Source organism: Somniosus microcephalus, unplaced genomic scaffold (genome assembly GCF_052327205.1).
Source record: "Somniosus microcephalus isolate GS21.2 unplaced genomic scaffold, FLI_Smic_1.0 unresolved_chr1, whole genome shotgun sequence".
Classification (NCBI taxonomy): Eukaryota; Metazoa; Chordata; class Chondrichthyes; order Squaliformes; family Somniosidae; genus Somniosus; species Somniosus microcephalus.
This window is the reverse complement of record NW_028225179.1, coordinates 143839464-143911552: the sequence shown is the minus strand read 5'-3', so window position 1 is coordinate 143911552 and position 72089 is coordinate 143839464. Positions and strand designations below refer to the sequence as shown.

Here is a 72089-nt window from a genome sequence, read left to right as displayed (position 1 = left end):
TCTCCTCAATATATATAGGATAATGGGAATCCTGTAACAAAAATAAACATTTTCATTTAGTAACTTTTATCATGCTACATAGAAACATAGAAACATAGAAGATAGGAGCAGGAGTAGGCCATTCGGCCCTTCGAGCCTGCTCCGCCATTCAATGCGATCATGGCTGATCATCCAAATTCAGTACCCTGTCCTTGCCTTCTCCCCATATCCCTTGATCCCTTTAGCCTTAAGAAATATATCCAACTCTTTCTTGAATATACTTAATGAACTGGCCTCCACCACCCTCTGTGGCAGAGAATTCCACAGGTTCACCACTCTCTGGGTGAAGAAATTCCTCCTCATTTCAGTCCTAAATGGCCTACCCCTTATCCTTAGACTATGACCCCTGGTTCTGGACTCCCCGGCCATCAGAAACATCCTTCCTGCATCTAGTCTGTCCAGGCCTGACAGAATTTTATAGGTTTCGATGAGATCCCCTCTCAATCTTCTAAACTCCAGTGAGTATAAGCCCAATCGACACAATCTCTCCTCATACGTCATTCCTGCCATCCCAGGTATCAGCCTGGTGAATCTTCGCTGCACTCCTTCCATGGCAAGAACATCCTTCCTCAGGTAAGGCGACCAAAACTGCACACAATACTCAAGGTGCGATCTCACCAAGGCCCTGTACAACTGCAGCAAGACATCCTTGTTCTTGTATTCAAACCCTCTTGCTACAAAGGCCAACATACCATTTGCCTTCTTAACCGCCTGCTGCACCTGCATGCTTACCTTCAGCGACTGGTGCATAAGAACACCCAGGTCTCTTTGCACTTCCACTTCTCCCAATCTATTGCCATTCAAATAATAATCTGCCTTCCTGTTTTTGCCACCAAAGTGGATAACCTCACATTTATCCACATTATAGTGCATTTGCTATGTTTCTGCCCAATCACCCAACCTGTCCAAATCGTATTGGAGTTTCACGACATCCTCCTCACAGCATACCCTCCCACCCAGCTTTGTGTCGTCTGCAAATTTGGAGATATTACATCCAATTCCCTCGTCCAGATCATTAATATATACTGTGAACAGCTGGGGTCCTAGGACCGATCCTTGCGGTACCCCACTAGTCACTGCCTGCCACTCAGAAAACGACCCGTTTATTCCAACTCTTTGCTTTCTGTCCGCCAACCAGTTCTCTATCCAAGTCAATACCTTGCCCCCAATCCCATGTGCCTTAATTTTGCATGCTAATCTCTTATGCGGGACCTTATCGAAAGCCTTCTGAAAGTCCAAATACACCACATCCACTGGTTCTCCCTTATCTATTTTACCAGTTACATCCTCAAAAAATTCCAGTAGATTAGTCAAGCATGATTTACCTTTTGTTGACCATGTTGACTTTGTCCGATCCAGTCACTGCTTTCCAAGTGCTCTGCTATTACATCTTTTATAATGGACTCTAGCATTTTCCCCACTACCGATGTCAAGCTTACCGGTCTATAATTCCCTGCCTTTTCTCTACCACCTTTTTTGAATAGTGGGGTAACATTAGCTACCCGCCAATCCATGAGTACCGTTCCAGAGTCTATCGAATTCTGGAAAATGACCAGCAATGCATCTACTATTTCTAGGGCCACTTCCTTAAGTACCCTGGGATGTAGATTATCAGGCCCTGGGGATTTATCAGCCTTCAGTCCCATCAATTTTCCTGACACCATTTCCCTACAAATACTGATTTCTTTCAGTTCCACCCTTTCATCAGACCCTATGTTCCCCGGCATCTCTGGAAGGTTATTTATGTCCTCCTTTGTGAAGACAGAACCAAAATATGTATTTAGTTGGTCTGCCATTTCTTTGTTCCCCATTATAAATTCCCCCGATTCTGACTGCAAGGGACCTACGCTTGACTTCACCAATCTTTTTCTCTTCACATATCTATAAAAGCTTTTACAGTCAGTTTTTATGTTCCCTGCAAGCTTATTCTCATATTCTATTTTCCCTTTCTTAATTAATCCCTTTGTCCTCCTTTGTTGAATCCTAAACTGCTCCCAATCCTCAGGATTATTGCTTTTTCTGGCCAATTTATATACCCTCTCCTTGGACCTTATGCTATCCCTAATTTCCCTTGTTAGCCATGGTTGGGTCACCTTTTTTGTTTTATTTTTATGCCAAACTGGGATGAACAAATTCTGTAGTTCATCCATTCGGTCTTTGAATGTTTGCCATTGCCTATCCACCGTCAACCCTTTGAGTGCCATTCCCCAATCAATTCTACCCAACTCGCTCCTCAGACCATCGTAGTTTCCTTTATTTAAATTGAGGACCCTAGTCTCCGAGTCAACTACTTCATTCTCCATCTTAACGAAGAATTCGATCATATTATGATCGCTCTGACCCAAGGGGCCTTGTACAACAAGATTGCCAATTAATCCTTCCTCATTACATAATACGCAGGCTAAGATGGCCTGATCTCTGGTTGGTTCCTTGACATATTGGTCCAGGAAACCATCCCGTAAACACTCCAGGAATTGCTCCTCCACAGTATTGTTACTAATTTGGTTGGCCCAATCTATATGCAGATTAAAGTCACCCATGATGACTGCTGTGCCCTTATTGCACGCTTCCTTAATTTCCCTTTTAATGCCATCCCCAACCTCCGCCTTACTGTTTGGAGGTCTATAAACCACTCACACTAACGTTTTTTTCCCCTTAGTATTTCTCAATTCTACCCATACAGATTCCACCTCATCAGAGCTAATATCCTTCATTACAATTGTGTTAATCCCTTCTTTAACCAGTAACGCTACCCCACCTCCCTTTCCTTTTTGCCTATCTTTCCTGAATATCGAATACCCCTGGATGTTGAGTTCCCAGTCCTGGCCTTCCTTGAGCCACGTTTCCGTAATCCCAACCAAATCGTATTTGTTTACTTCTATTTGCGCAGCCAATTCATCCACCTTATTACAAATGCTCCTCGCATAAAGACACAAAGCCTTCAGGCTTGTTTTTTTAACGCTCTTAGACCTATTAGAATTATTATTTACTGTGGCCATGTTTGATTTAAACCATTGATTTCTCTGACTGCCACTTTTGTTTTTCTCCTTCCTATCTTTTGCTTTTATCCCTGTTTCCCTCTCCTCTGTCTCCCTGCTCAGGTTCCCAACCCCCTGCCATTTTAGTTTAAACCCTCCCCCACAGCACTAGCAAACACTCCCCCTAGGACATCGGTTCCAGCCCTGCCCAAGTGCAAACCGTCCGGTTTGAACTGGTCCCACCTCCCCTAGAACCGGTTCCAATGTCCCAGGAACTTGAATCCCTCCCCCTGGCACCATTCCTCTAGCCACGTATTCATCTGAAGTATCCTTCTATTTCTACTCTGACTAGCACGTGGCACTGGTAGCAATCCTGAGATTACTACCTGAGGTCCTGTTTTTTAATTTATCTCCTAACTCCCTATATTCCGCTTTTAGGACCTCATCCCGCTTTTTACCTATATCGTTGGTGCCTATATGCACCACGACAACTGGCTGTTCACCCTCCCCTTCCAAGATGTTCTGCAGCCGCTCGGAGACATCCTTGACCCTTGCACCAGGGAGGCAACGCACCATCCTGGAGTCTCGTTTGCGGCCGCAGAAACACCTATCTATTCCCCTTACAATTGAATCCCCTATTACTATAGCTCTACCCCTCTTTTTCCTCCCATTCTGTGCAGCAGAGCCACCCCTGGTGCCAGGAAGTTGGCTGCTGCTGCCTTCCTCTGATAAGCCATCCCCCCCAACAGTACTCAAAGTGGTGTATCTGTTGGAGAGGGGGATGGCCACAGGGGACCCCTGCACTACCTGCCTGCGCCTAGTACTTTGCCTGTTGGTCACCCGTTCCCTTTCTTCCTGCCCCACCTCTACCTGCGGTGTGTCCAACTCCGTAAATGTGCTATTCACGATGTCCTGAGCATCGTGAACACTCCAGTATGTATCCAATTGCACCTCCAGCGCCGCAATGCGGTCTGTCAGTAGCTGCAGCTGGATGCACTTCCTGCACACGTTAAATGTCTTTTTATACAAAGGGATTTTACTGTAGTGCTAGGGGTGGAAACAGTACACTCAGCTGACACATTCGCGCCCGGATGGCTCTGGAGATGGAGCACGCGGTGTCCGCCGGCACGCTCGAGGCCTTCCATGACCGGTGGGCACCGCAGGGACTGGAGTGCATCTTCTCCCCCGGTAACCACATTTTAATTTAAGTTAAGTTTTCTTTAATGGTTTTTCAGTTACAGTTTATTTGTTTTTGTGTGCATCACAAGAGTACACTCACCTGACCATGGACCCAGGTGGTGTAATGATTGCAAAGTACATTTATATATTGAACAAGTGGGGAAAGCTTTTCTAATAGCCCGAGAGGGCAACAATATAGTTTAATTCACTACCAAAATCACCCAGTAGGGTGCTGTCAAATGGGGTCAAAGATAACGTCGTGGAGGAGGGGGTAAATACATATTTGCTTTAAACAGAAGTTAGCAGGTTGTTGCTCCTGTTGCCAATATTTACAAAACCAAAGTACTGCGGATGCTGGAAATCTGTAATAAAAACAGAAAATGCTGGAAATACTCAGCAGGTCAGGCAGCATCTGTGGAGAGAGAAACAGAGTCAACATGTCTCAGATGCTGCCTGACCTGCTGAGCATTGCCAATATTACTTTGTTTCCTTTAGGATGGTGCCTGTGTGAGGTTGCATGATGCAGTGACGGCGTGTGTTCCTTTATTTTTTTCGCACGGGTTCTAGAGGTTCTCTATTAAAGCTTTGGGGACCCGAGGATTTGTTTTTGCACAGACTTTAAAGGCCAAGTCCACTTTCACCGCCACCCTCCCGCCGACTGATTCAAAGTTGCTCCCGTCCCCGCACCGGACACAAATCCACTGCCACCGCTTCGTCTTCTGCGGGGTTTTTTTGTTGTTGAATCTCGATATTTTTCGGACAGGAAATACCCGAAACTGCACCTTCGCTCGACAAAGCGGAAAAGTCCGCGCATTTAAGCGACGGTAATACACCGAGAGACATCCAGCTGATTCTTGCAGTCAAGCGCAGGCGCCAGAAAATTCGCGCGCTCTCTGTGCGTCGGAATGTTGCTACTGCCCGGTCGGTATGGCAACCGTGTAGCGCGCTCGCCCATTGGCTGCCAGGCTGTCGCAGCGTTCCAAAGCTGGCGAGGCTCGGGCGGTGATTGGCTGCAATTGACGGGCGTTCCGCGGGAGAACTCCGGAATTCCGCCGGCGGGCTATAAATGAGTCGCAAGTCGGCGACGACCGGCGTCAGAAGCAGCGGCATCATCGGCGACTGGGGTAGTTGTCACACACGGCCACGCAAAAATAAAATAAACATATATAAATCATGTCGGCAGCCATCGGCATCGACCTGGGCACCACCTACTCCTGCGTGGGGGTCTTCCAGCACGGCAAGGTGGAGATCATCGCCAATGACCAGGGCAACCGCACCACCCCCAGCTACGTGGCCTTCAACGACACCGAGAGGCTCATTGGGGACGCGGCCAAGAACCAGGTGGCGCTGAACCCGCCCAACACCGTCTTTGATGCCAAGAGGCTCATCGGGAGGAAGTTCGACGACCCAGTGGTCCAGGCTGACATGAAGCACTGGCCCTTCCAGGTGGTGAGCGATGCGGGAAAGCCCAAGGTCAAGGTTGAGTACAAGGGTGAGGATAAAACCTTCTACCCCGAGGAAATCTCTTCCATGGTGCTGACCAAGATGAAGGAAACGGCCGAGGCTTACCTGGGCCACACCGTCACCAACGCTGTTATCACTGTGCCCGCTTACTTCAATGATTCCCAGCGTCAGGCAACCAAAGACGCTGGTGTGATCGCTGGTCTCAATGTCCTGCGTGTCATCAATGAGCCGACGGCAGCTGCCATTGCCTACGGTCTAGACAAGAAGGGCAGAGGTGAGCACAATGTTCTCATCTTTGACTTGGGTGGTGGTACCTTCGATGTCTCTATTCTCACCATTGACGATGGTATCTTTGAAGTGAAGTCGACGGCAGGTGACACCCACTTGGGAGGAGAGGACTTTGATAATCGCATGGTCAGTCACTTCATTGAGGAGTTCAGGCGTAAATACAAGAAGGACATCAATGAGAACAAGAGGGCGGTCAGGAGGCTGAGGACAGCCTGCGAGAGAGCAAAGAGAACCCTGTCTTCCAGCACCCAAGCCAGTGTTGAGATTGAGTCTCTCTTTGAAAGCTTACACTTCTACACTTCCATCACCAGGGCTCGGTTTGAGGAGCTGAATTCTGACTTGTTCAGAGGCACTCTGGAGCCAGTGGAGAAAGCTCTGAGAGACGCCAAGTTGGATAAAGCCCAGGTTCGTGATATAGTCCTGGTCGGGGGCTCCACCCGGATCCCCAAGATTCAGAAACTGCTGCAAGATTTCTTCAATGGTAGGGAGCTGAACAAGAGCATCAACCCTGATGAGGCCGTGGCCTATGGGGCAGCTGTACAAGCGGCTATTCTGATGGGGGACAAGTCTGAGAATGTTCAGGATCTGCTGCTACTGGATGTTGCTCCTCTATCGCTGGGTCTTGAAACAGCAGGAGGGGTGATGACCACTCTCATCAAGCGGAACACCACCATTCCCACCAAGCAGACACAGATTTTTACCACTTATTCTGACAACCAGCCTGGGGTCTTGATCCAGGTGTATGAAGGTGAGAGAGCCATGACCAAGGACAACAATCGTCTGGGCAAATTCGATCTCAGTGCGATTCCCGCTGCGCCACGCGGTGTGCCACAGATTGAGGTCACCTTTGACATTGATGCCAATGGCATCTTGAACGTGTCTGCTGTGGACAAGAGCACTGGCAAAGAGAGCAAGATCACCATCACCAACGACAAGGGCAGGCTGAGTAAGGAAGAAATCGAGAGAATGGTGCAGGAAGCGGAAAGGTACAAAGCCCAAGATGATCAGCAGCGTGATAAGATCACAGCCAAGAATTCCCTGGAGTCCTACGCCTTCAACATGAAGAGCTCGGTGGAGGAAGAAAGTACGAAAGGCCAGGTCAGCGAGGAGGACAAGAACAAGGCCATTGACCAATGTAACCAGGCCATATCATGGCTGGAGGCGAACCCGGCGGCAGAGAAGGAAGAGTTTGAGGACCAACTGAAGGAGCTGGAGAATGTCTGCAACCCCATTATCGCCAACCTCTACCAGGGATGTGTGCCAGCTAGTTTTGGAGCCCAGGCTGGTAAAGGAGATTCCTTCAGTGGCCCAACAATTGAGGAGGTTGATTGAATGCCTTCCCGAACTTGCGTTTCTCCCTTCCTCCCCACTCCCTTAGTGTAAGTAACTTTTATGCATGTTGACATGACAAAATATTTTAGTTGCAGATTGGACAGATGAAATATCTCAATATTAGGGAGCTTGGCTTCGAAGTGTACCAATTGGATTGGTGATGATGGTTTTGTTTGAGTGAGCTTTGCATGTTTTTTTGTATCATGTTGAAGAGCTAACTTACTTTTCTGGTTACATCCAATTGCCTCAATATATATTCAAGGGGCCAATAAAAGTCTTGTATTAAAATCAATGTGTTTGGTGTTTAGTTTTTAATAATAAGGCGTAAAGCCTCTTTCTTGCATCTTCCCCATTTCCCATTTCTTTCCTCAACCGACCAGCGTCACACTCTGTTTACACACAAGCCCCAACACTGAGGTTGATTTGACTCAGTTAGATTGTTTTTAGTGGTGCCCTCTTAAAGGGGGCATTTGTGGAACTGATTCTTTGTGATACTAAACCTGGTGCCACCTTTTTAAATTACAAAAAGCCATGCACTAAAATTATCCTTATTTTAAATGATGCGCTATTTTATTAATACTATTAAACTTGTATTATGGTTCTTGACCTTATAGCACCTCTAATTTATTTCAAAACATCTTTATGCTGGAAATAAACATTGTGAAGTTTAAATTGAAACTTACAAATGAGAAATGTAATCTTGCTAAAGTGTCACCCATACCTTAAAACAAAGTTTAATTAAATATTTAGTTTTTATCCAAAACTGCATGAAAGATTGCAATTGGCATGTTTCACAAGCAGGACTTTCATATTTTGTATCATCTCCAAACAATGGCAAAAAAACCTTCCTTATAAAAAGGAAACAATCTCATTAATAGATACAAAAATGGGCTTGTCTGAAATATTTTGCTTATTAAATTTATGGACCTTTTTCAATATTTATCATTCTATGAAGGCATCCTTCTGCATTTTTGAACTCAGTTTCAAAGACATTTTTAGATTAAATATTTCATTATCCATTTGAGGAAAGCCGAATCTTCGCCCCAAACACTAACATACCTTCCCTGCCCATGACACCGACAGACCGAACCCATATCACCAGCATCTCTGGCATTAAGAAATTGAAGGCTATAGTTAATGCCAGAGGTTTTAAAGTCAATGTTAACGGCAGAGAGGTGCAGAATACCAAGGAGAAAGGTGAGGTAATGTTCCTTGAACTTGCATAGAGCTTCATTGGAACAATGTAGAAGGCCTCATTTGAAAGACGGCATTTCCCAACAGTGCTGCTCTGTCCTGCCTCAGTACTGGACAGAAGACTCTGGAGTGGGACATGAACCCATGACCGGACTTGGGCAAGTGCACTCCCACTGAGGCAAGGCTGACACCTAAAAAAGGAAAAAGGAGGACATTTTTGAAGTTCTGATGTGGAAAAGGGAGTCATCAGAACAGATGCTGCGGAGACAGAGAAACTGGGAGAAAAGAATGGAGACCTTGCAGGAAGTGGAATTGGAAGAAACACAATGCAGGTAAGTTGCAGAATTAGTGGGCTTGCAATGCAATGCAAAATTAATTCCCTGCAAATGCGAACCCTTGGGTAAAGTATTTCTGTTTTATCATTTTATATTAATTTCAGACAGATCAATGCACTGGGGTTTTAAATTGGAGGTCTGTTTTAAGTGTTCCATTTGTCCTTTTAACCGAAGAACCTATACTACCCTTTGTGTGAAGAACTGCTTCCTGATTTCACTCCTGAATGGCCTGGCTCTGATTTTAAGGTTATGTCCCCTTGTTCTAGATTCTCCCACCGGAGAAAATAGTTTTTTTCTGCATCTGCACTATTGAATAATTTTAAAGACCTCAATTAGATCACCCCTCAACCTTCTAAACTCAAGGGAATACAAACCAAGTTTATGCACCCTGTTCTCATAATTTAACCCTTTACGTTCCAGTAGCGTTCTGGTGAATCTGCATTGTACCCCCTCATGGCCAATATATATTTCCTTCGCTGCGGTGCCCAGAACTGAACACAATACGTCAGATGGGGTCTGACCAAGGCTTTGTACAACAGAAGCATAACTTCATCGGCTTTGCATTCCAGCCCCCGTGAGACAAAGGCCAAAATTCCATCAGCATTTTTGATTGATTTTTGACCATGTCCACTAGCTTTTAGTGATTTGTATACATGGACACCCACATCTCTTGGCTCCTCCACAGTTCCTACTTTCTCATCATTTAGAAAATACTCTTATTTGTCTTTCTTTGATCCAAAGTGGATGACCACACACTTCCTCACGTTCAACTCCACCTGCCACAGTTTTGCCCACTCACTTAATCTGTTTATGTCCCTTTGTAACGTTCCGCTCCCATCTACCTCCCAATATTTATTGAAAATTACTTTATTTTTTAACAGTATGTATAATCTTATATTTTTTTTAACATGGATATTTAAGAAGCTTGGGAGGAATATTGGAAAATGTCACCTTTAATATTCAAGAGATACACCTCAAAAACGAGTCCCTCTCTGGGTGTCTGATGTGTGGGGTTGCTAAATCATACCTTTTCCTGAGGATTTTGTTTGTTGTTTGCTGTAGCATTAGGATAACAAAAAGGGGAGTACATAGAAGAGAAAGTCTTAAAAAAAAAACCTCCATGGAGGGCAGAAGGTTCACATGGCTGAACTTTCTTCCTTTTCCTAGCTCCTCTTTCGAAGGCAAGCTACTCACAATGGGGTACTTTACCGTGCTACCAGCCACACCTTCTGAATTATAAGGTCAAAGTGCACAAAGGAAAATCTTATAGAGGGTGTCAAGTCGCTGGTAATGAAACTTTGAGTTACTAATGGAACAAATTCCTAAAGTTTGAGGCTGTAACATGAATTATGTTACAAAGAGAAGCTGGATTTCCCCCTGGAATAATAATCTCACAATGATCCTTCTATGGACCAAGAAAAGCTGCTTCTAAATTGTTATGAAATTCGAAATCGAAATTACCCAGAGAGTGGTTAGAATGTGGAACTCGCTACCACATCTAGCAGTTGAGACGAATATCATAGATGGTTTAAGGGGAAGATAGATAAGCACATGAGGGAGAAAGGAAAAGAAGGATATGCTGATACGGTGAGATGAAGAAGGGTGGGAGATGGCTCGTGTGGAGCATAAACATGGGCATAGACCTGTTGGGCCAAATGGCCTGTTTCTGTGCTGTAAATACTATGCAATTCTATGCATACTGGAGAACTCCATTTCAATTACAAGAGCAGGCTTTTCTTGACATAAATTTGAACAGATTCAATGCTTTGTCTCAATGCAGGAAAAAGCACCGTGTATTTGCTTCCCAGTGCGAATTTGTTTTAGGGAATGTAGGTAATGCTGGGCAATATACATGTATTGTCCATGCTAGTTCCTTTCAGAAGTTGGGTGCTTCTTATTTTGCAGCAATTGTGTTTACAATTGAGTGACTTGCTGTACCACTTCAAAAGCTATTAAGAGCCAGGTGTGGGACTGGAGTCACGTTCAGGCCCAGACTGGGTAAGGGTGGCAGGTTCCTTTGAAGGAAGTGAACCAGTTGGAACTTTGTCCCATTCAGGCAGCTTTCACGGTCATTTTTTTTGCAGTGTCAACTGCAAATGATACGATTTATTGACTTGAATTGGAGAATATTTTATTTATTAGGCTATGAGAACTGAAGTACTCTTTTGGGGACACAAATGTGTGTAAAAAAATGCAGTGGTTCTCATGGCAACAAATCCCATGGCCAGACAAACGTCAACGTATCGCAATAATCACTAAAACATGATCAGTCATCGCCAACTAACAGTTTTATTTTTAAAACAGTAGACGATTTCCAGGAGGCCCTAACTGTGGAAATCCGCCGGTTGAAACTGATATCAAATTTGAATTTCGTTTGGCGCCACTTCCAGCGCGTGGCAGAAAGGTTCCGGAGGTGCCGACGTCACAATCGGGGGTCCGTTCAGCAACCACTCATTGGTCAAAGCGCTACCAAAGCGACGGGGATTTGGACGGCCATTGGGCGGCGAGGACGTCAATCAGGCGGGCCTCCTCTGGAACCTGCCCCGGGCTATAAATAGGGATTGAGGCGAGAAGGAGTGACAGAAGAAGACGGGACGATCAGGGGGAGTCGCGGTGGTGCGGTCCACATTCTGCAGCCCTAGTAGAACGATTTATACGCGGTGAAAAGGATGGCAGCCAAGGGAACAGCCGTCGGCATCGACCTGGGCACCACCTACTCCTGCGTGGGGGTCTTCCAGCACGGCAAGGTGGAGATCATCGCCAATGACCAGGGCAACCGCACCACCCCCAGCTACGTGGCCTTCAACGACACCGAGAGGCTCATTGGGGACCCGGCCAAGAACCAGGTGGCGCTGAACCCGCCCAACACCGTCTTTGATGCCAAGAGGCTCATCGGGAGGTAGTTCGATGACCCAGTGGTCCAGGCTGACATGAAGCACTGGCCCTTCCAGGTGGTGAGCGATGCGGGAAAGCCCAAGGTCAAGGTTGAGTACAAGGGTAAGGATAAAACCTTCTACCCCGAGCAAATCTCTTCTATGGTGCTGACCAAGATGAAGGAAACGGCCGAGGCTTACCTGGGCTACACCGTCACCAACGCTGTTATCACTGTGCCCGCTTACTTCAATGACTCCCAGCGTCAGGCAACCAAAGACGCTGGTGTGATCGCTGGTCTCAATGTCCTGCGTGTCATCAATGAGCCGACGGCAGCTGCCATTGCCTATGGTCTAGACAAGAAAGGCCGAGGGGAACGCAATGTTCTCATCTTTGACTTGGGTGGTGGTACCTTCGATGTCTCTATTCTCACCATTGACGATGGTATCTTTGAAGTGAAATCGACGGCAGGTGACACCCACTTGGGAGGAGAGGACTTTGATAATCGCATGGCCAGTCACTTCATTGAGGAGTTCAGGCGTAAATACAGGAAGGACATCAGTGAGAACAAGAGGGCGGTCAGGAGGCTGAGGACAGCCTGCGAGAGAGCAAAGAGAACCCTGTCTTCCAGCACCCAAGCCAGTGTTGAGAATGACTCTCTGTTTGATGGCATAGACTTCTACACCTCCATCACCAGGGCTCGGTTTGAGGAGCTGAATTCTGACCTGTTCAGAGGCACTCTGGAGCCAGTGGAGAAAGCTCTGAGAGATGCCAAGTTAGACAAAGCTCATGTTCATGATATAGTCCTGGTCGGGGGCTCCACCCGAATCCCTAAAATCCAGAAACTGCTGCAGGATTTCTTCAATGGCAGGGAGCTGAACAAGAGCATCAACCCTGATGAGGCCGTGGCCTATGGGGCAGCTGTACAAGCGGCTATTCTGATGGGGGACAAGTCTGAGAATGTTCAGGATCTGCTGCTCCTGGATGTCGCTCCTCTATCGCTGGGCCTTGAAACAGTAGGAGGGGTGATGACCACTCTCATCAAGCGGAACACCACCATTCCCACCAAGCAGACACAGATCTTCACCACTTATTCTGACAGTCAGCCTGGGGTCTTGATCCAGGTGTATGAAGGTGAGAGAGCCATGACCAAGGACAACAATCTTCTGGGCAAATTCGATCTCAGTGCGATTCCCCCTGCGCCACGCGGCGTGCCACAGATTGAGGTCACCTTTGACATTGATGCCAATGGCATCTTGAACGTGTCTGCTGTGGACAAGAGCACTGGCAAAGAGAGCAAGATCACCATCACCAACGACAAGGGCAGGCTGAGTAAGGAAGAAATCAAGAGAATGGTGCAGGAAGCGGAAAGGTACAAAGGCCAAGATGATCAGCAGCGTGATAAGATCACAGCCAAGAATTCCCTGGAGTCCTACGCCTTCAACATGAAGAGCTCGGTGGAGGAAAAAAGTACGAAAGGCCAGGTCAGCGAGGAGGACAAGAGCAAGGTCATTGAAAAGTGTAACCAGGCCATATCATGGCTGGAGGCGAACCCAGCGGCAGAGAAGGAAGAGATTGAGCAGCACTTGAAAGATCTGGAAAAAGTATGCAACCCCACTATAAGCAAGCTGTATCAGGGAGGTATGCCAGAAGGATCATACAGAGCCCAGGTTGGAAAGGATGCTACTGGTGGCCCAACAACTGAGGAAGTGGATTGAACCTTTTAATCTACTGAAAGTCATCAATAATTGTAACAGTACTATCATCTTAAGTTGGTTTCCTGCCCCCCCCCCCCCAAATGACAGTAATGTTTAGGAGAAGTTGAGTGCATTTGCAAATCCCGTTGAATTGGTGTTAAGATAATGTTTGAAGGGTTAGATAAATGATTGCATACATTCCCAATTAGGAGTTGGATGGTGACAATTAAACTTGTTAGTGGTGAGTTTTTCTGCAAACTTGTTTCCTGTATGTTTTACACGTTGAATGATATGCAAGCATTTAATTTTTAACAGAACAGCAACTCATTGCCGTTGCTTTCTCAGTTTTATGCACAACTACAGAAAGTATTCTATGATTCAGAGCAAACATTATATTTGTCACTTGGCAAAGTGTGAGATCGTGAGAACAGGGGAATGTTTGGACGGATTATACAGTGCCTATTCTACCTCTTCCTCCATGTAGAACTCATTATAGGGTTACCTAGAGGTGCACTTGGAATCGTTTTCCTTTACAATAAAGAATATTGCAAGCGACTTTTCATTTTTAAAGTAGCTGAGAGAAGGTGGAGTTATGGACAATTGCCAGGCTCTGCAAGCTTAATTTGGGTGAAATTATTGGGAAAAGTGATTAAAACCAAGAACCCTGTGTTACAAAATACATAACGTCAGAGGTGAAACATAGGATTGCTCCGAGTGCATAACCAATTTCAGATAATTCCTCCTTTATTCCAGATCAGCCAATTGTTGAACCAATTGGGATCATTAAATGGACAGTAATGGCCTTCTTGTGTCGTGACTTTCTCCATTGCTATCATAACATTTCTCCTTATTTGTAGTGACTCAACGACGGTCAGTTTTTTCCTGACTGTTGCTACCTTCTAAGATTTGACTTTGGCAATAATGCCCAGTTTCTAAATTCGAAAGACAATGTAACCTCAAATTTAAACATAAACTATGATTTTCTAAAGTCTCTCCATTGCTACCTTGTATAAATAACCATATATTTATCAACTGACTGTCGGGAAATGTATTAGCATCATAGTCAGAATCTTATGTATGTGCACCTATCCCGTACATAGTCTTCACTTTTTGTTGTCATGATTTGTCCTGGTCAGCCTGTAACATTGAAAGTGCCTACGTAATCAGTTATAATAGGAAATAAAAACAGAAAATGCTGGAGAAACTCAGCAGGTCAGGCAGCATCTGTGAAGAGAGAAACAGAGTTAACGTTTCAGGTCAAGACCTTTCGTCAGAACTGGAAAAAAGCAGGAAATGGAACAGATTTTTAAGCAAGTGAAGAGGCTGGGAAATGGGGGAGGGGATGAAAGAACAAAAGGGAAGGTCTGTGATAGGATGGAAGGTGGGAGAGGTTAAGAGACATTAAGAGATATTCAAGGCAAAAGGAGATGGTAATGAGACAGGGTAAGAAACAAAGGATGGCTCTAGATGAAGTGTAAATTGTGCTGGCAGAATGAAAGACAGCTGCCGTGTGGGGGACAAGAAAAAAAGACAGAGTGTGGATAAAATATATATATATAATAGGGGCCGAGGTTATGATCTGAAATTGTTGAACTCTATGTTGAGTCCAGAGGGCTGTAGAGTGCCTAATCGAAAGATGAGGTGCTGTTCCTCGAGCTTATGCTGAGCTTCCGTGGAACAATGGAAGAGGCCGAGGACGGTGAGGTCTGAGTGGGAGTGGAGCGGAGAATTAAAGTGACAGGCAACCGGAAGCTCAGGGTCCCCCATACGGACTGAACAGAGGTGTTCCACAAAGCAGTCACCCAATCTGCCTTTGGTCTCCCCAAAGAGGAAAGGGGAGGGGAGGGGAAGTTGCGTTTGGTGGTGGGATCAGGCTGGAGATGGCGGAGGATGATCCGTCGAATGTGGAAGCTGGTGGGGTGAAAGGTGAGGACAAGGGGAACCCTATCGTGGTTCCGGGAGGGAGGGGCAGGGGTGAGGGCAGATGTGTGGGAATTAGAACGGACACGGTCGAGGGCCGTGTCAACCATTGTAGAGGGGAATCCTCGGTTGAGGAAAAAGGAAGACATGTTAGAAGCACTGGTATGGAAGGTGGCATCGTCAGAACAGATGCGGTGGAGACGGAGAAACTGGGAGAATGGAATAGAGTCCTTACAGGAGGCGGGGTGGGAGGAAGTGTAGTCCAGGTAGCTGTGGGAGTCAGTGGGCTGGTAGTGAATGTTGGTCAATAACCTATCCCCAGAGATGGAGACGGAGAAGTCGAGGAAGGGAAGGGAAGAGTCAGAGATGGACCATGTGAAGGTGAGGGAAGGGTGGAAATTGGAAGCAACGTGAATGAAATTATCAAGGTCAGGGCGAGAGCAGGAAACGGCACCGATACAGTCATCAATGTTATAATAGGAATTTGCTATGTAAGTGGGTCCTGGTCACATTGCAGTAGCAGACTGCAACCACTAGAGGGCACTGTTGCATCATGGTCTCGTACCACTGTAACCCTTCATGCACCATGAGCAATGCCATAGGAGATCTACTAGTAGACATATAAAATTACAATCGCTGGTAAGTTGGAGCTGGAATAAAGAGATCCACTGAAAGATGCACACTTGCTGTTCCTGTAATCTACGTCATCCAATCCACTTAGAGGAAGGAGCTCTGAAAATAGACCGTAAAAATGGGGATTTGTTTTTGTGCTTTCAAAAGAGATGGGAAATAAGAATGTCCTCAAGCTTCATTTCCTTTTAAAAATGTTTTAAAACTATAAACAGAAAAATGTTTAATTACTTCATTGGGCAGTGAATTCCAGCATAAAACATGGAAAGTTAATTTCACATGCTTTCATTTTATGTTGATTCCAGGCACTGCAGGTCATGAAACATGTGCTACAAATTTTCAGTCATGTGCCTCACACAGGGCTGGCAAATTTGTACGAGTGGCACTCAATTTGTTCCAAAAATATAACCTATAACCTTAATAACAACAGAAGATGCTGGAAAAGCTCAGCAGGCCAGGCAACATCCGTGGAGAGAGAAATAGAGTCGACGTTTCAGGTTCTCTCTCCACGGATGTTGCCTGGCCTGCTGAGTTTTTCCAGCGTCTTCTGTTATTATTTTGGATTTCCAGCATCCACATTACTTTGCTATCGTAACCTATAACCTTCTCCCTAGAGCAGAGAAGGCTAAGGGAAGATTTAATAGAGGCATTCAAAATCATGAAGGGTTTTGATAGAATAAATAGGGATGAAAATGTTTCCACTGACAGGAGGGTTGGTAACCAGAGGACACAGATTTAAGATAATAGGCAACAAAGCCAGAGGTGAGATGAGATGACATTTTTTTTACACAGCAAGTTATGATGATCTGGAATGCACTGCCTGAAAGGGTGGTGAAAGCAGATTCAATAGTAACTTTCAAAAGGAAATACTTGAAGGGAGAAAATTTGCAGGGCTATGAGGAAAGAGCAGAGGAGTGGGACTAATTGGATAGTTCTTTTGAACAGATACGATGGGCCGAATGGCCTCCTCCTGTGCTGTAAGATTCTATGATTGATGTTTAACTCTTAAAATTTAACTCTGTTCCATACCTTCAAATGTGGTTGCCACATGCCTCAATGTTGCTGATTATAAATATTACACCTAATGTTTACCTAGTATTGTATATGCTGTGCATCACATTGAACCTTTAATTAGTTAAGAAATATGTTTCAAGTCTCAGTTAGGGTTTAAATCAGAGGTTTTTAAACGTTTGGGTGGAAAATTTCCAGCAAATATTAACTTTAGGGAACCCGTGCAAATAACAATGCTGGGAATCTCAGGAGTCTCGGTTTAATGTCTTATCTGATAGACGGCACCTCTGACAATGCTGTACTCCCTCAGTATGGCACTGATGTGTCAGCCTGGATTATGTGCTCAAGTCTCTGGAGTGTGGCTTGACTTTACCACCTTCTGATACTGAGCCGAGCTGAAATTTTTAGTTTTCTTATTAGTATATAATGTTGGGAATTTTACCCTAAATGGGCAGGAATCCCACGGGATCAGGAGGATATACTTGCCATAGAGGGAGTACAACAAAGGTTCACCTGACTGATTCTTGGGATGGGGGGATTGTCCAATGAGGAGAGATTGATTAGACTAGGCCTATATTCTCTAGAGTTTAGAAGAATGAAAGGTGATCTCATTGAAACATACACAATTCTTACAGGGCTGTAAGGGAGGATGTTTCCCCTGGCTGAGGAGTCTAGAACCAGGGGTCACAGTCTCAGAATAAGGGGTCAGCCATTTAGGACTGAGATAAGGAGAAATTTCTTCACTCAGAGGGTGGTTAATCTTTGGAATTCTTGACCCCAGAGGGCTGTGGAGGCTCAGTCATTGAGTATATTTAAGATGGGGATCTTTGAATATTAAGGGAATCAAGGAATATGGGGCTAATGCAGGAAAGTGGAGATAAGGTGGAAGATGAGCCATGATCTCATTGAATGGCGGCGCAGGCTCAAGGGGCCAAATGGCCGACTCCTGCTCCTATTTCTTTTGTTCTTATGTTGGTTTTACACCCTGCCCAATATTACTCTCCGTTGACTTCAATGGGAGTTAAGTCGGGCGGGGTATAAAAATCAGACAGGGTGTAAAACCAGTGTTACACCTGATCCCATCAGTTTCCTGATGGCCGGTTTAGAATTGCCCTCAATGTCAGCACGGAAAAATAGAGAATAAAACTTTTTGAGCAATTGTGTTCTCAGCATGCAATATTCCCATCAGCAAATGGACAGAAATCGGATAACCTTGTCGAGCACCTTAATCATCTTCTAAATGCAAGAGCATTCCAGGAACTGCAGTTAAAACTTGAAATAAAAGGAAAACTTAAAAAATGTGATTGAGTATGTAGTATTTGCTTATTCAGTTTGTATTTTATGTTATATTTGCAAAATGCACAAAAATGCAACATCCTACTGTGTTTTATGTACAGATTTTAAGTAGAGTCTTCAGAAAATTTGTAAATTGTGAACCTATAGTCACAATTCAATCTGTCTCCCAAGACACTTGCTCACTAAAAAAGGCAGCTTTCATTATGTGGGCCTACACCTCTTAGAATATTAACTAAATCTGTGTGGAGAATGGGGTGTACAATGCCTCGGGGATAGCAATCAACCTAATGACATTCACTACATTGATTCCTGGGATGAGAGAGTTGTCGTATGAGGAGAGATTGAGTAAAATGCATCTATATTATCTTGGAGATGAGAAAAATGAGAGGGGATCTCATTGAAACGTATGAAATTCGTAGAGGGCTTGACGGTAGATGCTGAGAGGCTGTTTCCCCTGGTTTGGAGAGTCTAGAACTAGGAGTCTAGAACTAGGAGGTCATAGTCTCAGGATAAGCGATCGGCCATTTAGGACCGAGATGAGAAATGTCTTCACTCACAGGGCTCTGAATCTTTGGAATTCTCTACCCCAGAGGCTGCTCAGTCGTTGAGTATATTCAACAACAACAACGTGTCTTTAAGGCAGTAAAATACCCCAAGGCGCTTCACCGGAGTGTTATAAGACAAAAATTTGACACCGAGCCTCATAAGGAGAAATTAGGGCAGATGACCAAAAGCTTGGTCAAAGAGCTAGGTTTTAAGGAGCGTCTTAAAGGAGGATTGAGAGGTAGAGAGGCGGAGTGATTTAGGGAGGGAATTCCAGAGCTTAGGGCCTAGGCAACTGAAAGCACGGCCACCAATGGTGGAGTGATTATAAGCAGGGATGCTGAAGAGGGACGAATTAGAGGAGCGCAGATATCTCGGTGGGTTGAGGGACTGGAGGAGATTGCAGAGATAGGTAGGGACGAGGCCATGTAGGGATTTGAAAATAAGGATGAGAATTCTGAAATCGATGCATTGCTTAACTGGGAGCACGGTGGCATAGTGGTTAGCACTGTTGCCTCACAGCTCCAGGGACCCGGGTTCGAATCCGGCCTCGGGTGACTGTCTGTGTGGAGTTTGCACATTCTCCCCGTGTTTGCGTGGGTTTCCTCCGGGTGCTCCGGTTTCCTCCCACAGTCCAAAGATGTGCGGGTTAGGTTGATTGGCTATGATAAAATTGACCCTTAGTGTTAGGGGGATTAAATACATGGGGTTATGGGGATATGTGTTGGTGTAGGGGTTACGGGGATCGGGGGTGGGATATGTGTCGGTGCAGGCTCGATGGGCCGAAATGGCCTCTATCTGCACTGTGAGGTTTCTGTGATTTCTCTGTGATTCTGTGATACATTTTGGGCGCTAAGGGAATTGAGGCATTAAGGCAGGAAAGGGGAGCTCAGGTAGAAGATCAGCCATGAACTTTTTGAATGGCAGAGCAGGCACGAGGGGCTCTATGGCCTACTCCTGCTCCTAATTCTTATGTTTTTTGTACTGCCCCTGGTACTGCTAGGTTATAACAGATATATTACAGAATGCCTATCTTATACTTCTGATTGGCCGAAAAACACCATTCTGACAGACCATATATTTCAGGACAAATGTCGAATTGTTTATTATGAGAAAGAAATATCCACACTGATGAATTAAATCAGCAGGTAATTCCCAGAGCAACTTGTAGTGGGCAATGAATGCAGCCTTGTCAACATTACTCGGGAGCCTACTGTCAACAAGGGCAGACGTCGACGACTAAGTCCAACACCGACTTCAGTGTGCCAGTACAGCCTTCGGTCGCCTGAGGAAGAGAGTGTTTGAAGACCAGGACCTCAAACCCGGCACTAAGCTCATGGTCTACAGAGCAGTAGTAATACCCGCCATGCTGTATGCCTCAGAGACATGGACCATGTACAGCAGGCACCTCAAAGCACTGGAGAAGTACCACCAACGCTACCTCCGCAAGATCCTGCAATTCCATTGGCAGGATAGGCACACCAACGTCAGTGTTCTTACTCAGGCCAATATCCCCAGCATCGAAGCTTTGACCACGCTCGATCAACTCCGATGGACGGGTCACATTGTCCGCATGCCTGATACAAGACTCCCAAAACAAGCGCTCTACTCGGAGCTCCGGCACGGCAAAAGAGCCCCAGGTGGGCAGGAGAAACGCTTCAAGGACACCCTCAAAACCTCCTTGAAAAAGTGTAACATCCCCACCGACACCTGGGAATCCCTGGCCCAAGACTGCAGAAAGTGGGGGAGAAGCATCCGGGAAGGCGCTGAACACCTCGAGTCTCTTCGCCGGGAGCAAGCGGAAGTCAAGCGCAGGCAGCGCAAGGAGCACACATCAACCCAAGCACCCCACCCACCCGCCCCTTCAACCACCGTCTGCCCCACCTGTGACAGAGACTGTAGGCCCCGCATTGGACTCATCAGTCACCTGAGAACTCATTTTTAATGTGGAAGCAAGTCATCCTCGGTTCCGAGGGATTGCCTAAGAAGAAGAGAAGAACCCATAGCCTCAGAACAAAGAAAAAGATAAGATAGCAATGTAATACTTGCAGGTTCATTAAACTGTTTTCTGAATCCAACACAACAAATTGTTATGAGATGCTTAGTCCTTTTTCAGAGCATTTTCCATAAGCCTACACCTTGGCTCTTGCAAAGTTCTGTCTTGTCGCACTGATCTGGGAATAAAGCTGATCTGACTGAACTGAAGAACCTAGGGCTGCTGCTCAGATATCGCCGGTCCAGGTAACTTCTCACACATCAGAATAACAGAGTAATTCCTCATTAGGCAGATTATCAACAGGCAGGTAAACACCTTTTTAATGAATTAAAGGCTGTAGGCAGACAACACTTGAACTGCTGCCACTCCTCCTCTGCTTAATTACCAACCAGCAGCTAGTGAGGAGGATGCCGAGAAACTCCAGTATCATTTGGATAGGTTGGGTGATTGGGCAGATGTATGGCAGATGCAGTATAATGTGGATAAATGCGAGGTTATCCACTTTGGTGGCAAAAACAGGAAGGCAGATTATTATCTGAATGGCAATAGATTGGGAGAAGGGGAAGTGCAACGAGACCTGGGTGTCACCAGTCGCTAAAGGTAAGCATGCAGGTGCAGCAGGCGGTTAAGAAGGCAAATGGTATGTTGGCCTTCGTAGCGAGAGGATTCGAGTACAGGAACAAGGATGTCTTGCTGCAGTTGTACAGGGCCTTGGTGGGACCACACCTTGAGTATTGTGTGCAGTTTTGGTCGCCTTATCTGAGGAAGGATGTTCTTGCCATGGAGGGAGTGCAGCGAAGATTCACCAGACTGATACCTGGGATGGCAGGAATGACATATGAGGAGAGATTGGGTCGATTGGGCTTATACTCGCTGGAGTTTAGAAGAATGAGAGGGGATCTCATTGAAACTTATAAAATTCTAACAGGACTAGACAGACTAGATGCAGGAAGGATGTTCCCAATGGCGGGGGAGACCAGAACCAGGGGTCACAGTCTAAGGATAAGGGGTAAGCCATTTAGGACAGAGATGAGGAGAAATTTCTTCACCCAGAGAGTGGTGAACTTGTGGAATTCTGTACCACAGAAGGCAGTTGAGGCCAATTCATTAAATATATTCAAGAAGGAGTTAAATATATTTTTTAAGGCTAAAGGGATCAAGGGATATTGGGAGAGGGCAGGGACAGGGTACTGAGTTTGGATGATCAGCCATGATCTCATTGAATGGCGGAGCAGGCTCGAGGGGCCGAATGGCCTACTTCTGCTCCTATCTTCTATGTTTCTATGACAGATGGCTTTTAGTGGCTTGTTGCGAGTTACGCATGGTCGATTCTGGTGACATGCTGCTATCGATTGCTTGCTGGCTTCTGGCCAGCTGTGGCTGATGGATTGGCTGGCCCCTGCTGGTCTATATTGCACGAAAGACGTGGATTTACATAGCGCCTTGCACAACCTCAGGACATCCCAAAGCGATTTACAGCCAATTTATTAGGGATGGGCAATAAATGCTGGCCTTGCCAGTGATGCCCAGATCCCATGAATGAAGAAAAAAAAAATTAAGCTGTTTTAATTGGCAGACACTATCATAATGCGGGAAATGCTCAGTTTTCTGTGGATAAATGAATCAGGGGAGCATGTTTTATGGGTTTTAATTGTATTGCTGTGGTTCTTTTGCATGATATTGAGTAGTACAGTGTAAGCATCATAAATATTTCCCTTGCATGGGTGCAGCGGTGGGTGGGGGTGGGGGGGCGGAGAGGCGGGGGGGGGGGGGAAGAAGAAATCTTCTATGTGATCTACAGTGCACCCAATTCTAAAACTGCCATTACACCACTTCTGCAAACCTGCACTGATCTTCCCTGAATGTTGATAGCACTTATATGCAGGCCCTAGAGAAGGAGCTTACGGTACTTGCCAGTACGCGAGGCCTATTGCGGCCGGTGGGCACTGCAGGGAGTGGAGGGCATAGTGGATAATAGCAATATCATGATTATTTAAGTTTTATAAATTTCCTTTAGTTTTGTGGTTAAGTTGTTTATGAGTTGTGCCTCCTCAAAATAAAGGAGCACTTTTGTTAGATTTCTCATGTCTCCTTACAGTTTAATTAAGAAAAGGCACTGATCTTCCCTGCCTCTTGGCAGCATTTAATACTACCTGCCCGGTGACCTCTTGTTCCAGCAGCATTTAATACAAAAATAACATCAGAAAATGCTGGAAATACTCAATCACAGAAACATAGAAGATAGGAGCAGGAGTAGGCCATTCGGCCCTTCGAGCCTGCTCCGCCATTCAACGAGATCATGGCTGATCATCCAAACCCTAGCACCCGGTCCCTACACCGACAGCCATCCCACCCAAGCCCTATCTCCCGTAACCCCACGTATTTAATCCCCCCTAACACTAAGGGCCAATTTTTATCATGGCCAATCAACCTAACCCGCACATCTTTGGACTGTGGGAGGAAACCGGAGCACCCGGAGAAAACCCACGCAAACACGGGGAGAATGTGCAAACTCCACACAGACAGTCGCCCGAGGCCGGATTCGAACCCGGGTCCCTGGCGCTGTGAGGCAGGTCAGGCAGCATCTGTGAGAGAGGAACAGAGTCAACGTTTCAGCTCGATGACCTGAACTCTGTTTCTCTCTCCACAGATAGAAACATAGAAGATAGGAGCAGGAGTAGGCCATTCGGCCCCTCGAGCCTGCTCCGCCATTCAATGAGATCATGGCTGATCATCCAAATTCAGTACCCTGTCCCTGCCTTCTCCCCATATCCCTTGATCCCTTTAGCCTTAAGAAATATATCTAACCCCTTCTTGAATATATTTAATGAATTGGCCTCAACTGCCCTGTGTGGCAGAGAATTCCACAGGTTCACCACTCTCTGGGTGAAGAAATTCCTCCTCATCTCTGTCCTAAATGGATTACCTCTTATCCTTAGACTGTGACCCCTGGTTCTGGACTCCCCCGTCATCGGGAACATCCTTCCTGCATCTAGTCTGTCTAGTCCTGTTAGAATTTTATAAGTTTCGATGAGATCCCCTCTCATTCTTCTAAACTCCAGCGAGTATAAGCCCAATCGACCCAATCTCTCCTCGTACGTCATTCCTGCCATCCCAGGTATCAGTCTGGTGAATCTTTGCTGCACTCCCTCCATGGCAAGAACATCCTTCCTCAGATAAGGGATGCTGCTGAGTATTTCCAGCATTTTCTGTTTTTATTCGGATTTCCAGCATCCGCAGTAAGCTCGAGGAACAGCATCTCCTCTTTCGATGAGGCATTTTACAGCCTTCCGGCCTCGACGTCGAGTTCAACAATTTCAGATCAGAACCTCAGCCCCCCTTTTTTTCCAGACGGCAGCTGTTGATGATTCTGCGACTCCTATTTACACCTCTTCCAGACCCGTCTTTTGTTTTTTGTACTTGTCCCATTACCATCTCCTTTCGCCTTGCACCATTGTCCCTTTTGTCTTTTAATCTCGCCTGCCCTCCACCCGATCACAGACCTTCCCTTTTGTTCTTTCCTCCCCTCCCCCCTTTCCCTACCTCTGCACTCTGTCAGCCGTGGCTCAGTGGGTAGCACCCTCGCCTCGGAGTCAGAACGTTTTGGGTTTAAATCGCACTCCAGAGACTTGAGCACAAAATCCTAGGCTGACGCTCCAGCGCGGCGCCGTCAGACGTGCCGTATTTTGGAGACGTTAAAACCGAGGCCCTGTTTGCTCTCTCGACTGACGTAAAAGATCCTATGGCACTATTTCGAAGAAGAGCAGGAGAGTCCTCCCCCGTGTGCTGGCCAATATTTATCCCTCTATCAACATCACTGAAACAGATTATCTGGTCATTATCACATTGCCGTTTGTGGGAGCTTGCTGTGCGCAAATTGGCTGCCGCGTTTCCTACATTACAACAGTGACTACACTTCAGAAAGTACTTCATTGGCTGCAAAGTGATTTGAGACGTCTGGTATTCATAAAAGTCGCTGTATAAATGCAAGTCTTTCGTTCTTTTTCTTGCATATGCTTAAAAACCTGTTACAGTACGTCTCTAACTTCTTCCAGTTCTGACGAAAGCTCATTGACCTGAAACGTTAACTTTGTTTCTTTCTCTCTCTCCACAGATGCTGCCTGACCCCCTGAGTATTTCCAGCATTTTCTGATTCTATTTACTACAAGCCTCGCTCGGTGAGCTCTTGCTGCAGAAACATTTAATGCAAGCCTCGCTCGGTGATCTCTTGCTGCAGAAGCATTTAATGCAATCCTCGCTGGGTGAGCTCTTGCTGCAGAAGCATTTAATGCAAGCCTTGCTCGGTGGCCTGTTGCAGCATTTAATGCAAGCCTTGCTCGGTGGCCTGTTGCAGCATTTAATGCAAGCCTTGCTCGGTGGCCTGTTGCAGCATTTAATGCAAGCCGAGCACGTTGCCGGGGCCTGCTGCTGTCAATCAAAGTAAAGGCGGGTGTCGAAGTCTCGCGCGTGCGCGGGGCCTGACAGCTCTCACGAGATCGGGCCCGGGGGAGGGTGGTGGCGCGCCTGGAGTTTGAATTTTGCTGCGCTCGGAGCCGGACACGCTATGGTGAGTAGCCGGGGCCCTACTTCAGAAACAGAGCCGGGGAGGAAGGTTGTGAACCAGAGGGGCCATTCTGCATTCCCTCCCCCGAGCCCGCTAGCCGTAGGCCGCGGTGGAACCGGGGACTTTCCTGCAGGCCTAAGCCCGGAGTGCAAGCACCCTTGTTTCGCAGGGATGCAATGGGGGATTTAATGCACTGCTTTGTTTGCAATTGTTTAAAAAATATCTCTTCCCAAACTGTTAAATGTGCCTTTTGTTTTAGCTTTTCAGATACCTTGGATAACCACTGGAAACCATTCACAGCTAATAAATTACCCGCCTTTCTAAAATAGCGCCTTTCGTGCCCTAAATTACCCGCATTTCTAAACTAGTGCCTTTCATGTCCTAAATTGTTTTTGGTCCCCGGCGCAAACTCCGTTCCCTAGCCACTAACTCCATCCCTCTCCCTAACATCTGTCTGAGGCTGAACCACATTGTCCGCAACCTTGGTGTCATATTTGACCCTGAAATGAATTTCCGACCAGATATCCGTAGCATAACTAAGACCGCCTATTTCCACCTCCGTAACATCGCCCGTCTCCGCTCTTGCCTCAGCTCATCTGCTGCTGAAACCCTCATCCATGCTATTGTTACCTCTAGACTTGACTATTTCAACGCACTCCTGGCTGGCCTCCCACATTCCACCCTACGTAAACTTGAGGTCATCCAAAACTCGGCTGCTCGTGTCCTAACTCGCACTAAGTCCCGTTTGCCCATCACCCCTGTCCTCGCTGACCTACATTGGCTCCCGGTTGATTTCAAAATTCTCATCTTTGTTTTCAAATCCCTCCATGTAATCTTCAGCCCCACAACCCCCCCCGCCAGATATCTACGCTCCTCTAATTCTGCCCTCTTGAGCATCCCTGATTATAATCGTCGAACCATTGGTGGCCGTGCCTTCTGTTGCCTGGGCGCTAAGCTCTGGAATTCCCTGCCTAAACCTGTCTGTCTCACTACCTCTCTCTCTTCCTTTAAGATGCTGCTTAAACCTACCTCTTTGACCAAGTTTTTGGTCACCTGCCCTAGTTTTTCCTTATGTGGTTCGGTGTCAAATTTTTTGTCTTGTAATACGCCTATGCAACGCCTTGGGAGGTTTTACTATGTTAAAGGTGCTATATAAATAAATGTTGTTGTTGTAAATTGCCTGCATTTCTAACATAGTGCCTGTCATGCACTAAATTGCCTGCATTTCTGAAATAGAGCCTTTCATGTCCTCCGGGCTTTCCAAAGTGCTTCACAATGAATGAATTACTGTGTCAAGTGCATTAATTTTTACTCGGCAAGGTCCCAGCGACTGCAAGTGAATGACCACCAGTTCACCTGTTTTTATTGGGAGAGAGAAATGCTGGTCAGGACACCGGGGGAAATTCATGTCCTCATTCTTCTAGTGGCCGCAGGATCTTTTACGTTCACTTGCGAATGGCGGACGGGTGCCTCGGTTTAACGTCCCGTCTGAAAGACGGCACCTCTGACAATGCAGCACTCCCTCGGTACGGCACTGGGAGTGCCAGCCTGGATTACGTGCTATCGAGCAGTGTGTATAGATCTGTAGTGGGGCTTGAACCCACAACCTTCTGACTCGGTTGAAAGTCTGACCAACTGAACAGGCGGTCCTCAAACCTTCACAATATCAAGTGCACTTTGCTAATTTTAAAGTTAAGATGATTTGATGGCAAAAGAATGCCCTGGCTCAATTTAACACGTACCTTTTTTTTTAATGTTTTAGTTATTTTATTCGTTTTTCAAATCCCTGGTTGGGAAAGATGTTGTAGTGGAGCTAAAGAATGATCTCAGGTGAGTGCACATTGTTTTGGTCTGTTGCTGACAGCAGGGGAAGGCAGTGCACTATAAGCAGTGCCATTTGTGAAGTTTTTAACCTCCCTATCTACAATGGGTCTCTCTTTTTAAAGAACAAAACTCTCCTTTCAGTGTAAAGCGCTCTTCTTTGTTTTTCCACCTCTTCATGTCCAAGTTCTTTTAGGAAAATAAACTTCCTACTCGGCGGAGAGTATTCCTAGTTTTAATTTTTACTCTTCCCTGTTGAGTCCTAATTTCTGGTCTCTGACTTAAAGATAAGAAAGAAGGAACTTGCTTTTACACAGCGCTTTTCACGGCCACCGGACATCCCAAAGCGCTTTACAGCCAGTGAAGTACTTTTTGAAGTGTAGTCACTTTTGTAATGTAGGAAACGCGGCAGCCAATTTGCGCACAACAAGCTCCCACAAACAGCAATGTGATAATGACCTGATAATCTGTTTTTAGTGACGTTGATTGAGGGATAAATATTGGCCCAGGACACCGGGGAGAACTCCCCCTGCTCCTCTTTGATATAGTGCCATGGGATCTTTTACCTGAGAGAGCAGACGGGGCCTCGCTTTACTGTCTCATCTGAAAGGTGACGCCTCTGACAGTGCAGCGCTCCCTCAGCACTGCACTGGAGAATCAGCCTAGATTTTTGATCTCAAGTCTCTTCATGAAGTCAAAGCCTTGTTGCGCACTTCCGTAAAGAATCCAATAGATCCAATCAGGCTGATTACAGGATAGAGGACTAAACGGTGATCTGGTTGAGGTGTTTAAGGTGATTAAAAGATTCTATAGGGTAGATACAGAAAAATTATTTCCTCTAGTTGAGGAGGAGGAGGGGGGTGGTGGTGGTGGTGGGGGCGGGGGGAGAGTCCAGAAGGGGACATAACCTTAAAATTAGAGCGAGGCCATTCAGGGATGATGCCAGGAAGCACTTCTTCACACAAAGGGTAGTGGAAACCTGGAACTCTTTTTTTTTCCCCCCCCCCCCCAAAAAAAAAAGCTGTGGGGGCTGGGGGTGTCAATTGAAAATTTCAAAACTGAGATTGTTAAGGGAAGGTTGTGTCTGACTAACTTGATTGAATTTTTTGAGGAGGTAACAAGGAGGGTCGATGAGGGTAGTACTTTTGATGTAGTCTCTATGGATTTTAGCAAGGCTTTTGATAAGCTCTCGCAAGGCAGACTGGTCACGAAAGTAAAAGCCCGTGGGATCCAAGGCAAAGTGGCAAGTTGAATCCAAAATTGGCTTCGAGGCAGGAAACAAAGGGTAATGGTCGAAGGGTGATTTTTGTGACTGGAAGGCTGTTTCCAGTGGGGTTCCGCAGGGCTCAGTACTGGGTCCTTTGCTTTTTGTGGTGTATATCAATGATTTGGATTTGAATGTAGGAAGTATGATTAACAAGTTTGCAGATGATATAAAAATTGGCCGTGTGGTTGATGATGAAGAAGAAAGCTGTAGACTGCAAGAAGATATCAATGGACTGGTCAGGTGGGCAGAACAGTGGCAAATGGAATTCAATCTGGCACAAGTGTGAGGTAATGCATTCGGGGAGGGCTAACAAGGCAAGGGAATACACATTAAATGGTAGGATACTGAGAAGTGCAGAAGATCAGATGGACCTTGGAGTGCATGTCCACAGATCCCTGAAGGTAGCAGGTCAGGTAGATAAGGTGGTTAAGAAGGCATTCGGGATACTTGCCTTTATTAGCCAAGGCATAGAATATAAGAGCAGGGAGGTTATGCTTGAACTGTATAAGATACTAGTTAGGCCACAGCTAGAATACTGCGTGCAGTTCTGGTCACCACATTACAGGAAGGATGTGATTGCACTAGAGAGGGTACAGAGGAGATTTACAAGGATGTTGCCTGGGCTGGGGAATTTTAGCTATGAGGAAAGATTGGATAGGCTGGGGTTGTTTTCTTTGGAACAGAGGAGGCTGAGGTGTATAAAATTATGAGGGGCCTAGTTAGAGTGGATAGGAAGGATCTATTTCCCTTAGCAAAAGGGTCAATAACCAGGGGGCATAGATTTAAAGTAATTGGTCGGAAGTTTAGAGGGGATTTGAGGAGAAATTATTTCACCCAGAGGGTGGTGGGAGTCTGGAACTCACTGCCTGATAGGGTGGTAGAGGCAGAGACCCTCATCACATTTAGAAAGTACTTGGATATGCACTTTAAGTGCCATAACCTACAAGGCTATGATTGTATGCTAGATTGTTGTTGGGCAAGGGTATGAAGGATTTCGGAGCCAAGGTGGGTTAGATGGAGTTTAAGATACAGGTCAGCCATAATCTAATTGAATGTCGGAGCAGGCTCAAGAGGTTGTATGGCCTACTATGTTCCTATGATTGAGCCAGGAAAACAAAATTTGCCCGAGTACGCAGCAGATGTTGGTATTTTCCCGATCCGAGTGTGCCTTTATTGATCTTTGTGGCTGGAAATGCGTTTGGTCTGTGGGATTCCTTCTGGAGCTACCTGCGATGGACCTGCAGCTGGGGTGTGTGTGTGTGTCATCATGAGAGAGGGGTGCAGTGTAACAGCTAGCAGTAACGTCCACAAGGTGGGAGAGAGATCAACAGTCCTGAACGCTGTTGGGAGGAGGGAGCGTAATAAGAACATAAGAAATAGGAGCAGGAGTAGGCCAATCGGCCCCTCGAGCCTGCTCCGCCATTCAATAAGATCATGGCTGATCTGATCCTAACCGCCAATCTACTATCACAGAACCATCTCCTGAATCTAACAGAATTAGACACACGAAATAGGAGCAGGATCAGGCTACACGACCCCTGGGCCCGCTCTGCTACCCACAGGGCCATGTCCGAACCGAACCTAGACTCATGTCCAAATTCCTGCCCGCTCCCCATAACCCTTAATTCCCTTTACTTCTAGGAGTATATCAGAAGTACTGTGCTTCACTATCTCTTCCCCTGTTTTAAAAAGGAGTGATACCTCGGTTTGGATAACCGCTGTCTGCTACAAACCGGATTCAGTGATCGCGATCACAGTGGATGTGACCTCACTTGTATTATCTCCCAAGTTTGAAATATCTCTGCTTCCTTTCAACTAACTTTTTATATTTAGAACAAAAGGCCTCACTATTGTACCCATCACTTGAATTAAATATTCTTTGGCTAGCAGTCGATATCTCATAAACTAGTTCCAGCTCAACTTTGGAATGATCTGGTCAGCCTAGTGACTAGAAAGTGATGATGGATTAGTGGTTGAGTTTTTCACCACCTCTAAAACATAACAAACATGCCAGTTAACTTTCATATTGACTGGACAAATCAAATTGGGCAGGGCAGGAAGAGTTCATAGAGTGCATTAGGGACGGGTTCCTTGAGCAGTATGTTACTGAACCAACCAGGGGGCAGGCAATCTTGGATCTGGTCCTGTGTAATGAGACAGGATTAATAAAAAATCTCCTAGTAAAGGATCCCCTTGGAATGAGTGACCATAACATGGTTGAATTCCAAATTCAGTTGGAGGGTGAGAGAGTTGGATCTCAAACCAGCGTGCTAAGCTTAAATAAAGGAGACTATGAAGGTATGAGAGCAGAGTTGACTAAAGTGGACTGGGAAAATAGATTAAGGTGTAAGACGGTACATGAGCAGTGGTGTACATTCAAGGAGATATTTCACAACTTTCAAGAAAAATATATTCCACTGAGGAAAAAGGGGTGTAAAAGAAAAGACAGCCATCCGTGGCTAAGTAAAGTAATAAAAGATAGTATCCGACTGAAAACAAGGGCATATAAAGTAGCCAAATCTAGTGGGAGGATAGAAGATTGGGAAGCATTTAAAAGCCAGCAAAAAATAACTCAAAGATTAATTAAGAAAGGGAAGATAGATTATGAAAGTAAACTAGCAAAAAATATAAAAACAGATAGCAAGAGTTTCTACAGTTATATAAAAAGAAAATGGGTGGCTAAAGTGAATGTTGGTCCCTTAGAGGACGAGACTGGGAAATTAGTGGTGGGGAACATGGAGATGGCAAAAACGCTGAACAAATATTTTGTATCAGTCTTTACAGTAGAGGACACTAAAAATATCCCAACACTGGACAAACAGGGGGCTATGGGGGGGGAGGAGCTAAACACGATTAAAATCACTAAGGAGGTGGTACTCGGTAAGATAATGGGACTTAAGGCGGATAAATTCCCTGGACCTGATGGCCTACATCCTAGGGTCTTGAGCGAAGTAGCGGTAGGGATTGTGGAGGCATTGGTGGTAATTTTCCCAAACTCCCTGGATTCAGGAAAGGTCCCAGCAGATTGGAAAACTGCTAATGTAATGCCCTTATTTAAAAAGGGAGGTAGACAAAAGGCTGGAAACTATAGATCAGTTAGCCTAACATCTGTGGTTGGTAAAATGTTGGAGTCCATTATTAAGGAAGCAGTAACGGGACATTTGGATAAGCATAATTTAATCGGACAGAGTCAGCATGGTTTTATGAATAGGAAGTCATGTTTGACAAATTTGCTCGAATTCTTTGAGGACGTAACAAACAGGGTGGATAAAGGGGAACCAGTGGATGTGGTGTATTTGGACTTCCAAAAGGCATTTGACAAGGTGCCACACAAGATTATTGCACAAGATAAAAAATCACGGGATTGGGGGTAATATACTGGCATAGGTGGAAGATTGGCTATCTAACAGAAAACAGAGAGTTAGGATAAATGGTTCATTCTCGGGTTGGCAATCAGTAACTAGTGATGTTCCACGGGGGTCAGTGCTGGGACCCCAACTCTTTACAATCTATATTAACGATTTGGAGGAAGGGACCAAGTGCAACATATCCAAGTTTGCCGATGATACAAAGATGGGAGGGAAAGCAGTGTGAGGAGGACATAAAAAACCTGCAAAAGGACATAGACAGGCTAAGTGAGTGGGCAGAAATTTGGCAGATGGAATATAATGTTGGAAAGTGTGAGGTTATGCACTTTGGCAGAAAAAATCAAAGAGCAAGTTATTATCTAAATGGAGAGAAACTGCAAAGTGCTACAGTACAATGGGATCTGGGGGTCCTGGTGCATGAAACACAGAAGGTTAGTATGCAGGTACAGCAGGTGATCAGGAAGGCCAATGGAATCTTGGCTTTTATTGCAAGGGGGATGGAGTATAAAAGCAGGGAAGTCTTGCTTCAGTTATACAGGGTACTGGTGAGGCCACACCTGGAATACTGCGTACAGTTTTGGTTTCCATATTTAAGAAAAGATATACTTGCTCTCGAGGCGGTTCAGAGAAGGCTCACTTGGTTGATTCCAGAGATGAGGGGGTTGACTTATGAGGAAAGGTTGAGTAGGTTGGGCCTCTACTCATTGGAATTCAGAAGAATGAGAGGCGATCTTATCGAAACATATAAGATTGTGAGGGGGCTTGATCGGGTGGATGCGGTGAGGATGTTTCCACTGATGGGTGAGACTAGAACTAGGGGGCATAATCTTAGAATAAGTGGCTGCCCTTTCAAAACTGAGATGAGGAGAAACTTCTTCACTCAGAGGGTAGTAAATTATGGAATTTGCTACCTCAGAGAGCTGTGGAAGCTGCAACATTAAATAAATTTAAAACGGAGATAGACAGTTTCCTAGCTGATAAGGGAATTAGGGGTTACGGGGAGCGGGCGGGCAGGGAAGTGGACGTGAGTCTAGGTTCGGATCAGCCATGATCCTATTGAATGGCGGAGCAGGCCCGAGGGGCCGTATGGCCTACTCCTGCTCCTACTTCTTATGTTCTTAAACTATGTTTTAAACTAAAAGGTGATAAGTTAACACTGCATCCAAAATACTGGTCTGGACAGGTATTCGGACAATACCATCAATTTGAACTGGATAGAACATCTCCTGTGGCCCCTTTACCTTTCTTCAATATTCTGAAGGATACAAGACTTTTGAGCGCATTGCAGAGCAGGAAAGCTCCAAATGACTCTCCAATGTTACCTTTTTCAGTAGCTGCTTATTGCCCATTGATGAACCTCTGTACATGTGAATTCTAGATCTGTGGGCTGACTTTGTTATAAGCTCAAGGTGTGGTGCAAAGTCCCTTTGTTTACGCTAGTAGGGAATGGAAAAAAGACTATAGGGCCCACTGCACTCGCCCCTTGCATTGGATTATTTAGATTTTGCAACTCTGTAGCTCCAATATAATCTCTTGAGATAGGTGAACAGCATCTAAGAGGGCCAAATGAATGCCGCCAAAGGCAGTTGAGTTTTTTTTTTAAAGAAAAGGTAACATTGGAGAGCCATTTGGAGCTTTCTGCCTGTCTGCTTTCGGATCTGCACAATAGTTTGAATCTGTAACCTTCATAATATTGAAGAACTGTGATGGGCCACAGAAGTTGTTCTCTTTACTGCAAGTATTGTTCATATATCTGTCCAAACTAATAATCATGATTCATTGTTTACTTATCTCCCTTTTAATGTTTTCAATCCATTCTTAACACTCCTCTCAAATGAACTAATGCCGTTTCAATAAAGACAAGGTGACCTTTGAGGTTCAAGCTATTCTCCAGGTACCAAAAATACAATTGAGCCCAGACTTAGTAAAAAAGCTCTCTTCTTGCTGTGACTTGCTCTTCATGGGTTTCTGATAGGCATGTAAGCGAGTACAGGAAAAGTTCTGATATCCGGCACCGACGTGTTGCCGATATATCAAAAGTGCCGGACATGCAAAGTCAACATTGAAGCATACGGAGATGAAAATCTCCGTATTTGACAACAAACACTGCTCGTAAACACTCGGCCCGTACCTTGAAGCGTCTCTGAAGCTGTTGCTAAGCTACAAAGACGCTTTCCAGAGCCTGCCTGTTAAAAGAATGCTAGGAGAAGAAAACAAAACTAACCAAAACGGCTGCTGATTTCTGCCGTTAGTGCAAAGTTTCCGGCCATACAACATCCGGATAAACCAAAGTTTCCTGTACCATGTAAGATGTAGAGAAGGCGTTTCCACTTGCAGGGGAGACCAGAACTAGGGGCCATCAATATAAGACAATCACTAATAAACCCACTAGGGAATTCAGGAGAAACCGCTTTACCCAGGGAGTGGTGAGAATGTGGAACTCGCTACCACAGGGAGTAGTGGAGTTGAATAGCATAGATGCATTCAAGGGGAAGCTAGATAAGCATATGATGGAGAAAGGAATAGAAGGATATGTTGGTGGAGTGAGATGGGGGGGGGGTTGGGGGTAACCCATTAGTGTGGATAGAGGATTGGCTAACTAACAGAAAACAGAGAGTCGGGATAAATGTGTCATTTTCAGGTTGGCAAACTGTAACTAGTGGGGTGCCACAGGGATCAGTGCTGGGGCCTCAACTATTTACAATCTATATTAATGACTTGGATGAAGGGACTGAGTGTAATTTAGCCAAATTTGCTACTGATACAAAGATAGGTGGGAAAGCAAATTGTGTGGAGGACGCAAAGAATCTCCAAAGGGATGTAGATAGGCTAAGTGAGTGGGCAAAAATCTGGCAGATGGAGTTTAATGTGGGAAAATGCGAGGTTATCCACTTTGGTAGGAAAAATAAAGCAAATTGTTATTTAAATGTGGAGAGATTACAAAATACTGAGGTACAAAGCGACCTGGGGTCCTTGTACATGAATCACAAAAAGTTAGCGTGCAGGTACAGCAAGTAATTAGGAAGGCAAATGGAGTGTTGGCCTTTATTGCAAAGGGAAGGGTGTATAAAAGTAGGGAAGTCCTGTTACAACTGTACAGGGCGTTGGTGAGACCACACCTGGAGTACTGCGTACAGTTTTGGTCTCCTGATTTAAGGAAGGATATACTTGCATTGGAGGCAGTTCAGAGAAGGTTCACTAGGTTGATTCCGGAGATGAAGGGGTTGACTTAAGAAGAAAGGTTGAGCAGGTTGGACCTATACTCATTGGAGTTTAGAAGAATGAGAGGGGATCTTATTGAAACATATAAGATTCTGAAGTGGCTTGACAGGGTAGATGCAGAGAGGATGTTTCACCTCATGGGAGAATCTAGAACTAGGGGGCATAATTTCAGAATAAGGGGTCACCCATTTAAAACAGAAATGAGGAGGAATTTCTTCTCTCAGAGGGTCGTGAATCTTTGGTATTCTCTTCCCCAGAGAGCTGTGGAGGCTGGGTCATTGAATATATTTAAGATGGAGATACAGATTTTTGAAAAGTAAGGGAGTCGAAGGTTATGGGGAGCGGGCAGGGAAGTGGAGTTGAGGCCATGATCTTATTGAATGGCGGAGCAGGCTCGAGGGGCCAAATGACCTCCTCCTGCTCCTACGTCTTATGTTCTTATGAAGAGGGGTGGGAGGAGGAGGCTCGTGTGGAGCGTAAACACCAGCAGTGTTCCCTGTAAATTTTCTTTTTGGGTGCGCAGGCCCTTTAACTGGATGCGTGGCCCATTCAATTTTTCGCGCATGTGCAGTTATTTGCATTGAAAAGCCCGTGAGTAGCCTGCGCCGTGAGACATCCAGACCACAGCACGGGCGCGCAGCTTAGCGAGAACGTTGGACACCGGCATGAATTTGTTGGGCCAAGTGGCCTGTTTGTGCTGTTAATAGTTTGTAAGAGTGGGGGGTTTGAGAGAGAGAGGCTAAGTGTGCCATGGAAATTAAAAGGATGGTGTGAGTTTGATTTCTAATACAAAAATAAGAGCTAAGTTTTAATGTAACTTTTTTCCCCCCCCCCCCCCTTTATTTTCAGTATCTGCGGAACCCTACACTCCGTCGATCAGGTGAGCGTTGCGTATGTTGGTCGTGAGTTAAGACCGAAATGTAACTTCCATTATAGTTAAACATCAAAGCTGCACAGAACAACTTTCGAGGGTTAACTCAGGGCTGGCGATGAGCGTGTTGTGGCTGTTTATTTCCCTCGAGCTTGTCGTTGCTTCATCCAACCTGGATTTAGCCTGCTCTCCCCGCAGTGCTGCCGCGTAGGAAACGTTCAAAGTTCTTGCTTAGCCCCGAGCCAGCACAGTTACTGACCTTTTATTAAAAACTGTACTGTACTTTGTCTTATCTGCTTCCCAACTCCTGCCCCCATTTATTTATGCCGCCGGCTCCTCGCATTGCCCTCTTTGCTCGGGAGGGATAGGATTGTCCGGGTTGCAGATGGCTTTCATGGGTGCTGTGGATGTGCTGTTTATCAACTGAGCCTCCCAGAGGATTGAGCAATAGATATGGGGGTGGGGGGGTGGGTAGAGAGTGGGGGTAGTAAAATTCGTGCTGGGAAGTAGCGCAGAATGGGCGATGGCGAATCGGTCGCTTGTTTTACACTCCGCCCGATTTTCGTCAATCAAGCTAAATATCGGGCGGGGAACAGAACAGGCAGCCCATGCGATAACGCTCATGACCACCCAAGACTGATTTCTACCCCGTTCTGTCCCAACCCATTTTTTTTTCATCTTTGACTTCCTCCCCCTCTTCCTTCTCCAATATCCTGTCTGGAAGGATGTTCCCGATAGCGGGGGAGTCCAGAACCAGGGGTCAGAGTCTAAGGATAAGGGGTAAGCCATTTAGGACTGAGATGAGGAATTTCTTCACCCAGAGAGTGGTGAACCTGTGGAATTCTCTACCACAGAAGGCAGTTGAGGCCAATTCATTAAATATATTCAAGAAGGAGTTAGATATATTTCTTAAAGCTAAATGGATCAAGGGATATGGGGAGAAAGCAGGGACAGGGTACTGAATTTGGATGATCAGCCATGATCTCATTAAATGGCGGAGCAGGCTCGAGGGGCCGAATGGCCCACTCCTGCTCCTATCTTCTATGTTTCGGACTGACGAGCTTGTTTCTTCACTCATAGAAGCCCAGATCTGATCTGAATCCGGAGTAGTTGAGGCAGCTAGCATAAGATGCATTCAAGGGGAAGCTAGATAAGCACATGCAGGAGAAAGGAATGGAAGGATATGTTGACGGGGGTAGATGAAGAGGGGTGGGAGGGAGGCTCTTGTGGAGCATAAACACCGGCATAGATCATGGGCCGAATGGCCTGTTTCTGTGCTGTTAATACTTTGCATGTCTATAATAGCGAAGCAGTGGCTTACAGGTTGATCTTTCTGTCTCCTTATCCTCTCAGTACCTGAACATCAAACTGACAGATATCAGTGTCACCGATCCAGAGAAATATCCACACATGGTGAGTGATGTGAACATTCATTGAGCCTTTTTCAGGAATTGTGTGTTCTAATAAATTTGCACTCCCAACGATCGGAGGCCGGATAATGACAGAGCAGCGGGAGGGATCTGAGGGTCTTTCTATCTCCTGATGCCTGACTGAAGAGGCCTTGGCGGTTCACTGCTTGCCCTTTGGTTGGGAAACGGAGGTAGCTGGACCTCATCGGTTGGGAGAGAATAATACATAATGTAAAATCACAGCTGTGTTCCTCACAGGGTTAACTACAGACATGTGTCGGGAGAACATTGAGTTTTGGAGAGAAGTAAACTGATGTTTACAGGTCTGCCTTTTGGGATGTGTAAACAATTTGAACTCTCTCTATCCTCCTCTTTATATCGCTCGTTCCCTCCCCCCCGCTCGTTCCCTCCCCCCCGCTCGTTCCCTCCCCCCCGCTCGTTCCCTCCCCCCCGCTCGTTCCCTCCCCCCCGCTCGTTCCCTCCCCCCCGCTCGTTCCCTCCCCCCCGCTCGTTCCCTCCCCCCCGCTCGTTCCCTCCCCCCCGCTCGTTCCCTCCCCCCCCGCTCGTTCCCTCCCCCCCCGCTCGTTCCCTCCCCCCCCGCTCGTTCCCTCCCCCCCCGCTCGTTCCCTCCCCCCCGCTCGTTCCCTCCCCCCCCCGCTCGTTCCCTCCCCCCGGCTCCCTGTGCTGTAGATTCTATGTAATTCAAATTACATAAAATGCCAGAACCAGCATAGTGATTTTATAACGTGGCTAAATTCCACTCACGACAATTTTTAATACATTCTGTAACTTTATGGTGTTGTATCAGTGTGTTACTTTCATTAAAAATGATGAGAGTTTTAAGTCTGATTTCATTAAGACGTGCAATGCCCCAACAGTGGTGGAAACAGAATCTGTAGTACCTTTTTTTAAAAAAAGGAAATGGATAAAAATGTTGGAGGTGGGTGGGGGGAAGAAAATTAAATGAGCGTGGAGAAAGGACAGCCATGTGTATCTATATAGTACCTTTAACATAGGCCTCCCAAGGTCCTTTAAAGTTGTAAGAAAAAATGGACAAAAGACCCAAAGGAGAAGATATCAGGAGGGATGTCCAAAACCTTAGTCAAAAAGGTAGGTTTTAAGAAAGGTGGTGAAGGAGGTGCACCGGCAGAGAGACGGAATTCCAGAATGTGGGTCTAGGCGGCTGGTGGGGGCGGAAGGAGAGACACTGGGTGGCATCACAGGAATGTGTTGAGATTCTCTCAGGATTGCAATAGGTAAATGAAGGCTAAATGTGTTGAGCAGAAAAATATTCGTGGGGGGGATAATCTGAAAGTAGCCCTTTTATTAACTGATAATGCATTTTAGGAAAGGATGAACAGGCTTGGGTCTTTTTTTTCTTGAAAAAAGAAGGCCGAGGGGTGACATAATAGAGGTCTTTAAAGTTATGAAAGGTTTTGATAGAGTGGATACAGAGAGAATGTTTCCACTTGTGGGGAAGAGCATCGTGTGGAGCATAAACACCGGCATGGACTGGTTGGGCCAAATGGCCTATTTCTGTGCCGTATATCCAATGTAATATCCAGTTACCTGTAGAAAGAATGTATCTGACTTTTCCATGAATACTGGAGAAGGCCATTATTAGATCCCCTCCTCCCTTGGCGCTTGGAGAGGTAACCTCAGCATAGTGCAACCCCCCTCTCCCCTGAAATTAAAATCCAGGGCCAACTCAAAGGAAGGCAGCTTTCTGGAACTCCCATCTCCTCCCACCCCTTTGTCTCCCGGTCCCTTCTGTTTCTCTCCCATCCAACCCTGCCTGACCTATAATTACTGCACGTGGTCTTTACACCCCCAGCACATTGCCACAGGAGACCAACTAGTGATATTCATAGCTACCCCACCCCATTTAAATTTAGTAATGGGGTTGCTCTTGTGCAAATTGGACATGGTTCATGAGGAAAAAAGTGTTCCTACCTTATTACATAGAAGTATTAAATAGAATGTACAGCACAGAAACAGGCCATTCGGCCCAACTGGTCCATGCCGGTGTTTATGCACCACACGAGCCTCCTCCCACCCCTCTGTATAGAGCTCCATCAACATATCTTTCTATTCCTTTCTCCCTCATGTATTTTATCTAGCTTCCCCTTTAAATGCATGCAGGGACATTACGAGCTCCCTCAGTCACAGTGCCCACGAAGGGCGCGCAACCCAAGAGTAAAATCCCATCAACAATGGGTGCACGAGCTCCCGCAGCTCATTGAGATGCCGTGAATGTACAACCTATTCTCGGGATGTGGGAAATTTCTGCCAAAGCCGTGTTTACTGCCATTTCCTCTGCTTCATAGCCATTGTTTAACTTGCTAAAGGACATCAAGAGCCAGCCACATGCCGTGGAATTGGAGTCACGTGCAGGGCAGACCGGGTGACGGGATCCCTTCCCTGAAGGACATTAATGAGAGTTATTGTTCAGTGCTTCAGGATACGGCCAAGGGTTTTCCGCTCTGTGCTGGTCAGCCTGTCATTTCCAATAAAGGGGTGGGTGGTGAAGAGAATGAGGGTCTGGTGAGCATGATTGGGAGAAGGGGAAGTGCAACGAGACCTGGGTGTCCTTGTGCACCAGTCGCTGAAGGTAAGCATGCAGGTGCAGCAGGCGGTTAAGAAGGCAAATGGTATGTTGGCCTTCGTAGCAAGAGGGTTTGAGTACAGGAACAAGGATGTCTTGCTGCAGTTGTACAGGGCCTTGGTGAGACCACACCTTGAGTATTGTGTGCAGTTTTGGTCGCCTTATCTGAGGAAGGATGTACTTGCCATGGAGGGAGTGCAACGAAGATTCACCAGACTGATACCTGGGATGGCAGGAATGACGTATGAAGAGAGATTGGGTCGATTGGGCTTATATTCGCTGGAGTTTAGAAGAATGAGAGGGGATCTCATTGAAACTTATAAAATTCTGACAGGACTAGACAGACTAGATGCAGGAAGGATGTTCCCGATGGCGGGGGAGTCCAGAACCAGGGGTCACAGTCTAAGGATAAGGGGTAAGCCATTTAGGACAGAGATGAGGAGGAATTTCTTCACCCAGAGAGTGGTGAACCTGTGGAATTCTCACAGAAGGCAGTAGAGGCCAATTCATTAAATATATTCACGAAGGAGTTTGATATATTTCTTAAGGCTAAAGGGATCAAGGGGTATGGGGAGAAAGCAGGGACAGGGTACTGAATTTGGATGATCAGCCATGATCTCATTGAATGGCCTACTCCTGCTCCTATCTGCTATGTTGCTATGAGCACACAAGTGGAATGAGCACGCCAGTCAGTGCATTGCTACTAAAATGTTTTTTTTGTTTCTGTTTTTAAAAATCCTTTTGCCTTGATTGTCTGTGGAACGCTTGCTTTGCAACGCGAGTATTAATGCCGGATGCTCTCCCTCCCAGCTCTCCGTGAAGAACTGCTTTATCCGAGGCTCGGTGGTGCGTTACGTACAGCTCCCAGCTGATGAGGTGGACACGCAGTTGCTGCAGGACGCGGCGAGGAAAGAAGCCATGCAGCAGAAGCAATGAGATTAAACCGCAGTGCGGGAAATGGGCGGGGCGGGGGGGGAGGGGGAATGAAAGACTTATGAGTTCAGGACTTTACACTGACTCTCAGCTGCCAAATGCCCCCCAAAAAAATCTGAATTTTTGTTTCAATTTGTTTTTTATATGGCATTGCCTATAAATTTTTTTTTTTTTTCCATACCCCCCACCAAAAGGCAGCTGTAACTGAAAAGGCTAATGGATAGGCTCTGTCTCAACCACTTTACACTGCCATAAGGATGGACAGCAGAGCCTCTTCTCACTTCCCCACACACCGTGACGTAGCTGAATTTGGATGTTAGTGGTATCCAGCATTCTGTCGATCCCCGAATTGCACCACAACAGTGCATCATTCCGACATGTAATTGCAAACCAACTGCCCTGAATACTGGTGACCAATGCAATTTTTCTTTGTTTTTTTTTTCATTTCTTAAAAGTCATTTGGAAATATTTTTTCGCAATCTTGTTGAAAAAGATGAAATCCTGATCCTTTTATACTTGCATTAATTTAGAAAAACAACATGTCTTTGTGTTTACCCAAAATCATGCCCGGAACTGAGTTGGACGATTTACAGTGCGGTTAAATATTTTCCCTTTCCTTAAACTAAAGTATATGCAAGCATATGTTGCTTGTGCCGAGACTGATTTGGTAGCTGGAACTCGTAGTGTAGAGCTGAGATCCAAACATTAAAGGGGGCAGCCATGCTGGAGAAACGCGACCAATCGACAGAATTACAGGGGGGATCACGTGTTGTTTAGTTGCACTTGCATCTCAGGCAAGCAGTTGTGGTATTATGTGATAAATTTTCTGTTAAAGCATTGTAAAGTGCACCTTGATAACTTTCTTTTTCCTGTTATTTGTTTGCTGTTTATACAGTGCATTGGAGACAAGTAGACTCAGTTTGTGTCTGACTGATACAGCTTGCCATTTAAAAAAAAAAAAATTACTAAACTGGCATTTTTCGTTGCAAATGAAGCTTGGAACAGCTTTGTTTCTGTACTGTACAGCTGGGCGTCCAATGTGTTCTGATGTGTTCTGATGTGTTGTGATGTAACATCACTAGAATTAATTTTAAAAAAAAGTTCAGAGATAATGGACTAGATTTTTTGTGGTGTGTGTTCATTGAAAGATGCCATGGGATCTTTTTGCATCCACCTGTAAGATTAGGATCACAGGTCACACACACATTACCCAAAGGGTCTTAGGCGTTGCAAGGCTTTTTATTAAAGAGCTACAGCTTTGACGCATAATCAGATATTACATGTGCTTTAAGCTAAGTATAATAGAAATGCCACCCGTGACAGTAGAGAGCGATCTACGACTCCCGAATCGGAATGCCATGACCGGACGGACGGTTGGTTAGATGCCCATTGAGACAGCATGGAGGTCTCGAGTCAGTGGGTCTCTGCAGTCAGTAACAGCAGTCACTTCTGTTGGGTCATCCCTCGAGCTGTTGGAGGTGTTAGGCCTAAGCCAGCATTGATTTCCACCTCGAAGAAACCTTCGTCCCTCAATGTCTGATTTCTTCTCTCGGTGGTCTATATTTATAGTTATTACGGTGGGCTGGTGGATACCTGGAGTCAATCATTTGTTCCCCATCCTATTGTCCAATTACAAGGGAAAGGCTACCTATGACAGCCCCCTCCCAGCCTCATGAGGTCATTTTCCTGCTTATCTCTGTTCTAAAGGTCTTGTTGCCCTCTTTGTAGACAGTGTGTTTATCCTACAGCTCCCTGCTGCATCCTGTATCAGGCCTAGTTATGCCCATTCGAAGGCCTGTTTTTTGTGTCCTGACCTTGTAATTCAGCTATTTTTCTGACGGGACTGGAATCCTTCTGTGTCATCAACTTGGGCAAAGTGCTGATCTCGGGAACCCGTAACAGACTATTATTTCTTTCAATCCAAGATTTCTTACACACCTGAGAGGGCAGACGGGGGTGCCTGGGTTTAACGTCGCATCCTTAAGACAGCACCTCCAACAGTGCAGCACTCCCCTCATCACTGCATTGGGAGTGTCAGCTTAGATTTTTGTGCTCAAAGTCTCTTGAGGTGGGGACTTGAACCCATGACCTTCTGACTCGGGCAAGAGTGCTTCCCATTGAACCAAGGCTGACACACTTATAAGAACTTGCATCTGTTAAAGGGCTGGTTCTATATTAAACTGGTGTGACTGCCCCCCTCCCTATTTTGCTTTCAAGAATTACTCGCCACAGACTAGACAGCTCAAGATGGTGTTTCTGCACTACTTGCTCATCAGCAATATATGCATCTTTACAGGAGTTAAAGTGGAACCCAGTGACAAAATGGGAATCCTATAACCTCCCGTGGACCACTGTTTTAATGTGTTGCAAGTGTGTGTTATATAGTGTTGCACATCCACCTTCTGATCTTCACCTTGCTTCACCTCCACCAGTGCAGTTTGCCTCTGGGACTGTGGGGGCCGACAGTGAAAGGGTTTGTCACAGGTATAACAGAAATAAAGCATTTGAGCTACAAAACCCTTTTACCTGTTGCAGCTTGCAATGTGAAAGTAAGATGCACCTACTAGAGTTGACTCCAAAACGTGAGGAGAGATAGGTCCATATTCCCTAGAGTTTAGAAGAATGAGAGGTGATCCCATTGAAACTTGCAAAATTTTTACAGGGCTTGACATGCTCGATGCCGGGAGGATGTTTCCTCTGGCTGGAGAGTCCAGAACCAGTGGTCACAATCTCAGGATGAGGGGTCAGCCATTTAGGATTGAGATGAGAAATTTCTTCACTCAGAGGGTGGTGAATCTTTGGAATTCTCTACCCCGGAGAGCTGTGGATGCTCGGTCGTTGAGTATATTCAAGACGGCGATCGATAGATTTTTGGACTCCAGGGAGATGGGGATGGGGCAGGAAAGTGGGGTTGAGGTCGAAGATCAGCCACGATCTTATTGAATGGCAGAACAGGCTCGAAGGGCTGAATGGTCCACTCCTATTTCTTATGTTCTTATAACCATCGCTGTTACATAGGGTTACATTGGATATACGGCAGAGAAACAGGCCATTCAGCACAACCAATCCATGCCGGCGTTTATGCTCCACTCGAGCCTCTTCCCATCTTTCCTCATCTAAATCTGTCAGCATAACCTTCTATTCCTTTCCTCCTCGTATGCTTGTCTAGCCTCCCCTTAAATGCATCTATACTATTCGCTTCATGCACTCCCTGTGGTAGCGAGTTCCACATTCTCACCACACTTTGGGAAAAGAAGTTTCTTTTAGATTTCCTATTGGATTTCTTGGTGACTATCTTATATTGATGGCCTCTAGTTAAGCTCTTCCCCACAAGTGGAAACATTCTCTCTCTATCCACTCTTATCAAAACCTTTCATAATTTTAAAGACCTCTATTAGGTCACCCCTCAGCCTTTTTTCAAGTGAAAAGAGACCCAGCCTGTTCATACTTTCCTGATATGTATACCCTCGCATTTCTGGTATCATCCTTGTAAATGTGTAGTTATCGGGCACCACAGCACTTTTCTTTTTACAGTTCTCCTCTTGACGCTAAAATTCAGTGAAAGTGACTCGTATCAGGTTACTGTGTGTGCACAGTTTGTCAAAAAATAACTTGCAAATGACTCATTTTGCAGCATTGACTTCTGCATGGTTTAAAATCTTGCCCTTGAGTAAATGACACGTGCTATTGTGAATTGAAATCTGTTTATTCGTGTGACGAAATGCATTCCTGTGACCTGCTGTGACCCAGGGTAGAAGTTTCGATGTACAGAGAGTCAGCACGACCCCTGCGAGTCTGTTCATGTGATGGTGACCTGGAGCCGTGAACTGAAGACTGACTGTACCACGTGGAACGCTGATGGCATCACAGCTGCTGGGGGAGACGACTCCTCTCTGAACCTTGGAGGTGTTATCTTCGGTTAACTCCTGTTCAGACTTTTTTTATTCTGTGGATTACAACAACTCTGGCTGTCTACTTCTCCTATTTCTCGTACACCATTACAGCTGAGGGGGTAAAATGAAGTTCAAAAGGGTGGAATCTGGTATAATTTCCTACGTTTCAACAGTGATGACAATTGAAAAGTAGGGGTATGGTAGCATAGTGGTTATGTTGTTTTAATTATTTGTTTATGGGATGTGGGCATCGCTGGCAAAGCCAGCATTTATTGCCCATCCCTAATTGCCCTTGAGTAGGTGGTGGTGAGCCGCCTTCCTGAACCGCTGCAGTCCGTGTGGTGAAGGTACTCCTGGAGTGCTGTTAGGTAGGGAGTTCCAGGGTTTTGACCCAGTGACGATGAAGGATCGGTTATATACTTCTGTCAGGATAGTGTGTGACTTGGAGGGGAACTTGGAGGTGGTGGTGTTCCCATACGTCTGCTGCCCTTGTCCTTCTAGATGGAAGAGGTCGCGGGTTGGGAGGTGCTGCTGAAGAAGCCTTGGTGAGTTGCTGCAGTGCATCTTGTAGGTGGTACACACTGCAGCCACGGTACACCGTGGTGGAGGGAGTGAATGTTTAAGGTGGTAGATGGGGTGCCAATCAAGCGGGCTGCTTTGTCCTGGATGGTGTCGAGCTTCTTGAGTGTTGTTGGAGCTGCACTCATCCAGGCAAGTGGAGAGTATTCCATCACACTCCTGACTTGTGCCTTGTAGATGGTAGAAAGGCTTTGGCAAGTCAGGAGGTGAAACACTTGCCGCAGAACACCTAGCCTCTGACCTGCTCTTGTTGCCACAGTATTTATGTGGCTGGTCCAGTTAAGTTTCTGGTCAATGGTGACCCCCAGGATGTTGATGGTGAGGGATTCAGTGATGGTAATGCCGTTGAATGTCAAGGGGCAGTGGTTAGGCTCTGGCTTGTTGGAGATAGTCATTGCCTGGCACTTCTGTGGCGCGAATGTTACCTGCCACTTATCAGCCCAAGCCTGAATGTCGTCCAGATCTTGTTGCATGTGGGCATGGATGGCTTCATTATCTGAGGAGTTGTGAATGGCGTTGAACACTGTGCAGTCATCAGCGAATATCCCCATTTCTGACCTTATGTTGGAGGGAAGGTCATTGATGCAGCAGCTGAAGATGGTTGGGCCTAGGACACTGCCCTGAGGAACTCCTGCAGCAATGCCCTGGGGCTGTGATGATTGACCTTCAATCACCACAACCATCTTCCTTTGTGCTAAGTATGACTCCAGCCAGTGGAGAGTTCCCCCCCACCCCTGCCCCGATTCCCATTGACTTCAGTTTTACTTGGGCTCCTTGATGCCACACTCGGTCAAATGCTGCCTTGATGTCAAGGGCAGTCACTCTCACCTCACCTCTGGAATTCAGCTCCTTTGTCCATGATTGGACCAAGGCTGTAATGAGGTTGGGAGCAGAGTGGCATTGGCAGAACCCAAACTGGGCTTCAGTGAGCAGGTTATTGGTGAGCAAGTGCCGCTTGATAGCACTGTCGATGAGACCTTCCATCACTTTGCTGATGATTGAGAGTAGACTGATGGGGCGGTAATTGGCTGGATTGGATTTGTCCTGCCTTTTGTGGACAGGACTTACCTGGGCAGTTTTCCACATTGTCGGTTAGATGCTAGTGTTATAGCTGTACTGGAACAGCTTGGCAAGAGGTGCGGCTAGTTCTGGAGCACAAGTCTTCAGCACGACAGCCGGGATGTTGTCAGGGCCCATAGCCTTAGCCAGTGTGCTCAGCTGTTTCTTGATATCACATGGAGTGAATCGAATTGGCTGAAGACTGGCTTCTGTGATGGTGGGGAGCTCAGGAGGAGGCCGATATGGATCATCCACTCGGTACTTCAGGCTGAAGATGGTTGCAAATGCTTCAGCCTTGTCTTTTGCACTCACGTGCTGGGCTCCACCACCATTGAGGATGGGGATATTCATGGAGCCTCCTCCTCCCGTTAGTTGTTTAATGGTCCACCGCCATTCATGACTGGATGTGGCAGGACTGCAGAGCTTTGATCTGATCCATTGATTGTGGGGTCGCTTAGCCCTGCCTATAGTATGCTGCTTCTGCTTTTTAGCATTCATGTAGTCCTGTGTTGCAGCTTCCCCAGGTTGGCACCTCATTTTTAGGTATGCCTGGTGCTGCTTCTGGCAGGCTCTTCTACACTCCTTATTGAACCAGGGTTGGTCCCCTGGTTTGATGGTAATGGTAGAGTGAGGGATATGCCGAGCCATGAGGTTACAGATTGTGGTGGAATACAATTCTGTGCTGCTGATGGCCCACAGCACCTCATGGGTGCCCAGTTTTGAGCTGGTAGATCTGTTCTGAATCTATCCCATTGAGCACGGTGTTAGTGCCACACAACACGATGGAAGGTGTCCTCAGTGTGAAGAGGGGACTTTGTCTCCACAATGACTATGCGGTGGTCACTGCTACCAATAATGTCATGGACAGATGTATCTGCGACAGGTAGATTGATGAGGACGAGGCCAAGTAAGCTTTTCCCTCATGTTGGTTCTCTCACCACCTGTCGCAGGCCCAGACTGGCAGCGATGCCCTTCAGGACTCGGCCAGCTCAGTCAGTAGTGGTGCTACCGAGCCACTCTTGGTGATGGTCATTGAAGTCCCCCACTCAGAGTACGTTCTGTGCCCTTGCTACTCTCAGTGCCTCTTCCAAGTGGTGTTCAACATGGTGGAGTACTGATTCTTCAGCTGAGGGAGGGCGGTAGGTGGTAATCAGCAGGAGGTTTCCTTGCCCATGCTTGACCTGAAGCCATGAGACTTCATGGGGTCCGGAGTTAATGTTGAGGACTCACGGGGCCACTCCTTCCCGACTGTATACCACTGTGCTGCCACCCCTGGTGGGTCTGTCCTGCCGGTGGGACAGGACACACTCAGGGATGGTGATGGAGGAGTTTGGGACACTGGTGGCATCACTGTGGGCATCGCTGGCAAGGCCAGCATTTATTGCCCATCCCTAATTGCCCTTGAGAAGGTGGTGGTGAGCCGCCTTCTTCAACCGCTGCAGTCTGTGTGGTGAAGGTACTCCCACAGTGCTATTAGGGAGGGAGTTCCAGGATTTTGACCCAGTGATGATGAAGGATCGCCGATATATTTCTAAGTCAGGATGGTGTGTGACTTGGAGGGGAACTTGGAGGTGGTGGTATTTCCCATGCGCCTGCTGCCCTTGTCCTTCTAGGTGGAAGAGGTCGCGGGTTTGGGAGGTGCTGCCGAAGAAGCCTTGGTGAGTTGCTGCAGTGCATCTTGTAGATGGTACACACTGCAGCCACAGTACACCGGTGGTGGAGGGAGTGAATGTTTAAGGGGGTGGACGGTGTGCCAATCAAGCGGGCTGCTTTGTTCTGGATGTTACTGGACTAGTAATCCAGAGGCCTGGACGAATGATCCAGAGGCATGAGTTCAAATCCCACCACGGCAGCTGGGGAATTTAAATGCAATTTAATAAATCTGGAATAAGGTGGGGGGACCAGATTGTCGTAAAAACTCATGTGGTTCACCAATGTCCTTTAGGGAAGGAAATCTGCCGTCCTTACCTGGTCTGGCCTACATGTGACTCCAGACCCACAGCAATGTGGTTGACTCTTAACTGCCCTCGGAAATGGCGACTCACCACCACCACTTTCTCAAGGGCAATTAGGGATGGGCAATAAAGGCTGGCCTTGCAAGTGGTGGCCACATCCCTTGAATGAATTTTAAAAAACTACTTCATTGGCTGTAAAGCTGTGGGACGTCTTGAGGTTGTGCACGGCCCTGTATTTAGTTCAATTGCACGCAAGAGTCAGATTGGTACCCGGCGGGAGTTACACAGTCCAGGGTATAAAGGGTTACGGAACCAAAGCGGTGAGCTGAAGTTAAGATACAGATCAGCCGTGATCTAAGTGAATGGTGGAACAGGCTGGAGGGGCTGAATGGCTTCCTCCCGTTTCTAGGTCACATTCTGTACTGGCGCATACCTACATTCATAACTCCTTCACCCTACTATCCAAATTATTTTGTTTTTTTGGAATATCGATTAATGAAATTCCTCACCCCCCCCCCCCCCCATCCCACCACCCCACCAACTTTGGTTTGGCCAAGCGGAATCGAGTTAAATCAAGATCTTGAAGGTTGTTCTGAGTGTGCTTCTAAGGGTCAGGGCTTGCAAAAGGAGGAGAAGGAACGCGTTGCAATGCAAACAAAAATGCTGTCAATCACCACTGCTGGTTGTCGTTCAAATGGAGAGGCAGCGGAGCCTTCTGCAATCGCAGACCGGAGAGGTGGGCAACCGAGGCCGCGATGTCCTTCCATGTCTTGCAACTGGCAGACCAGGACAAGCTGTCTTTAGTCGGGAGACCCGTTCTCAAGGTGATCGGGTCGCTGGTCGTGGCTACCATCTTCTGGGGGCTGCAAGAAATGGCGGAAATTGGCTTCCAGTGCCCCTGGCTGGATGTTTACAACGAGGTGTACGGCATCGCCTTCCTGGTGGTGCCGGCGGTGGTGCTGAGCCTGCTGGGCGTCTTCCTGCACAGGGAATGCCTGATGTGCTGCAGATGTGGGTGGTGGGACAGCGCCCAGCAGCACCAGCAGCAGCGCCCGGACCCGCACCCGCATCGTTCCGGCTCTTGGAAGCTCGTGGCATTCCTCAAAATCTTCTACCACGGCTGGATGTGGATTATAGTTATCCTGCTGGACGGGGACTGCTATGCCTGCATCCATTACTTTTTGCGGCTGCCTCCCAGCCCAGGTGCGCTGGGCAACTCGGAGACCACTCAGAGCCGAGGGCCACCAAAGGACGATTCCGAGCTGATCCGCGTCTTGAAGTTTGAATCTCGGGTGAGTTGTTTTTTGGACAAGGTTTTTTTTTTTTAACCTGCATAGAATTTTTCAACAGCAGGGGCATAGATAAAGTGGATAGAAAGGAACTATTTCCCTTAGCAGAGGGGTCAAAAACCAGGGGGCACAGATTTAAAGTAATTGGGGGAAGGTTTAGAGAGGATTTGAGGGGAAATTTCTTCACCCAGAGGGTTGTGGGGGTCTGGAACTCACTGCCTGAAAGGGTGGTAGAGGCAGGAACCGTAACCACATTTAAAAAGTACTTGGATGTGCACTTGGGATGCTCTAACCTGCAGGGCTACGGACCAAGAGCTGGGAAGTGGGATTAGGCTGGATCGCTCTTTGATGGCCGGCGCGGACATGATGGGCCGAAATGGCCTCCATCCGTGCTGTAACTTTCTATGATTCTATGAGCACCTCGACTGGCCATTCGGCCCAACTGGTCCATAGAAAGAAAGACTTGCATTTATATAGCACCTTTCATGACCACCAGATGTCCCAAAGCACTTTACAGCCAATGAAGGACTTTTTTGGAGTGTAGTCGCTGTTGTAATGTGGGAAACCCGGCACACAGCAAGCTCCCACAAACAGCCATGTGATAATAACCAGATCATCTGTTTTTGTTATGTTGATTGAGGAATAAATATTGGCCAGGACACCAGGGATAACTCCCCTGCTCTTCTTCGAAATAGTGCCACAGGATCTTTTACATCCATCTGAGAGAGCAAGCAGGGCCTCAGTTTAACATCTCATCCGAAAAACAGCACCTCCAACAGTGCAGCACTCCCCCTGGAGTGTCAGCCTAGCTCAAGTCCTTGGCGTGGGATTTGAACACGCAACCCTTCTGATTGAGAGGCAAGTGTGCTACCCACTGAGCCACAGCTGACATTCATGCTTCACATGAGCCTCCTTCCACCCCTACTTCATCTCATCCCATCAACATATCCCACTCCTTTCTCCCTTGTGTACTCATATAGCATCTTAAATGCATCTAGGTTAAAAAGCTTTCTTGTATCAATGATCCATTTGCTCACCCCAGTGCAATTCCTTAACATTTTGCCCTTTCAGCTTTTCAGCTTTGAGTTGTTTGAATGAGTTCGTAGAATGATACTGCACGGCAGGAGGACATTCGGTCCATCGTGCCTGTACTGGCTCTTTGAAAGAGCTATCCAATTAGTCCCACTCCCCACTGCTCTTTCATCATTGTCTTGCAATTTCCACCCTCCCCAACCTTCAAGTATTTATCCAACTCTCTTTTGAAAGTTACTAATGAATCTGTTTCCACCACCCTTTCAGGCAGCGCATTCCAGATCATAGGACAGCACAGAAACAGGCCATTCGGCCCAACCAGTCCAGGCCGGTGTTTATGCTCCACTCGAGCCTCTTCCTATTCTTGATCATCTAACCCTATCAGCATAACCCTCTAGTCCTTTCTCCTTCATATGCTTACCTAGCCTCCCCTTAAATGCATCTATACTCTTCGCTTTAACCACTCCCTGTGGTAGCGAGTTCCACATTCTCGCCACTCTTTGGGTAAAGAAGTTTCTTCTGAATTCCCTATTTGATTTCTTGGTGACTATCTTATATGGATGGCCTCTACTGTTGCTCTTTCCCACAAGTGAAAACACTTTGTGTCTACTCTATCAAAACCATTCATAATTTTGAAGACCTCTATTAGGTCACCCTTCAGCTTCTCTTTTCAAGAGAAAAGAGACCCAGCCTGTTCATCCTTTCTGGTACTCTCCACTTCCCTGGATGAGCTCAGCTTCAACAACAGTCAAGAAGCTCGACACCATCCAGGACAAAGCAGCCCGCTTGATTGGCACCCCCTCGACCACCTTAAATATTCACTCCCTCCACCACCAGCGTACCGTTGCTGCAGTGTGTACCATCTACAAGATGCACTGCAGCAACTCACCAAGGCTTCTTCAGCAGCACCTCCCAAACCCGCGACCTCTTCCACCTAGAAGGACAAGGGCAGCAGACACATGGGAACACCATCACCTCCAAGGTCCCCTCCAAGTCACACATCATCCTGACTTGGAAGTATATCGCCGATCCTTCATCGTCGCTGGGTCAAAATCATGGAACTCCCTACCTAACAGCATTGTGGGAGTACCTTCACTACACGGGACTGCAGCGGTTCAAGAAGGCGGCTCACCACCACTTTCTCAAAGGCAATTAGGGATGGGGAATAAATGCTGGCCTTGCCAGCGATGCCCACATCCCTTAAAATGAATAATAAAAAAAAAATCATCCTTGCAAATGTTTTTGCACCCTCTCCAGTGCCTCTATATCCTTTTTATAATATGGCGACCAGAATTGTGTGCAGTACTCCAAGTGTGGTCCCAAGCTGGGAATAGACACAAGTCTACACACAGGTCTTCCTCCTTGCATCCACATTGTGCTAAAAATAAGTTTAAAGGCAGAATTTTTGCAAGGACTCCCACCACCAGGGATCCTTTCCAGGCAGTATCTGGGGAAAATCGCAGGTGCACCCGCAGCGACCTTTCCTGCAATAATATCAACGGTAGAAAAATCATGGGAAATCACCAAGGTTCAATACAAGTTTAGCATTACTTCTCTACTTTTCAATTCAATCCCTCTAGAAATAATACCCTAGTGTTTCGTTTGCTTTTTTTCATACCAACTCGCTGTGTAAAAGAAAATCTCATCTCCCCGCCTTGGTTCTGGTTATCAACGAGTTATCTTTGTTTTTGTGTCTTCACTCTCTTTCCCTCGAAGGACAGTGTGAAGTAATGGAAGGATTTGCAGGCTGATTGACAGGCCCTAACTTTAACCTCCTCCCATGACCATGACCCCCATAGTTAGTGGGGTGGGGGAGAGGTTATCAGGCCTTGGGCAAGAACGAGCTAAGAGTTGGAGGGTGGTGATTTCCGAGGCAGGGGGCAACATGCTGTAAAATTTTGGGTGCACTTCCCGTGATTTTCCTACATTATTATTATTGCAGGAAAGATCAATGTGGGTGCCCCTGCGATTTCCCCCAGATACTACCTGGAAGGGATCCCTGGTTGTAAGGGTAAACCGGGAGAGCTTCTTCTCCCCGAGACGGACCCTCTGATGTAAAGGGTCGACGTCCGCCTTATTCCCAATCAATCACTCGGAATCCGGAAGTTCGTTCAGTAAAGCAACTTTATTTACAGGTCAACAGGGAAGACACTCATCCTGGGATGAATGCTCCCCGATCGCTGAAAATCTCCCGCCTTATATACAGGTTTTGTTGTGAGTCGTGGCTACTATTTGCAATTAGGTACATTACACGTATACATTTCTTTCATCATACAGTTGGCTTCAGGTGCAAATTCTTGTTACCTGTGTGCATTGGTCTTGTGACCCCTGTAAGGGGTTTTAGATCGCAGAGGTTTCTCTCTCTAGAGGCCTCTCTCTCTTGCACAGTAAAACCGTGAGTGGTTCGACCCACTCGCCCCTTAGATTCTGTACTCTGGACTTTGGGGCAAGAACTACAATGTAGAGAAAACTCTTGTAGACCAAGTTTGATGAAACGAAGTGGAATTTTATTGCATAATGTAAAACAAATCAAATGCAATCAAATAAGAGGGTACATGGGAGGGAAAAACACAAACAAATCATAACGACACAGTACTAACTAAGGCAAATACAGGCATATTATACTCTACAAAGATCATCATGAAATGGGGAAAACACACGGAACATCGAGGGACAACAACTCATGTTAATTATACCCTTAAATGTCCACCCCCTTAAACCTATCTAGATCTGATTATGAAGGGCCAGAAACATGCTCACCAATCCAACTAGGAAGTGTAAGGTTTTGAAACAGGTCTGCGTTTGATCCTTTCAGGCGTCCCGTCTCCACGTGGTTGTTGGAGCCCCAGCGAACTGCGCCACACCTCTCTCCTGAGGTGGGGGTCGGGGACGGCTGGACACCGGCTGGTCTGGATGTCGGCGGGGTCGGGGATCGTTTGCTCGACCCCGGTCAAAGGTGCCTTGGGCTGGACCCCATCATCTTTTCTATAGTTTTTTAATTGTCTCTCCTCCTGAGCCGGAGCGGGTCGATGGCCTCTCGTTTTGTCAACAGCCCGGGGTTGGTCGATGATCTCCCGATGTTTTACCCTGGGGTGGGATGCCGGCTCGAACCGTCTTCTTCTCCTTCTTCTAGCGATGATGCTACCGATACGATGGTAGCACCACGATGACCGCTCCGTCTATGGCTTCCTCCCGTTTCTTCCATGACCCATTCTTTCTACCTCTGGGTTCCCAGATATACTTCTCATCAGAAGCCCTTATCTCGCGCCAAATCAGGTTAGTCTTTTGTTTTAATTTTGGTGGGTTGGGAGCACAACGGGGTAGTTATTATATTTTAAACTGTTCTTGGATGGCTGGTAACGGGCCATCTCTGGTCTGGAATGACCTTCATTGTTTTTAATGTCCTGGTGATGTCCTTAACGGGTCCTTGATGCTCTTCTCATGAATATGAAACTGTTCCCTTTTGTCTGGTTAAACATTTAGATGGCCTTTATCTACAGGCCAATCTTGACTGGATCTGCATCCAATCTATATGTATATGTGGGTGTCTGGTTTCGTTCTCTCAGAAACGGCTTCCAGAACTTACTATGGGCTGAATCCACAAAGCTGTCTGAGGACTGCAGGAACCATTTTAAAGTGTCCCAATAAGTTGGTCACGGGGTCTGGCGGCCATTTTGAATGCCCCTTTTTCCTGGGCTTCTTTTAAAACAGTCTTTAAAATCATGGCCTCTTCTGCCATTTGACCCTTTATAATGTAAAGTTCAATTTTGTGAATCCTACACCCCGTACGTTATCTCTCAATACATTCCTCAGTTCGTGATTCACGGTTTATGCACTTTGACCACGTTACACCAAACTTCCCTTCTGTTCATAACCATTCCTTATATGGTTGGATATATGCTCTCTTCCTTAATCCCCTCATCTTAGCCCTTTTTAACCCTTTCACTGGTGGTGGGAGTCCTTGCAAAAATTCTGCCTTTAAACTTATTTTTAGCACAATGTGGATACAAGGAGGAAGACCTGTGTGTAGACTTGTGTCTATTCCCAGCAAGGGAACAATAAGGCAGCAAAGTTCCCTGCTACTGCCAGTTATAAAGACCGCTACAGCCACATTATCTCTGCCGTTTAGTATTTTAAAGACCTGGATCGTGTGCCCGCTCCCTTTCTCTAGTGAAAATAAATTCATAGGAAGCTAGGAATTGCTAGGTCAAAAAAGACCCAAGGTCCATTTAACTCACCTCCTACCATTCTGGTACAACTCTATCCACAATGGGGGCCAAACTCATGGTCTGTAATGTCCTGGGTCAATTTTGCTACCTTTTTTTAAATAATAGCCTTTCTCCAGTCCCCAGGCACCTCTCCAATATTCCGTGATTGCTGGAAGATTGGTGGCTGCAGTTTCCTGTCTTATTTCCTTAAGGATCCTCGAACCCATCTGATCCGGCTTGAGATTGATTTACCTTAAGGTTGCACAGCTGATCAGAAACCAACTGGTGGTAATGATGGACTATAATGTGGAGAAATGTGAAGTTATTCACTTTGGTAGGAAAAACAGATAAGTAGAAAGTTTTTAAATGGTGAGAGACTGGGAAATGTTGGTGTTCAGAGGGACCTGGGTGTCCTTGTACACGAATCACAGAAAGTTAACACGCAGGTACAGCAAGCAATTAGGAAAGCAAACATAGAAACATAGAAGATAGGAGCAGGAGTAGGCCATTCGGCCCCTCGAGCCTGCTCCGCCATTCAATGCGATCATGGCTGATCATCCAAATTCAGTACACGGTCCCTGCTTTCTCCCCATACCCCTTGATCCCTTTAGCCTTAAGAAATATATCCAACTCCTTCTTGAATATATTTAATGTATTGGCCTCTACTGCCTTCTGTGGTAGAGAATTCCACAGGTTCACCACTCTCTGGGTGAAGAAATTCCTCCTCATTTCTGTCCTAAATGGCCTACCCCTTATCTTTAGACTGTGAGCCCTGGTTCTGGACTCCCCGACCATCGGGAACATCCTTCCTGCATCTAGTCTGTCCAGTCCTGTCAGAATTTTATAAGTTTCAATGAGATCCCCTCTCATTCTTCTAAACTCCAGCGAGTACAAGCCCAATCGACCCAATCTCTCCTCATACGTCATTCCTGCCATCCCAGGTATCAGCCTGGTGAATCTTCGCTTAACTCCTTCCATGGCAAGAACATCCTTCCTCAGATAAGGCGACCAAAATTGCACACAATACTCAAGATGTGGTCTCACCAAGGCCCTGTATAACTGCAGCAAGACATCCTTGTTCCTGTACTCAAACCCTCTCGCTACGAAGGCCAACATGCCATTTGCCTTCTTAACCGCCTGCTGCACTTGCATGCTTACCTTCAGCGACTGGTGCACAAGAACACCCAGGTCTCTTTGCACTTCCCCTTCTCCCAATCTATTGCCATTCAAATAATAATCTGCCTTCCTGTTTTTGCCACCAAAGTGGATAACCTCACATTTATCCACATTATAGTGCATTGCCATGTTTCTGCCCAATCACCCAACCTGTCCAAATCATACTGGAGTTTCTCGGCCTCCTCCCCACAGCACACACGCCCACCCAGCTTTGTGTCGTCTGCAAATATGGAGATATTACATCTAGTTCCCTTGTCTAGATCATTAATATATATTGTGAATAGCTGGGGCCCAAGGACCGATCCGTGCGGTACACCACTAGTCACTGCCTGCCACTCGGAAAAAGACCCGTTTATTCCAACTCTTTGTTTTCTGTCTGCCAACCAGTTCTCTATCTAAGTCAATACCTTGCCCCCAATCCCATGTGCCTTAACTTTACATGCTAATCTCTTATGCGGGGCCTTATCGAAAGCCTTCTGAAAGTCCAAATACACCACATCCACTGGTTCTCCCTTATCTATTTTACCAGTTACATCCTCAAAAAATTCCAGTAGATTAGTCAAGCACGATTTACCTTTTGTAAATCCATGTTGACTTTGTCCGATCCTGTCACTGTTTTCCAACTGCTCTGCTATTACATCTTTTATAATGGACTCTAGCATTTTCCCCACTACCGATGTCGGTCTGCAATTCCCTGTTTTCTCTCTACCACCTTTTTTGAATAGTGGGGTAACATTAGCTACCCTCCAATCCATGGGTACTGTTCCAGATTCCATCGAATGCTGGAAGATGATCAGCAAATGGCATGCTAGTCTTTATTACAAAAGGATTGGAGTGTAAGAGTAAAGAAGTCTTGCTGCAATTATATAGGTGAGGGAGTGCAGCGAAGGTTCACTCGACTGGCTACTGGGATGGGGGGATTGTCCTATGAGGAGAGATTGAGCAGACTAGGACTATATTCTCTAGAGTTAAGAAGAATGAGAGGTGATCACATTTTAACATGTAAAATTATTAAGGGGCTTGACAGGGTAGATGCAGGGAGGATGTTTCCCCTGGCTGGGGAGTCTAGAACCAGGGGTCACAGTCTCAGAATAAGGGGTCGGCCATTCAGGCCTGTGATGAGGAGAAATTTCTTCACACAGAGGGTGGTGAATCTTTGGAATTCTCTACCCCAGAGGGCTGTGGAGGCTCAGTCATTGAGTATATTCAAGACAGAGATCGATAGGCTTTTGGAAACTAAGGGAATCAAGGGATTTGGGGATAGTGCAGGAAAGTGGAGTTGAGCTAGAAGATCAACCATGATCTTATTGAATGGCGGAGCAGGCTCGAAGGGCCAAATGGCCGACTCCAGCTCCTATTTCTTATGTTCTAATATGAACAGTGTTACAACTTACCTCTTCAACACTCTCTAGTCCCCTTTCCAGGTCAAATAAGTTACCTCTTGATTCAGTTCCTCCTCCCTGTCTCTTTTCATAAGTTATCATCATTTTTAATTCATTTAGCAGGGAGCTGACATCGCCATAATAAGCGGTAGCGAAATTTCCTGAGTTCACCGGGACTGCTTTTCTCGGTTGTTTGGGCTGTCTGCTTTCAGTGATTAACTGGCCGGGTTGTTTCCACCCCCACCAGGTACTTGGGTTGGCTCTGTTACTGGCGCTTGTAGCAATCGCCGTTTGCATCAGCTGCTGCCACGTCTCTCGCTGCTGCGGGAAGCCTTACTACTGGTGGGAATACCAACAGATGTACCTGGAAGAGACGGAGAGAATCGTCCTGAACAACCTGAAAGAAAGCGCAAGCCGGAGAGCCGAAAATAACTACAGAGATAAAACCAGCGCCACCGAGGACGGCGTGGAAGACGCCTGGGAGCATATTTCCTCGGCGGGATTTGCCAAACTAGAATACCCAGACGATTTCAGGGTGGCAAATGATGAAAGTCCCCGAAGTGATGATGCAAGGGAAGCATCGTTGAAGGATGGAAGCAAAGGAACAGATCAGAGCGCCACATGTTCAGCGGAGGATAGCACCCACGGAAAGGGTGAGGCAGCAGTGCCCGCGGATGATGCTCTGGGCATAAATGGTCAGGCGGGACAGACTGGAGGGGTATCGCCTCCTGGGCAAGAGGAGACAGGGAACTCGGGGTGGAAAAGCAGGCTGCGAGATCACCTCCAGGGAATAAGGAAATCCCTGCGCCGAACAGTGGGAAGCGCCTTGAAGAGGAACAAAGTGAAGGGGACCGGTTAGGGGACATTATAACAATATGTAGACTCTCCCTTTCAAAAAAGAATTAAAGGAATTTCAAAGATTAATTGAGATTAATTGTTGTAGCTGTTCACCAGTGAACTTGTAGGGTGGGTTATACAAATCACTGGGTTTTATTTCTAATTTAATTGTTCATTTAACGCCCATTATACAACAGCAGTTGGCGGTACCTACATCTGGCTCAAAAGACAATTAAGAAAAGGGTTTGACTAGTTAGAATCCAGCAGATGCATAGATAGCAAGACAACAACAACAACTTGCATTTATATAGCTCCTTTAACATAATAAAACATCCCCAAGGTGCTTCACAGGAGTGTTATCGAAAAAATCCCCAAAATGTGACACCGAGCCACATAAGGAAATGTTAGGGCAGGTGACCAAAAGCTTGGTCAAAGAAGTAGGTTTCAAGGAGCGTCTTAAAGGAGGAAAGAGAGGTAGCGGGGCGGAGAAGATTAGGGAGGGAATTCCAGAGCTTAGGACCATGGCAGCTGAAGGCACGACCACCAAATGGTGGAGCAATTAAAATCGGGGATGTTCAAAAGGCCAGAGTAGGCAGAGCGCAGAGATCTAGGGCCGGAGGAGGTTACAGAGATGAGGGGCGAGGCCAAGGAGGGATTGGAAAACAAGGATGAGAATTTTAAAATTGAGGCGTTGCTTAATTGGGAGCCAATGTAGGTCAGCCAGCACAGGGGTGATGGGTGAGCGAATAAAATGAGTGACAGAATAAAATAGACAGCCAATGACTTCAGTGGCTAAGGCCATCACCACTGTCATCGGTGATCTAGGCACCTTCATCAAGGATGTATGGATAACCGACTGATAGGGGTTCCGTCACAAATTAAATCATAAAGTCTATGTATCATTCTTGGTATTAATTTATGAGAAGCGGCTATTCACTTTAATATTGTTTCCCGTCGGCCTGGATTTATCTGGATAGGAGAGAATTTACATTCCTGTTGTGAGGCTGAGAAGGCCATAGGGATGGGATAAGGAGGGGGGAGGTGGTGTTGGAGGGTCAGGTGAGGTCTACCTTTTGTTAGGACAGGTAACTATAAGGAATCGCCTCAACTATTCTGATTATTGGATATGTGTTTAGATCTTTATCAAAATGCCACAGGTCTGGGAGCATCAAAGGCCATTCCTGGTGGGTGGGCACAGATGTTGGTCAATTGCCATTGTATCTTTAGTTTAACTGATTGGCATACTCGCAGGCTCCCTGGCTATTAGAAAGAACTTTAGAGATAAGGTTGATGTTTCAGTTGTTGTCCAGGATAGGTATTGCTAAAAGGGTTAGAGAAAGAAAGAAAGAAAGTAATTAACTAATTAATTAATAGAGCGCCTTTCATGACCTCAGGATGTCCCAAAGTGCTTCACAGCCAATGAAGTACTTTTTCAAGTGTAGACACTGTTGTAATGTAGGAAATGCAGCAGCCAATTTGCACACAGCAAGCTCCTACAAACAGCAATTTAATAATGACCAGATAATCTGTTTTTGTTATGTTGATTGAGGGATAAAAATTGGCCAAGTACACTGGGGATAACTTCCCCTGCTCTTCTTCGAATTAGCGCCATGGGATCTTTTATGTCCACCTGAGAGAGCAGATGGGCCTTGGTTACATAAGAACATAAGAAATGAACTGCCTCCAATGCAAGTATATCCTTCCTTAAATAAGGAGTCCAAAACTGTACGCAGTACTCCAGGTGTGGTCTCACCAACACCCTGTACAGTTGTAACAAGACTTCCCTACTTTTATACTTCCCCCTTGCAATAAAGGCCAATATTCCATTTGCCTTCCTAATTACTTGCTGTACCTGCATGCTAACCATGTACGAGGACACCCAGATCCCTCCGTACCGCAGCATTCTGTAGTCTCCATTTAAATAATATTTTGCTTTTTTATTCTTCCTACTGTGATGAAATAACTGTGTTCTGATATTTGTACTTGTACTTGTAATGTCTGGAATGTTCCACTGGGCGAACCACTAATGCTCCTCCCTGGCCCCACCCCTCTTCTGGTATGTTCTACCAAGGGCTCGGTCAATGATGGACTCTGTTAACTCTGCCATGATTCTTATTTAATAAAAGGCTTCAGTCTTAAGCTTTAACTTCGGATTCAGGCAGTTATTTGGCACATCAATTTTATTAAATAACAACTTTTGGAAGATGGATCGATTTTTGAAACCAGAGCGTCTGGATATCGATCCCCATTTGGCAGATGCGTCGAAGAAATTTACGCATTGGCTCCGATGTTTTGAACACTTCATCGCATCATCGACCGATCCGACGGTTAACAAGTTGGGTCTTCTAACCAACTTGGTAAGTCATCAAACTTACTCTATAATTGAAGATATTACTACATATGAAGAGGCCCTTGCAGCTCTTAAAGCCCAGTACCTTAAGTCGGTTAACGAAGTATACGCCAGGTATCTCCTGTCTACTCGCAGGCAATTACCCGAGGAATCTCTGGACGATTTCCTGCAGGACCTTAAGGCTTTGGCTAAGGGTTGCAACTACAAGGCTGTCTCTGCCATCGTGTATCAGGAAGAAGCCATCCGCGATTCTTTCATATCTGGCCTCCGATCTAATTATATTAGACAGAGACTCCTCGAGAACGACTCAGTAGTTTTAAAAACGGTTGTCGCTGCTGCTCGATCGTTAGATGTAGCCCAGAAGAATTCAGAAGTGTATGCATCAGCCCATGCATCTCTCTCAGCCTCGTGTGTTCTGAGTATGGAGGCATCCATAACACCAATGGAGCCCCCACTTAATCCTATTGTTGCGGCTGTGCCCCATGGGTCGAAGTGTTATTTTTGTGGCCAATCTAAACACCCCAGGCAAAGTTGCCCAGCCAGAGAGGCTGCCTGTTTTAAATGTAAGAAACAGGGACATTTTAGTAAAGTGTGTAAGGGTAACCCTGTACCCGATGTCTTCTCTGCTGCCGCCTATCATTTTACTCTAGCCTCGGCTACGGTTGACCAGACCATACCATGTTCCTTGTCAAAATCTATGATGGACATTAAGATTAATGGTCGTCCTACTGGGTGTTTGATAGACTGTGGCAGTACTGAAAGTTTTATACACCCCAACCTTGTTAACTCCTGTTCATTGAAGGTGTATCCTACTCGAAGTGAAATTGTGATGGCGTCCAAATCCCTTACTTCGGAGGTAACTGGATATTGTAAAGTCACATTGACCGTTAAGGATACGGTGTATAAGGACTTTAAACTCCTCATATTACCTCAGTTGTGTGTGAACTTAATATTAGGCTTGGACTTCCAGTGTCAGCATGAGAGCGTTACCCTTAAGTATGGTGGATCTCAGCCTCCGCTCACAGTCTGCGGCCTTTCTACTTTAAACGTAAGTCCGCCTTCTTTGTTTGCGAACCTTGCTCCTAATTGTAGACCTATAGTGACTAAGAGTCGATGGTATAGTTCAGAAGATAAAACATTTATAAAAGAGGAAGTGGAAAGGCTTCAACGGGAGGGAATCATCGAACACAATGGTAGCCCGTGGCGTGCCCAGGTGGTGGTGGTTAAAACTAATGAGAAGAAAAGACTTGTGGTCGATTATAGCCAGACTATAAACTTGTATACCCAATTAGACGCCTATCCTTTGCCTCGTATTTCTGAGATGGTGAACCAGATAGCTCAGTACCGCGTGTTCTCCATCATTGATTTAAAGTCTGCCTACCATCAACTCCCCATCAAAATAGAAGACCGATCTTATACGGCCTTTGAAGCTAATGGGCGCCTGTTCCAATTCCTTCGAGTGCCCTTTGGAGTGACGAATGGGGTATCCGTCTTCCAACGGGAGATGGATCGTATGGTGGATGAATACGCATTGGAAGCAACATTCCCGTACCTGGACAATGTTACCATCTGTGGGCGTGACCAACGGGAGCATGATCAAAATCTCGCGAAGTTCCTAGAGACTGCAAAGAGGTTAAACCTGACCTACAATGAAAACAAGTGTACCTTCAATACTACACGTTTGTGTATTCTTGGTTGCGTTGTGGAGAATGGGGTAATCGGGCCAGACCCTGAAAGATTACGCCCACTTAAGGAATTACCTTTACCTCACACTGTAAAAGCTTTAAGAAGGTGTCTGGGATTCTTCTCGTACTATGCCCAGTGGGTGGCTAGCTACTCAGATAAAGTCCGACCTCTTATTAAGTCGACGTCTTTTCCGCTATCGGCGGAAGCTCAGGAGGCTTTCCTTAATATCAAACGAGACATTGAGAAGGCAGTGGTATGTGCCGTGGATGAGAAGATCCCATTTCACGTGGAAAGTGATGCATCTGATTTTGCGTTGGCAGCAACTCTTAACCAAGCTGGTAGACCAGTAGCCTTCTTCTCTCGTACATTGCAAGGACCAGAAGTTCGACATTCTTCAGTGGAAAAGGAGGCACAGGCAATTATTGAAGCAGTCAGGTATTGGAGACATTATCTCGCTGGCCAACGTTTTACGCTCATTACTGACCAGCGATCTGTGGCCTTTATGTTCAACACTAAGCAGAGAGGCAAGATCAAAAATGATAAGATTTTAAGATGGCGAATAGAACTGTCAACATATGACTATGATATTCAGTACAGGCCTGGAGTATTTAATGAGCCATCGGATGCTTTGTCATGAGGAGTATGTGCTAGTCTAGGTACAGATAAGCTTCAAAGTCTCCATGACGCACTCTGCCACCCTAGGGTTACCAGAATGAACCACTTCATTAAGTCCCGCAATCTACCCTACTCTATTGAGGAGGTCCGGACAATGACCAGAACCTGTCATGTTTGTGCTGAATGCAAACCCCGGTTCTATAAGCCGTCCGAGCCAGCTCATCTTATTAAAGCAACTCGACCATTTAAGCGTTTGAGTCTCGATTTTAAAGGTCCCCTTCCATCGAGCGACCGTAATGTCTATTTTCTTAATATTATAGACGAGTACTCTCGGTTCCCTTTTGTTATACCCTGTCCGGATGTGACTAGTGCTGTTGTAATTAAATGCCTCTGCCAACTGTTTTCCTTGTTCGGCATGCCTAACTATATACATAGTGATAGGGGTTCTTCCTTTATGAGCAAAGAATTACGACAGTTTTTGCTATCGAAGGGGATTGCAACGAGTAGAACTACCAGCTATAACCCTCGTGGTAATGGGCAGGTCGAGAAAGAAAATGCGACAGTGTGGAAGGCTATCGTACTGTCTCTGAAGTCACGAGGCCTGCCGACCTCTCGCTGGCAGGATGTCCTGCCAGACGTGCTGCATTCCATAAGGTCTCTTTTGTGTACAGCGATGAACGCCACCCCTCATGAAAGGATGTTTAGTTTTCCAAGAAAAGCTACTAATGGAGTATCGTTACCCACATGGTTGACGACCACGGGCCCTGTGTTGTTGCGCAGACATGTGAGAGGCCACAAGACTGATCCACTGGTGGAGGAAGTACAACTCCTCCATGCTAATCCCCAGTATGTGTATATTCAATATTCGGATGGGCGAGAGGATACGGTCTCTATTAAAGATCTTGCACCTGCTGGAGCTTGAAAAGAGTTCGACTCTGAGAGTAGAGTTTTCAATCGTGGTATTGGACCTTCAGAGACACAAACCCTCAGTGTGGAAAATACTGATGATTCTGGGAATTCGAATGAACCGGAGTTAGTACTCCGGGAGGAGCCTCAGCAAGAGTTACGTCGTTCCCAGAGGATTATCAGACCTCCTGACAGACTGAATCTATAGCAGGGGGTGAATGTGATGAAATAACTGTGTTCTGATATTTGTACTTGTACTTGTAATGTCTGGAATGTTCCACCGGGGGGAACCACTAATGCTCCTCCCTGGCCCCGCCCTTCTTCTGGTATGTTCTACCAAGGGCTCGGTCGATGATGGACTCTGTTAACTCTGCCATGATTCTTATTTAATAAAAGGCTTCAGTCTTAAGCTTTAACTTCGGATTCGGGCAGTTATTTGGCACATCACCTACCAAAGTGGATAACCTCACATTTTCCCACATTATACTCCATCTGCCAAATGTAACCTCTCTACATCCCTTTGCAGATTCTTTGTGCACTCCTCACAACTTGCTTTCACACCTATCTTCGTATCATCAGCAAATTTGGCAACAGTATACTCGGTCCCTTCATCCAAGTCATTAATATAGATTGTAAATAGTTGAGGCCCCAGCACTGATCCCTGCGGCACCCCATTAGTTACAGTTTGCCAACCTGAAAATGACCCATTTATTCCGACTCTCTGTTTTCTGTTAGTTAGCCAATCCTCTATCCAATCTAATATATTACCCCCAACACTGTGAGCTCTTATCTTGTGCAGTAACCTTTTATGTGACACCTTATCGAATGCCTTCTGGAATCCAAATACACCACATCCACTGGTTCCCATTTATCCAACCTGCTCGTTACATCCTCAAAGAACTCTAGTAAATTTGTCAAACATGATTTCCCTTTCATAAAACCATGTTGACTCTGCTTGATTGTACTATGGTTTTCTAAATGTTCTGCTATTACCTCCTTAATAATGGATTCCAGCATTTTCCCAATGACAGATGTTAGGCTAACTGGCCTATAGTTTCCTGCTTTCTGTCTCCCTCCTTTCTTGAATAGGGGAGTTACATTTGTGGTTTTCCAATCCGCTGGGACCTCTCCAGAATCCAGGGAATTTTGGTAGTTTACAACCAATGCATCCACTATCTCTGCAGCCACTTCTTTTAAAACCCTAGGGTGCAGGCCATCAGGTCCAGGGGGCTTGTCATCCTTTAGTCCCATTAATTTGCCTAGTACTTTTTCTCTAGTGTTAGTGATTGTTTTAAGTTCCTCCCTCCCTATAGCCCCTTGATTATCAATTACTATTGGGATGCTTTTATTGAAGACCGATACAAAATATTTGTTCAAAGTCTCTGCAATTTCCGTTTCCCATTATTAATTCCCCAGTCTCATCCTCTAAGGGATCAACATTTACTTTAGCTACTCTCTTCCTTTTTATTTACCTGTAGAAGCTCTTACTGTCTGTTTTTATATTTTTGCTAGTTTTCTCTCATAATCTATCTTCTCCCTCTTTATTATTTTTTTAGTCATCCTTTGCTGGTTTCTAAAAATTTCCCAATCCTCTGGCCTACCACTAATCTTTGCAACATTGTATGCCTTTTCCTTCAATTTGATACCACCCTTACCTTCCTTAGTTAGCCATGGATGGTTCATGCTTCTCATAGAGTCTTTCTTACTGGAATAAACCTTTGCTGAGAGTTACGAAATATTGCCTTAAATGCCTGCCACTGCTTATCTACCATCTTACCCTTTAATCTATTTTCCCAGTCCACTTTAGCCAACTCTGTCTTCATACCTTTGTAATTGCCTTTATTTAAGCTTAGGACACTAGTTTCAGACACAAGTTTATCACCCTCAAATGGAATTTGAAATTCAATCATGCTATGATCATTCTTCCCTAGAGGACCCTTTACAATAAGATCATTAATTAATCCTGTCTCATTACACATCACCAGATCTAAAATAGCCTACTCCCTGGTTGGTTCCATAATGTATTCTAAGAAACCATTCCAAATATATTCTATGAGCTCATCCTCAAGGCCACTCTTGCCAATTTGATTTGTCCAATCCATATGAAGATTAAAATTACCCATGATTATTGCAGTACCTTTCTTACAAGCCCCCATTATTTCTTGATTTATACTCTGACCTACAGTGTGGCTACTGTTAGGGGGTTTATAGACTACTCCCACCAGTGACTTCTTTCCCATACTATATCTTATCTCCACCCAAACTGATTCTACATCCTGATCTTCTGAGTCAATATCATTTCTCACCACTGCATTGATCTCATCCTTTATTAACAGAGCTACCCCACCTCCTTTTCCTTTCTGCCTATCCTTCCAAAATGTCAAATACCCCTGAATATTCAGTTCCCAGCCTTGGTCACCTTGCAACCACATTTTTGTAACGGCAATCAGATCATACCCATTTATTTTTATTTGTGCTGTCAACTCATCTATCTTGTTATGAATGCTGCATGCATTCAGATAAAGAGCCTTTAATTTTGTTTTTTCACCATTTTTCTCTACTCTGACTCTATTTGCTGATGCACTCTTAGGTTTGTACTCTTTGTCTCTTCCTGTCACACACTGGTTCTCATTACCCCTATTGCTACCCTTGCACTATTGCCTTCTCCTTTCTCTTTGACTTCTACATTCCCCTTCACCTGAACCCTCACCCCCACTATTTAGTTTAAAGCCCTATCTTCTGCCCTAGTTATTCAATTCACCAGGACACTGGTCCCAGCATGGTTCAGGTGAAACCCGACCCAACGGAACAGCTCCCTCTTACCCCAGTACTGGTGCCAGTGCCCCATGAATCGAAACCCATTTCTCCCACACCAATCTTTGAGCCACGCTTTCAACTCTCTGATCTTATTGACCCTATGCCAATTTGCTCGTTGCTCAGGTAGTAATCCAGAGGTTATTACTTTTGTGGTTCTGCTTTTTAAATTGGATCCTAGCTCCTCAAACTCACTCAGCAGAACCTCTTTCTTAGTCCTACCTATGTTGTTGGTTCCTACATGGACCATGACAACTGGATCCTCCACCTCCCACTTCAAGTTCCTCTCCAGCCCCGAGGTGATGTCCTTAACCTTGGCACCGGGCAGGCAACACAGCCATCAGGACTCACACTCTTGGCTGCAGAGAACAATATTTATCCCCCTAACTATAATGTCCCCTACCACTACTACATTTCTTTTTGCTCCCCCAACTTGAATGGTTTACCATCTCATTCGAAAGACGGCACCTCCGACGGTGCAGCACTCCCTCAGCCCTGCACTGGGAGTGTGTCAGCCTAGATTTTTGTGCTGAAGTCTCTGGAGTGCGACATTAACTCACAACCTTCTGACTCAGAGGCGAGAGTGCTACGGTTAACCAAAATGTAAAAGGGACAAATGGTTAACCAAAATGTAAAAGGCACAAATGGTTAACCAAAAATGTGAAAATGGACAAATGGTTAACCAAATCGGTTAACCAAATCGTGGTATGCTCCTCCTGCACTATATCGGAAATCAGGGACACTTCCTGTAAGCGAGAAAAATCTGGATGGTAAAACAGAACTAACAGACTCAGGTGTTACCCAGATCAATAGTTTATTACAAGTGCACATGGGAGAACCACCTCAGCCAACCCCAGCTGGAGGCACCGTTCTCAGAGGAAAAGTGACAATACAACTTACTTTATACAGTTTATTAGAAAACACCCACGTTTTACTAATGGGGTGTATACATGGGAATATTGATACTTCATTGGTTTACATGGTTAATCAATCAACTACTAGGCCTGTCCTTCCAACTCGAGTACCCCCCTGAATACCTCAGTGACAAGCTTATGGGCTGCAAAAGCATCATTCTAACTTCGCATTCATGAGCTTATCTCTTATTCTTGCTATCAAAAATAGGGAGGCAGGCATTCCCAGCACGACATGGCCTTGCTGAACAAAGCCCTAGTCAAAAAAGGGCCAGCTGACTATTCTCTAAGACCTGTCTGCTAGCATCTCATCAATGTGCCTTTGTGCCTTATCTCTTTCAAGAGGCCTCCTCCAAACCTGTACTCGAAGTAATTTACGAGCGGAGCTTGGAATGTCCTTGGTCATCTACTTGTTAGTTTAAAAAGGTTAATATAGCCAAGTATCCCATGGTGCTTTGCGTTTCGTCTTCCAGCTAACAAGACTAAATGGTACCTTTCAGATAGTTTTATACCGGTCGAATATTGAGGACCCCTTTATATCCCTTGAACCAAATTTTATCCTAACAATCCCCCCTTTTGGCCCTTGGCTAAGCCCAAGGTAGCCAACCCTTATCCGTCACCTATATGCAGGATGCTGTACCTCATCTTAACCAGGTTCCCTTCGTGGTGGCCACCAGTCCGGGTGGAAGAGAGGCAGAACATCTGATAGTCCTATCAAATTATGATTGTCTCCCCTTTTATATGCACCTTACCCCGGTATATACTACTCCCAGTACCACTCAGGTGTGTCCTTTGTTGAGGTCAAAGAGGCACTGAGGACATTCTCACCCAGTCCCTGCTTTACTGCCTTGGCCAACCTGTTCATCCTCTTCCTGCGACATTTATTATAGGCCATGAAAATCAAGAAGCACATTACAACAAACTGCACTACTACTAATACATGTGAAATGAATCTAATCCAAGGATGGATCTGTATATTCAGTCCCCAACTCCAAAGGTCATCCCACCAAGTGGTGACTTTAATTTGATCAATGTCATGCTTAATATTTTTATTGTTCTATTGTAGGTTATAATAAACCTTCTGGGAGAGGCGTAGCTCCATTCGCAATACTTTCAAGTGTTCAGGCAACATGGGTATCGGATACCCAAATGTGTTCTGATAGTCTTTTAAGTCTTTCTTGATATCTTCAGAAATTTGTAAGGTGGTGAGGTTATGCTGGTGTATCTCCACCAATTCCTCGTGTCCAATCCGTACCGGGATTTCAGGAGTGAAGCAGAACTCTGAACTTGGAATATCACAAGTTAAATTGGCATATTTAAACATTTTCAAATTAGTTGCAACACAATATTCACCCTTTCCGGCGTATGCCACTTGAATGGGTTTTAAATCTGCCTCTAGGGTCTCCATGGTACAATTAATATCCTGATCGGTACCGGTATTGTTAAACCCATGCTGTGCCTCTGGGCTGTGTCCAATACTATGTGGACATACAGTGACAGCGTGCCTAGTAACACATCCCTCCAATTTTGTTCCAGCCAAATTCCCTTTAATCTTCACAGCATATGGTAACATATTGTGATGGGATATGTGCATTCTGTCCTTCACTACCCCAATATTCTGTATTCGGTACACCTCTCGTCCTTGGGCTTCGGGTGCCATTACCGGTATTACCAATACCAACCCTAGGAGCCCTCCCCCATCAGGTTTACATTCGACTTGTGTGGGGTGCACCTGAACCATTGCTCTCAACTGACAATCCATCAAGCTCCTGCCTGCTACTGCTCGTGTAGAGGCACCGTCTCCCTTGTGCCCACCGGTCAGGTTCACCCTTAATTGTTGATTCGTTATCCATAAGGGTACTTCCCCTGCCTGTATCTGGGCCAGGTTTTCTCGGGTTTGTTCCACAATCCAGTTACCATATGTGCTACATATGTCATTAGCAGCCGCCTGCTGAGTTGCATTGTACTCTTCCTTTATTAATTTATTAATGGTTTGGGCGTGTGTTTCTAGCACTGTAACTATCTTTTGCAGATGTATAGTCAGCATTTGATCCTCAGATAATTCTTTATCTGTATTTTCATTTGTCTTTTGTAATACATCTTTAGTGCGAGACCCTAGGTCTCTAACCTTTTGATCCAGTGTCGCCAAATCAATAGTATTAACAACTGAGGTACCCACATTAAAGGCAGTATCTGTCAAATTTAGCACTACCAGTACAAGCTCATGTTGCACATTATCACACAATTAGTTTACAAGATAACTTCCATTTATCAAATCATAATTTTCCTTCTATCACTGTGGGGAAATATTAACTATAACATTAAGAAACATTAAGAAACTTAAATTTAATAATGTCCACTATCTTTAAATTTCATACTAAAGTTGTTGCTTGGTGAACTTAAACAGCTGTCAGTGGAAAGGGTTAACTCCTCTGCAGGCTTTTGAAGGTGGAGCAAAACATTATCAGCCTTACGCAATTGCGTCACTTCACGTAAATAAAAAAACACATTCCCGATCGAAAAAGACAGTTGTGTTTTCACACTTTAACTAAACACGAACACTTGGGCTTCATTGCCCTGTTTCTTGGATTGCTTTAATTCATGGTCAGGGCCCCAGTCCACCAACTCCTGGGATGGTTTCCCCCCTTTGATCAGCTAGCTTTCCCCTTGGTTCTAGTGCCCCTCCCATCTGTCATCGGGCATTTGTCTCTTCCCTTGTGTCATTATGTATCCTGGGTAGATTTCTTCGCCCTTCCCTACCTGTACCTTTCTAGGGTTTAACTTTAGTCCCGCATTCTGTAGGGCTCCCAGTACCGTAGTCAATCAAATATTGTAAAGGGACCTGTCACTATTGGATGTTCTTGCGGAGCAGAGTTATCTTATTCAATTCGGACTACACCAATCCACACCCCATGGCCACAATGAAAGTCCGGCTTCAATAGGTTAACCCACCTCACAACTCCAATTCAATCCAAACCAATCCCCCTTTCAACCAACCAGTATCACTGGAAAAGATCGAAGGAAGCCATTTCAACAAAGAAACAATCACTCATGCCCTGCAAACATTCACATTCAAATTCATTTTCTTCCAGGCACACTGGCAACTGTAACGTTAAGGCCAAAGCCCATCCTCTACATCAACAATGAACAGACAAAACAAAACAAAATAGCACATTCTTGCAGAAAACAGTAAATTACGTCATATTTCTTATTTTCCTTTCTTCAGATGTCTTTCCAAAATACTATAAGAACATTGAATATAACTGGAGAAAAGTTAATTTTTCAACATTTAAACAAATCAAATCAAACTGCTTTGGAAGATTTCACCATAGCAACCGTAACTCCAAGGCTAAATCTTAGACTGGAACTTAATCTCTTGTTAAACAAATTGTTTTTGTTCTTCTCAGTTTTTTTTTTACACACCAGCTTAACTTAAATTAGTTCAAAGTTTTTTCAATTCTGGGGGCACAATCTTAGTTGCACATTCTTAAAACTTCCAAAATCCAAGACAAGACAAAAGGGTTGAATGCTTTTTTTTAACACAGAGAAGTGGGTGGAGCTAAAACACACAACAGACATTTTTCTTTTTTTTTAAGGACAGGTTTTCAGACAAAGGAATATTGTAACTTCTTAAACCTTCACACTCCAACACACACCTTCACACAAACTGAAATTCCAGCATATTCTCAAGGTTCCTTTCACTCAGCAAATCCTGTATCTCATTTGCCCCGGCACAGATGTTAATAACTTCCATGTTAGTAAAACCCTAAATTTATTCTTTTTTTTTAAAATCGGTGACTCAGCAGCTTTGCCTGGCTTTCCAAATCTCTTTTTTTTTCCTTGCTGAGTTTTTAAATTGGTTAGCCTGCAAATTAGATCTTTTTCCTTCTTTATCTCTGCATCCTTTTTAGGCATTCTCTATAATTTCTGACTTACTTCTCAATAGTTCTTAGTTTATTTTTAGGCATCGTGTTTTATTGTTGCCTTATCTTATACTTTATTTTTTGTACACACACACTCGTCACGGGATCGCGATTCTGCTTCTTATGTTACTCTATCATTCACTCACACACACTTATTTTGTGCACACTCACTCGTCACGGGATCACGATCCTGTGGTGTTTATAGTTCCCTACACCTACTTGATCCTGGCCGTCACGTGGGACTATGTCCTCTTAATTCAGGCTCAAGCAAGGTGTTTGAGATAATGCACCACCCTTGTCCGTGTCGATCACCCCGTGACTCTCAAGGATCCAATCTTATGCTTTATCAGAATGACGACACAAAACTTATGCTCTAGACAGACAAACACTTATGTTCTAGACAGACAAACACTTATGCTCTAGACAGACAAACACTTATGTTCTAGACAGACAAACACTTATGTTCAAGACAGACAAACACTTATGTTCAAGACAGACAAACACTTATACTCTAGACAGACAAATACTTATGCTTTAGACAGACAAACACTTATGTTCTAGACAGACAAACACTTATGCTCTAGACAGACAAACACTTATGTTCTAGACAGACAAACACTTATGCTCTAGACAGACAAATA

General features: G+C 45.6%; 2 protein-coding genes and 1 pseudogene across 2 annotated transcripts; all 3 read left to right on the top strand.

Moving 5' to 3' along the window:
- Window positions 1-5250: 5250 nt before the first annotated feature.
- Window positions 5251-7568, top strand: LOC147096169 (heat shock 70 kDa protein 1). The gene has a single exon (XM_085975041.1). The coding sequence runs from the start codon at window positions 5370-5372 to the stop codon at window positions 7278-7280; it is 1911 nt and encodes a 636-aa protein (XP_085831167.1). The 5' UTR covers window positions 5251-5369; the 3' UTR covers window positions 7281-7568.
- A 3762-nt stretch (window positions 7569-11330) lies between these two features.
- On the top strand, window positions 11331-14179 carry LOC147096168 (heat shock 70 kDa protein-like; annotated as a pseudogene).
- An 11053-nt stretch (window positions 14180-25232) lies between these two features.
- On the top strand, window positions 25233-41954 carry lsm2 (LSM2 homolog, U6 small nuclear RNA and mRNA degradation associated). The gene is made up of 5 exons (XM_085975040.1): window positions 25233-25340; window positions 27100-27167; window positions 35865-35895; window positions 37240-37299; window positions 40711-41954. The coding sequence occupies exons 1-5, from the start codon at window positions 25338-25340 to the stop codon at window positions 40834-40836; spliced, it is 288 nt and encodes a 95-aa protein (XP_085831166.1). The 5' UTR covers window positions 25233-25337; the 3' UTR covers window positions 40837-41954.
- Window positions 41955-72089: the final 30135 nt, after the last annotated feature.

Coding starts and splice junctions, on each gene's coding strand:
- LOC147096169 (XM_085975041.1), top strand. CDS start 5,370: ATGTCGGCAGCCATCGGCATCGACCTGGGCACCACCTACTCCTGCGTG.
- lsm2 (XM_085975040.1), top strand. Junction 27,168..35,864: donor GAGCTAAAGAATGATCTCAG/GTGAGTGCACAT, acceptor CTTTATTTTCAG/TATCTGCGGAACCCTACACT. Junction 37,300..40,710: donor CAGAGAAATATCCACACATG/GTGAGTGATGTG, acceptor TCTCCCTCCCAG/CTCTCCGTGAAGAACTGCTT.